Here is a 72,089-nt window from a genome sequence, read left to right as displayed (position 1 = left end):
GGAGTTTCTCCCATTCTTCTCTGGAGATCCTCTCAAACTCTGTCAGGTTGGATGGGGTGCGTCGCTGCACAGCTATTTTCAGGTTTCTCCAGAGAGTTAGATTAGGTTCAATTCCGGTGTCTGGCTGGGCCACTCAAGGACATTGAGACTTGTCCCAAAGCCACTCCAGCGTTGTCTGGCTGTGTGCTTAGTGTCCTGTTGGAAGGTGAACCTTTGCCCCAGTCTGAGGTTCTGAGCGCTCTGGAGCAGGTTTTCATCTGCACTTTGCTCCGTTCATCTTCGCCACGATCCTGACAAGTCCCTGCCACTGAATAACATCAACACAGCATGATGCTGCCACCACCTTGCTTCACCGTAGGTATGGTGCCAGGTTTCCTCCACACGTGACGCTTGGCATTCAGGCCAAAGAGTTCAATCTTGGTTTCATCAAACCAGAGAATCTTTGTTTCTAATGGTCTGAGAGTCCTTTAGGTGCCTTTTGGCAAACTCCAAGCGGGATGTCATGTGCCTTTTACTGAGGACTGGCTTCCGTCTGAAACCCTACCCGTTGTCATTCTGGAGGTTTGCCCATCTCCACAGAGGAACTCTGTATCTCTGTCAGAGTGACCTCGGGTTCTTGGTCACCTCCCTGACCAAGGTCCAAACTGTATTGTCAGGGGATCTAAAAAACCACGGTCAATCAGTGGGAAATATCATTTAGGGGAATATCAGTAGAAATGTTACAAATAGGGAGGTTCAGGACCCTCGTAAGACATCATAGTACACTGAACAAAAATATAAAGGCAACATGCAACAATTTCAAAGACTCTACAGAGTTACAGTTTCTATAAGGAAATCAGTCAATGGAAATATATTAATTTGGCGCTAATCTATGGATTTCACATGACTGGGAATACAGATATGTATCTGTTGGTTAAACATATTTGAAAGTAGGGGCATGGATCAGAAAACCAGTCAGTATATGGTGTGACCACCATTTGCCTCATGCTGTGCAGCACATCTCCTTCACATAAAGTTGATCAGGCTGTTGATTCTGGCCTGTGGAATGTTGTCCCACTTCCCTTCAATGGCTGTGCGAAATTGCTGGATATTGGAGGGACCTGGAACATGCTAGAGGTTGACCGATTATGATTTTTCAACGCTGATGCCTATACCGATTATTGGAGGACCAAAAAAAGACGATACCGATTAATTGCCAGATTTATATATGTCATAATTCTGGCAAATAAAATACGGTCTTTGTTAGGAAGAAATAGTCTTGACACAGTTCACAACGAGCCAGGCAGCCCAAACTGCTGCATATACCCTGACTCTGCTTGCACTGAACACAAGAGAAGTGACACAATTTCCCTCGTTAATATTGCCTGCTAACATTAATTTATTTTAACCTCTTGAAGCTAGGGGGCAGAATTTTTATGTTTGGAAAAATAACGTTCCCAATGTAAGCTGCCTATTTCTCATGCCCAGATGCTAGAATATGCATATAATTGAAAGATTAGGATAGAAAACACTCTAAAGTTTCCAAAACTGTCAAAATATTGTCTGTGAGTATAACAGAACTGATTTTGCAGGCGAAAACCTGAGGAAATCCAACCCGGAGGTGCCTCTTATTTTGAAAAATCCCTGTTCCATTGCCTGCCTTTCCTCCATTTAAAGGGATATCAACCAGATTCCTTTTCCAATGGCTTCCACAGGGTGTGAACAGTCTTTAGACATAGTTTCAAGCTTTTATTCTGAAAAATGAGCGAGATTTATCAAAACGCGTCAGTGGATAGCCAGATGTCCTTCGATTAGTTCATGCGCGCGAAAGTTGTAGCTCGACATTTTCTTTATCTCTTTTATTGAATAGTTTACCGTCCGGATGAAATATTATCGATTATTTATGTTAAAAACAACCTGAGGATTGATTATAAAAAACATTTGACATGTTTCTACGAACTTTACGGATACTATTTGGAATTTTCGTCTGCCCTTCATGACCGCTCGAGCCTGTGGATTTCTGAACATAACGCGCCAACCAAATGGAGGTTTTTGGTTATAAAAATAATCTTTATCGAACAAAAGGAACATTTATTGTGTAACTGGGAGTCTCGTGAGTGCAAACAGCCGAAAATCATCAAAGGTAAGCGATTAATTTTATTGCTTTTCTGACTTTCGTGACCAATCTACATTGCTGCTAGGTGTTTGTAATGTTTTGTCTAGTGATCGATAAACTCACACAAACGCTTGGATTGCTTTCGCTCAAAGCATATTTTCAAAATCTGACACGACAGGTGGATTAACAACAAGCTAAGCTGTGTTTTGGTATATTGCACTTGTGATTTCATGAATATAAATATTTTTAGTAATTTTGAAAACATTTGTCGCTCTGCAATTCAGCGGTTGTTGATGAAAATGATCCCGCTAAAGGGATCTGTGCGCCAAGAGGTTTTAACTAAATATGTAGGTTAAAAAAAATATGCTTCTGTGTATTGATTTTAAGAAAGGCATTGATGTTTATGGTTAGGTACATTTGTGCAATGATTGTGTTTTTTCACGAATGCCCTTTTGTTAAATCATCACCCGTTTGGTGAAATTGAAGTAGGCTGTGATACGATAATAAATTAACACTTTGCTTAGATTATATGCTACGCAGGACAAGCTAGTTAACCTAGTAATATCAACCATGTGTAGTTAACTAGTGATTATGTGAAGATTGATTGTTTTTTATAAGATAAGTTTTATGCTAGCTACCAACTTACCTTGGCTCCTTGCAGCCACAAGGTCCTTTTGATGCTGCACTCCTGTAACCGGTGGTCAGCCTGCCACGCAGTCTCCTCGTGGATTGCAATGGAATCGGCCATAATCGGCATCCAAAAAGGCAGATTACTGATTGTTATGAAAACTTGAAAAATCGTCCTAATTAATCGGTCATGCCGATTAATCGGTCGACCTCTAGAACATGCTGTTGTAAACGTCGATCCAGAGCATCCAGAACATGCTCAATGGGTGACATGTCTAGTGAGTATGCAGGCCATGGAAGAACTGGGACATTTTCAGCGTGCAGGAATTGTGTACAGATCATTGTGACATGGGGCCATGCATTATCATGTTGAAACATGAGGTGATGGTGGCGGACGAATGGCACGACAATGAGCCTTAGGATCTCGCCACGGTCTCTGTGCCTTCAAATTGCCATCGATAAAATACAATTGTGTTTGTTGTCCGTCATTTACGCCTGTCCAGACCATAACCCCACTGCCACCATGGGGCATTCTGTTCACAATGTTGACATCAGCAAATCGCTAGCCCTCGACGCCATACATGTTGTATGCCAACTGCCCAGAACAGTTGAAACCGGGTTTCATCTGCGAAGAGCACACCTCTCCAGTGTGCCAGTGGCCATCGAAGGTTAGCCCAATGAAGGTTAGCCCAAATGAAGTCGGTTACGACTACGAACTGCAGTCAGGTCAAGACCCTGATAAGGACGATAAGCATACAGATGAGCATAAGAAATTATTCGGTTGTGGAAATCCAGTTTCATCAGCTGTACGGGTGGCTTGTCTCAGATCATCCCGCAGGTGAAGAAGCTGGATGTGGCAGTCCTGTGCTGGCGTGGTTACACGTGGTCTGCGGTTGTGAGGCCGGTTGGAAGTACTGCCAAATTCTCTAAAACAACGTTATCTGGCAACAGCTCTGGTGAACATTCCTGCAGTCAGCATGCCAATTAAACGCTCCATCAAAACTTGAGACAACTGTGGCATTGTGTTGTGTGACAAAACTGCACATTTTAGAGTGGCCTTTTATTGATCGCAGCACAAGGTGCACCTGTGTAGTGATCATGCTGTTTAATCAGCATCTTGATTTGCCACATCTGTCAGGTGGATGGATTATCTATGTGTAAAATACATAGACTTACAAAGCATTAGCATTAAATAAAACATAACATTATTCTCTGTAGCATCGGATACAGTTGAAGTCCGAAGTTTACATACACCTTAGCCAAATAGATTTAAACTCAGTTTTTCACAATTCCTGACATTTAATCCTAGTAAAAATTCCCTGTCTTAGGTCAGTTAAAATCAGCACTTTATTTTAAGAATGTGAAATGTCAGAATAGTAGTAGAGAGAATGATTTATTTCAGCTTTTATTTCTTTCATCACATTCCCAGTGGGACAGAAGTTTACATACACTCAATTAGTATTTGGTAGCATTGCCATTAAATTGTTTAACTTGGGTCATACGTTTCAGGTAGCCTTCCACAAGCTTCCCACAATAAGTTGGGTGAATTTTAGCCCATTCCTCCTGACAGAGCTGGTGTAACTGAGTCAGGTTTGTAAGCCTCCTTGCTCACACACACTTTTTCAGTTCTGCCCACACATTTTCTATAGGATTGAGGTCAGAGCTTTGTGATGGCCAATTCAATACCGTGACTTTGTTGTCCTTAAGCCATTTGCCACAACTTTGGAAGTATGCTTGGGGTCATTGTCCATTTGGAAGATCCATTCACGACCAAGCTTTAACTTCCTGACTGATGTCTTGAGATGTTGCTTCAATATATCCATATACTTTTCCTCCTCATGACGCCATCTATTTTGTGAAGTGCACCAGTCCCTCCTGCAGCAAAGCACCCCCATAACATGATGCTGCCACCCCTGTGCTTCACGGTTGGGATGGTGTTCTTTGGCTTGCAAGCCTCCCCCTTTTTCCTCCTAACATGATGGTCATTATGGCCAAACAGTTCTATTTTTGTTTCATCAGAACAGAGGACATTTCTCCAAAAAGTACAATCTTTGTCCCTATGTGCAGTTGCAAACCTTAGTCTGGCTTTTTATGGCGGTTTGGAGCAGTGGCTTCTTCCTTGCTGAGCGGCCTTTCAGGTTGTGTCGATATTAACGTTTTAATGTGGATATAGATACTTTTGTACCTGTTTCCTCCAGCATCTTCACAAGGTCCTTCGCTGTTGTTCTGGGATTGATTTGCACTTTTCACACCAAAGTACGTTCATCTCTAGGAGACAGAACGCGTCTCCTTCCTGAGCGGTATGACGGCTGTGTGGTCCCATGGTGTTTTTACTTGCGTACTATTGTTTGTACAGATGAACGTGGTACCTTCAGGCATTTGGAAATTGCTCCCAAGGATGAACCAGACTTGTGGAGGTCTGCAATTTTTTTTCTCTGAAGTCTTGGCTGATTTCTTTAGATTTTCCCATGATGTCAAGCAAAGAGGCACTGAGTTTGAAGGTAGGCCTTGAAATACATCCACAGGTACACCTGCAATTGACTCAAATGATGTCAATTTGCCTATCAGAAGCTTCTAAAGCCATGACATCATTTTCTGGAATGTTCCAAGCTGTTTAAAGGCACAGTCAACTTAGTGTATGTAAACTTCTGACCCACTGGAATTGTGGTACAGTGAATTATAAGTGAAATAATCTGACTGTAAACAATTGTTGGAAAAATGACTTGTCATGCAAAGTAATGTCTTAACCGACTTCCCAAACCTATAGTTTGTTAACAAGACATTTGTGGAGTGGTTGAAAAACATGTTCTAATGACTCCAACCTAAGTGTATGTAAACTTCACACTTCAACTCTAAATAACCTACACTACATGACTAAAAGAATGTGGACACCTTCTTGTCGAACATCTCATTCCAAAATCATAGACATTAATATGGAGCTGGTCCCTCACTTTGCTGCTGTAACAGCCTCCACTCTTCTGGGAAGGCTTTCCACTAGATGTTGGAACCTTGCTGTTGGGACTTGTTTTCATTCAGCCACAAGAGCATTAGTGAGGTTGGGCACTGATGTTTGAAGATTAGGCCTGGCTCAGTCGGCGCTCCAATTCATCCCAAAGATGTTTGATGGGTTTGAGGTCAGGGCTCAGTGCAGGACAGTCAAGTTCTTCCACACCAATCTCGACAAACAATTTCTGTATGGACCTCGCTTTATGCATGGGGGCATTGCCATGCTGAAACAGAAAAGGGCCTTCCCCAAACTGTTGCCACAAAGTTGGAAGCACAAAATCACCTAGAATGTCATTGTATGCTGTAGCTTTAAGATTTTCCTTCACTGAAACTAAGGGGCCTAGCCCGAACCATGAAAAACAGCCCCAGACCATTATTCCTCCTCCACCAAACTTTACATTTGGCACTATGCAGATGGTTAAGTGTGATTCATCATTCCAGCGGACGCATTTCCAATGCTCCAAAGTCCAATGGCGGCAAGCTTTACACCACTCCAGTCAACGTTTGGCATCGTGCATGCTAATCATAGGCTTGTGTGCGGCTGCTCGGCCATGGAAACCCATTTCATGAAGCTCCCGGCGAACAGTTCTTGTGCTGATGTTGCTTCCAGAAGCAGTTTGGAACTTAGCAGTGAGTGTTGCAATCGAGGACAGGCCATTTATACGCCATTGTTGCAACTAGATGTTTCCACTTCACAATAACAGCACTCAGGGGTGCAACTTTCCTTGGGGACATGTCCCCCCCCCCACATTCTGAAATTGTATTTTTGTCCCTCCCAGTTGTATCAATGGAATGTGATACAAAACGAGGCAACGGTGTGCTTTAGGACCATGCGGACTCCGAGTGGTTGGGTTGGCTGTGTCCCCGCAACTTCTAAAACCAAAATTGCACCACTGACAGCACTTACAGTTGACCGGGGCAGCTCTAGCAGGGCAGAAATTTGACTAACTGACTTGTTGGAAAGGTGGCATCCTATGACAGTGCCACGTTGAAAGTCACCGAGCTCTTCAGTAAAGCAATTCTACTGCCAATGTTTGTCTATTGAGATTGCATGGCTGTGTGCTTGATTTTATACACCTGTCAGAAATGAGTGTGGCTAAACTAGCCAGCGGGTTAGGCCTAATTGGCTTTCAAATATGTGTGGTTGGCATGAACCACATAATACATGACTTATCTAATCGTAACCACCACCTTCCAAAATACGGTAAGTCATTTTATTGCATCATCACCACTCTGTTTCCTTATGACTGAGCCACCTACGGCTACCTGTCTCTTTCTGCGGTCAACGACGCTACATTACATTCCCTCCCAATTTCCAGTCAATGTAATAAAGTTCACAAGTTATAGTGTAACTAGTTTCATATTACCTTGAAATTGGGCTTATCAATTGAAACATTTTATTGGAGTATGTATTGTGTTTTGATTGCTATTTTATCATCAGTTATGATGACATTCTTTAACCCTCACACTACCAACTGGTGTTGTTTTGACCCCAGAGGCGTATTTTGATCAAGGTCATTTATTAAATTCTTCCATGACTTTGTCAATCAACTTTTTATTACTAAATCTAAATAATTGTTCAGTGTTTCTGTATCAACGTGAAAAAAAAATACATTTTCACCACAGCCATAAACAACTAATTTCGAAACACCTACTTCCTCCTATAGGAATTTGATAGATATGACCTTTATTTAAATCTAGGTTCCTCTGGAGACATAATAATAAGTAGATCAGCTTTAATATTGCCGATAGATTGTAGGTTCTATCAATGTTTTTTATGTTTATGTCCGATGGCAGATGAGCACCGATACGTTTTATCTATAATTTCTTAAAATTATTTATCTTCATAAGACAAGGATTGAAAAGGATTTCCCAGTAAATTGTCGACTTCATTCATGATGACTGCTAGCTTGTATGATGGAGGGAACTGGAACACACGTCAATCCAGAGCATCCCAAACATGCTCAATGGGTGACATGGCTGGTGAGTATGCAGGCCATAGAAGAACTGGGACATTTTCAGCGTGCAGGAATTGTGTACAGATCATTGTGACATGGGGCCATGCATTATCATGCTGAACCATGAGATGTTGACATGATCAGTCCAATCTAAGCTACTGTAGATAACGTGATTTGGCGTAATTTTATCTGTGGCCAATGACCTTGAGCCTTCTTGGATAGGCACTTCTAATGTAACTCTATGGCAGCACCCAAGGGGCTTGAATTTGTGTCAGCATGAGTGACAGAACACTGAGCCAATAACGGCGCAACTAGAGAACATTACCAACCCCTATACTCTGTATTTTCCGCTGGCTGCCCCACCACAGAAAGCACTGAGCTAGGTCGCCAATGCATATATTCCTAATTTCCTCTTTCTTCAAGTGCTGTATTTTCACCTGAAATACAGAGAAATGTTCTTTGCGAATTAATGGGAAAGGCTTTGGCAACTTTGCATTCATGGGCGGCTCCCGTTCTGTAATGTGGGCTGGTCAAGGTTGTTTCCTGGATGGACGTTATATAAGACCAGGCTCACCCTCAGCTGTAGTCAGACTCTACACAGCCAGATCAGACCAAGGAGAGCGAACCCAGGATTGTAGACCCAGGACTAACCCAGGACAGCAGTTTCCTCTAGTATCTGACCCATAAGACAACTCGCCTCTCTGCAATATGAAGTACCTGGTTCTGGGACTCTGCACACTGGCCCTGCTGGCCTCCACCATGGCACAGGTAATGTACTTAAACCTAACTCAGTAATAATAGCTGAACATGTTTTAAACTCATTAGCAGTCCACTCTCTTAGCAATGCTCTACAGGGGGAGAAAGAGAAAGAAAGGATGAACGATGGGGAGATGTGACTCTAAGTGGACCTAATGGTGGATAGAGGGCAGGATAGACAGTCAGACTGGTAGACTATATTGACCTGTGGTATAGTAAGCGCTTGGAAAAGCGTAGTGAATAACAGCAGTGATCCACAATACGCTAGATCACCTTCATGTTGGTGCTAGCTGGCAGGCTTGTAATGCTAGGTATCAACAGCCAATCCAGTAGGGTCTGGAAACTATAGCGAGCTTCGATTGATCAATAGCAACGCGATGTCACGGAATACGTGACAAAAGTTCAGCTTTCCCCCAAACCCTGTTCACGCGCCCTCACGCATGCTTGCATCGCCAACTTCTCTTCCCTTCATTGAAAATGAACGGAGCTTCCTTGTTTCATCACCCCCAACATGCTAGATGAATTTCTGCCTTTAGGGAAGTACCAAAACACCTTAATAGGGGAGACGCATGCAAGCAGAAGATGAAATGTGGCTAGGATGGAAGAAATTATACCACCCCAGCAAATTTCAAACTGTCCCTAATTCATTTCAGTTTCAAACATGGGTGAATTAATGCTGAATTAACATGTAGCCTAATGTAAATAATTCCATTTCAACCAACAGAATTCTACAACAACACCAACAACTGAACAACATAATTCTACAATAGGATCAACAAATGACCAAAATAATTCTACAATACGACCAACAACTGACCAAAACAATTCTACATTACGACCAACAACTGACCAACATAATTCTACAATAGGACAAACAACTGACCTAAAGAATTCTACAATACGACCAACAACTGCCGAAACAAAAGCCACATGGCCAACCACTCTCACCACACCAGCAGGGGGCAGCCATGTCTTCAGTTACTCCCTGACTCTACTGTTTGGTTCGACAGCCACCCAGATCCTGCGTTCACTATGGCAATGATCGCCACCTAGACGACAAGAGTCACATTGACCGCACCATCCTGAGAGCGTGTTGGAAACTGAATGAAGAGCACCCGAGAATGATCTGTACAGCTTTCTCTTTTCTCTGACAATGTGTTCTTACAATGACCTTGAGGTTTGTGTGTCCTCTGTGTATTTCAAGATGCATAATTAACATACTCTGATTGACAGGATATATTGCAATGCATAAAATATATGACTGTTTTGTAATCATTCAAGCTGTGAGTTCCTTTGAACAAAATAGCTAACTATACAAATTGTGAATGATTATTTTCTCATAGTACAAATGTTGATCAGTACCCAAATAAATGTTTTTTTTCTTTTTTCGTATTGCTATGTGACCCAGTTAAATATTTATATATTAATGTATCACGTATTTTAGTAAAAGTATGATCTTTTATCACAGTAAATAGGTTTATCTGATTTGCTGTTGCTATTAATCTTAATATCAGTTCCATTGTTTAGCTTTTTAGGGCACTTTAAGGTCAATGTCTAAAAAGTGTCCACCCCGAAAGTTCCTTCAAAGGAAAAATAAATATATTCTAATCTAATTTAAGATAAAGTTCTGAATTAACAATGTAAGTATTATCAAAATCTATCACATACAGTGTGACTACACTTATCAATCCAGGTACAGAAAGAAGCTAACCTAACTATAAAAAGGTGTATAATCTTTAACTATGATAAGGTTTATCATCTTATCAGGCTTATACCCCAGTGTACAAACATTAGGAACACCTGCTCTTTCCATGATATACACTACTGGTCAAAAGTTTTAGAACACCTACTCATTCAAGGGTTTTTCGTCATTTTTACAATTTTCTACATGGTAGAATAATAGTGAAGACATCAAAATTGTGATTTAACACATATGGAATCATGTAGTAACCCAAAAAGTGTTAAACAAATCAAAATATATTTTATATTTGAGAATCTTCAATGTAGTCACCCTTTCCTGGATGACATCCATCCAACTTGACACAACTGTGGGCCAGCATTCCTGTGGAAAGCTTAGGGCACCTTGTCTATGCCCCGACGAACTGAGTCTGTTCTGAAGGCAAAAGCGGATGCAACTCAATTTTGTACACTCAGTGTATTTGTTAATCTATTTCTGCATGGTATAATAAAGAAATAAGGAAATAGGGTGCATTGAGTTTTAAAGAGAGAAACAAAAGAGGGGGTAAGTGGGTGGTACGCTCCATTTCCACAGAAAATATACACTACAACGACGATACTGCATTGTCACAGAGTACACTTTCCAAAAGACAATTAAACTGTATCTACTTCCCCCTTACCGGTAAATGTCTTCTCACTTCAATAAAACACAAACAATAGCATACTTCCATGCTGTTATCAGGTTGTTATGGAACTAATGGGACAATTTATGTTTTATGAGGCGCTATTACAGTTTGTGGTTCGTGACATGTCACCGTTTTCTGTAATGATAACAGAGTTATTCCACGACACAGCCAAACTGAACAATATCTCAGAAGCGCATTGTAGGCATACCTGATCTAAATATACAGTGGATTATGGGCATATATGATCTAAATATAGAATTATGTATTTCATTTTGACCGTGAAATTCAGGATGGAGATGGGAAGTCCTTTGGGAGAAATTCTAGGTCTTCGTTGCTCTTCTGTATAACATGTCTGACCTCAGCTGCTATATCAACTGTCTGGTAAGAGGAAGCACGATATGATAAAAAGTCTTCTTTCAGACTTCAACTTTATCCCCATACAATCCAGCAGATGTGACACGGTATTCTTTGCAGTGACGCTGCAACGTCTCTACCGGGAAGTCTATCAGACGAGGATGCAGTTTCAAATACTGACGGGAACTAAAATGTTTCATAAAACAAGCTATAAAATATATATTTTACGGTCTAGGCAAAACAAAATATCTAAAATCAAAGTTATTTTGTCACGTGCGCCAAATACAACAGGTGTAGACCTTACAGTGAAATGCTTACTTACAGGCTTTAACCAATCGTGCAAAAAATGTATGAGGTGAACAATAGGTAAGTAAAGAAATAAAAACAAACGTAAAAAGACAGTGAAAAACAGTAGCGAGGCTATATACAGTAGCGAGGCTATACAAGTAGCGGGGGCTATATACAGACACCGGTTAGTCAGGCTGATTGAGGTAGTGTGTACATGTAGATATGGTTAAAGTGACTATGCATATATGATGAACAGAGAGTAGCAGTAGCGCAAAAGAGGGGTTGGCGGGTGGCGGGACACGGGTATATTGGGGTGAAGGAAGAGTAAGAATAAATGTTGTTGTTTTATGCATGACGTGTGAGAAGATATTGTTGTTACGCACGCCTCTAAAAAGAGGGAACGCAACTCCCTGCTGCAACTCAACTCTCCGTGAAGCGAAAGAGGTATGGACCGTAGGTGCGAGAAAGGACGACAAAGGCAGAATTTACCGTTACTAGGATTTATTTCCTACACGGTAATATGGGGAAAAGGGGCTGGACGGAACCAAAGGAAAGAAAGTAAATATCAAAGCTCCCCCTCTCCTATCTAACCTGCCTACCCACTTAACTTACCTAACTAAGCACCACCTGGTGCCCTAACCAAAATACATGGGGTGGTCCGCCCAGGTCTTACCTAGTGTGCCTAGACATTGAATATACTACGGGTATATGTATGCCCTCGGGCCTCTTGCCTAAGCACTCCCTAAGTGCCTTCCCCTTCCCCCCTGGGAACAAATGAAACAGAATAATTATTAACAATTTCACAAACACTTTACAACAAAACTGAGTAAACTAACTCAGGCCACTAAAGAAACTTTGACAAAGCAACAAACACAGAACATATCAAAGCTGCTACCAACAACTAACACATTACATACCACACTTTCTGTTAAACAACCAACACTATATCACAATCTAATTCTCCAGCAAAAAAAATCTCTCTCTCTCTAATCTTTCTCATGATCTCCCTTCTGAACAGAACACTGGCTTTTATATCTTCTGGTGGCAATGGTGATTAGAGTCAGCTGCTTCTTGACGAGGGGGCGGGGTCAGCTCCAATCATCAATTAGCCTGGGGTCGACCAATCAGCTGCTTGGGGAGTTTTCAGGAATCTATCTCCTGAAACACACACACTTAAATACAACACAGAAACTGGGGAACGTAACAATTGTAGATTGTCCATTCAACAGACGTCATAGAGAAGGTGGCACAAGTTGTTAGTGGGGCTAATGGTCTTTGATAGCCTAGGTCTGGTGTGGTTGTTAATGGATCATACAGTTAAAGTCGGAAGTTTACATACACCTTAGCCAAATACATTTAAACTCAGTTTTTCGCAATTCCTGACATTTAATCCTAGTACACATTTCCTGTCTTAGGTCAGTTAGGATCACCACTTTATTTTAAGAATGTGAAATGTCAGAATAATAGTAGAGATAATGATTTATTTCAGCTTTTATTTCTTTTCATCACAATAGTTTACATACACTCAATTAGTATTTGGTAGCATTGCCTTTAAATTGTTTAAAACCTCTTGCAGATCAGTGGGACGGTAGCGTCCCACCTGACCAACATCCGGTGAAATGGCAGAGCGCCAAATTCAAATTAATTTACGATAAATATTAAACTTTCATGAAATCACAAGTGCAATACATCAAAATAAAGCTTAACTTGTTGTTAATCCAGCCAAGGTGTCAGATTTCAAAAAGGCTTTACGGCGAAAGCAAACCATGCGATTATCTGAGGACAGCGCCCAGTACACAAATGCAAAACAAATCATTTTCAACCAGGGAGTTGCGACACGAAAGTCAGAAATAGCCATATAATATATGCCTTACCTTTGAAGATCTTCTGTTGGGCCTCCAAAATGTTCCAGAAACATCACAAATGGTCCTTTTGTTCGATAATATCCTTTTTTATGTCCCAAAAATGTCCATTTATTTGGCGCGTTTGATTCAGAAATACACCGGTTTCAACTCGCCCAACATGCATACAAAGTATCTAATAAATTACCTGTAAAATTGGTCCAAACATTTCAAACAACGTTCCTAATCCTTCCTCAGGTATCCTAAAACGTAAATAATCGATAAAATTTAAGACAGGATAATCTGTTTTCAACACCGAAGAAAAATACCACGGAGCGCTCTCCTGTGTACGCGCAATAAAAGACTTCAGCCCTTCACAGTGACACAAACAATTTACAGCCGTACTTCTTCATCCCTCAAAAGAAAAACGTCAACCAATTTCTAAAGACGGTTGACATCTAGTGGAAGCTATAGGAACTGCAACCAGGGCCCATATAAATCAGGATTCCCAAAGAAAATTAGTGGAAAACACAATGAGCTCAAAAAAAACTTTTCCCTGGATGGATTGTGCTCAGGGTTTCGACTGCCAAACAGTTTTAGAAACTAAAAAGAGTGTTTTCTATCCAAATCTACTATTATATGCATATCCTAGCTTCTGGGCCTGAGAAACAGGTTTATTTACTTTCGGCACGCTTTTCATCCGGACGTGAAAATACCGCCCCCTATCCCAAAGAAGTTTTAACTTGGGTCAAACATTTCAGGTAGCCTTCCACAAGCTTCCCACAATATGTTGGGTGAATTTTGGCCTATTCCTCCTGACAGAGCTGGTGTAACTGAGTCAGGTTTGTAGGCCTCCTTGCTCGCACATGCTTTTTCAGTTCTGCCCACACATTTTCTAAAGGTTTGAGGTCAGAGCTTTGTGATGGCCACTCCAATACCTTGACTTTGTTGTCCTTAAGCCATTTGCCACAACTTTGGAAGTACGCTTGGGATCATTGTCCATTTGGAAGACACATTTGAGACCAAGCTTTAACTTCCTGACTGATGTCTTGAGATGTTGCTTCAATATATCCACATAATTTTCCTACCTCATGATGCCATCTTTTTTGTGAAGTGCACCAGTCCCTCCTGCAGCAAAGCAATCCCCCAACATGATGCTGCCACCCCCGTGCTTCACAGTTGGGATGATGTTCTTTGGCTTGCAAGCCTCCCCCCTTTTCCTCCAAACATAACGATGGTCATTATAGCCAAACAGTTCTATTTTGGTTTCATCAGACCAGAGGACATTTCTCCAAAAAGTACGATCTTTGTCCCCATGTGCAGTTGCAAACCGTAGTCTGGCTTTTTTAATGGCGGTTTTGGTGCAGTGGCTTCTTCCTTGTTGAGCGGCCTTTCAGGTTATGTTGATATTGGACTCGTTTTACTGTGGATATAGATACTTTTGTACTTGTTTCCTCCAGCATCTTCACAAGGTTCTTTGCCGTTGTTCTGGGATTGGTTCGCATTTTTTGCACCAAAGTACGTTCATCTCTAGGAGACAGAATGGGTCTCCTTCCTGAGCGGTATGACGGCTGCGTGGTCCCATGGTGTTTATACAGATGAACGTGGTACCTTCAGGCATTTGGAAATTGCTCCCAAGGATGAACCAGACTTTTGATTTTCCCATGACGTCAAGCAAAGAGGCACTGAGTTTGAAGGTAGGCCTTGAAATACATCCACAGGTACACCTCCATTTGACTCAAATGATGTCAATTAGCCTATCAGAAGCTTCTAAAGCCATGACATAATTTTCTGGAATTTTCCAAGCTGTTTAAAGACACAGTCAACTTATTGTATGTAAACTTCTGACCCACTGGAATTGTGATTTAGTGAATTTAGTGAATTATAAGTGAAATAATCTGTCTGTAAGCAATTGTTGGAAAAATGACTTGTGTCATGCACAAAGTAGATGTCCTAACTGACTTCCCAAACCTATAGTTTGTTAACAAGAAATTTGCCGAGTGGTTGAAAAACGAGTTTTAATGACTTCAACCTAAGTGTATGTAAACTTCCGACTTCAACTGGTCTATACTGTGGACTGCAGGTGGGACTGTTTTAAAAAGTGATTTGGTATTTGGCAATTTCTGTAATAAAAATAGACCTTTTAATCAAAGAATGTTGTCCCAAATTACAAGTGATTTGTGTGACATGGTGCTCAGGAATTTGCTAAGCAACATCATGGCCTCTGTACTGTGTTTGTTACAGAAACTATCAGTATGATATTTATTTATACCTTTACCCAAATTAAGATTTTCCATCAACAAAAACAGAGTGAAGAGTAATGGAAAGGTGGTGTAAAAATCAAAGTGATAAGCGTTGAACCTTGACGCTGCTGTTTTGTACACTGACATGATGTGTCGGCCGAAACTGCCGGGAAAAAACCCCAACCACACATACACACAATCTTCCTGGAACCAGAGGAACGTGGTGTGTTCAGGACATAGACTCTACAGCACTCGATACACTGAGGACCATCTCTGGATACATAGACAAATCAAATCAAATGTTATTTGTCACATACACATGGTTAGCAGATGTTAATGCGAGTGTAGCGAAATGCTTGTGCTTCTAGTTCCGACCGTGCAGTAATATCTAACAAGTACTCTAACATTTTCACAAAAACTACCTTATACACATAAGTGTAAAGGAATGAATAAGAATATGTACATAAAAATATATGGATGAGCGATGGCCGAACGGCATAGGCAAGATGCAGTAGATGGTATAGGGTACAGTATATACATATGAGATGAGTAATGTAGGGTATGTAAACATTATATAAAGTGGCATTGTTTATAGTGGCTAGTGATACATTTATTACATCCAATTTGTAATTATTAAAGTGGCTAGAGATGAGTCAGTATGTTGGCAGCAGCCACTCAATGTTAGTGATGGCTGTTTAACAGTCTGATGGCCTTGAGATAGAAGCTGTTTTTCAGTCTCTCGGTCCCAGCTTTGATGCACCTGCACTGACCTCGCCTTCTGGATGATAGCGGGGTGAACAGGCAGTGGCTCGGGTGGTTGTTGTCCTTGATGATCTTTTTGGCATTCCTGTGACATCAGGTGGTGTAGGTGTCCTGGAGGGCAGGTAGTTTGCCCCCGGTGATGCGTTGTGCAGACCTCACTACCCTCTGGAGAGCCTTGCGGTTGTGGGTGCAGCAGTTGCCGTACCAGGCGGTGATACAGCCCGACAGGATGCTCTCGATTGTGCATCTGTAAAAGTTTGTGAGTGTTTTTGGCGCTGCTGCACCTTCTTCACCACGCTGTCTGTGTGGGTGGACCATTTCAGTTTGTCCGTGATGTGTACTCCGAGGAACTTAAAATTTTCCACCTTCTCCACTACTGTCCCGTCGTTGTGGATAGGGGGGCTGCTCCCTCTGCTGTTTCCTGAAGTCCACGATCATCTCCTTTGTTTTGTTGACATTGAGTGTGAGGTTATTTTCCTGACACCACACTCCGAGGGCACTCACCTCCTCCCTGTAGGCCACCTCGTCGTTGTTGGTAATCAAGCCTGTCGTCTGCAAACTTGATGATTGAGTTGGAGGCGTGCATGGCCACGCAGTCATGGGTGAACAGGGAGTACAGGAGAGGGCTGAGAACGCACCCTTGTGGGGCCCCAGTGTTGAGGATCAGCGGGGTGGAGATGTTGTTTCCTACCCTCACCATCTGGGGGCGGCCCATCAGGAGACCCAGGGTCTCGAGCTAAATGATGAGTTTGGTGGGTACTATGGTGTTAAATGCTGAGCTGTAGTCGATGAACAGCATTCTTACATAGGTATTCCTCTTGTCCAGATGGGTTAGGGCAGTGTGCAGTGTGATTGCGATTGCGTCGTCTGTGGACCTATTGGGGCGGTAAGCAAATTGGAGTGGGTCTAGGGTGTCAGGTAGGGTGGAGGTGATATGATCCTTGACTAGTCTCTCAAAGCTGATGACGGAAGTGAGTGCTACGGGGCGATAGTCATTTAGCTCAGTTACCTTAGCTTTCTTGGGAACAGGAACAATGGTGGCCCTCTTGAAGCATGTGGGAACAGCAGACTGGGATAAGGATAAGACCAGGACAGACCAACAACTCTCCAAGCCTCCTGCAGTATTTTACTCTTAGGACACCTCATCTACTCTCCAATATGAAGTATCTTCTGGGAGTCTGTACACTGGTCCTGCTGGCCTCCACCATCGCAATGGTAATGAAATGGACACTACTCAGAGTCGGAGTCAATTCCATTTCAAATCAGTTAGTTTAGGAGATGACTTAAGATTCCAATTCAAGGAATTAGAAGTGGCATACATTTATTTTAAATAATTTACTGAATGTTTTTTTTTTTAAGTTGAAATGGAATTGACCCCCAAAAAATATCAGAATTACTGTACAATGCTTCAGACATATTGCGTTTGAATTTGATGGGAGTTTTTTTTTTCTTTGGGGAAAAGCAGCAATGTCTAGTATGCTATTAGTCTGCAATTGAGTGCCTTGAAAGTTACAATTTCTGGTGTCAAAACATAAGGGTAGGCAACCTACTAATCTGGAAAGGCGTCAATTCCATCCAGTAAGTGACATTATTTCCAATAAGGATTGTTCCATTCTGGAATTAGAATTTCAAGTTCACTTCCTGGATTTAAATTGAATTGACCCCCAATCTCACTGTTACTACATTCCTTAAAACTAGAATCCTTAATTGAAACAATAACAAAGCAGCCACCCCGCCTGTGTTTTGGTAAAAAATCTGAGGGATGGGCCTGGAGAAATGTAACCACTCTCAAATTCATACACAGAGTCTTTGGATGCAAAGACTATAGTTTTAACTATGGGCTGGATTCAGTCCGCGTAAAAATGTAAAGGTAATTTCTGATTGAGCTGACATATGCAGGATTTACAGTGAATGCAGTCTCCACGACCGCGGGAATATTGCCTCCGATTGTCAATCGCGTTATAAAGCAGATCTTCAGCGCTATGGATCGAACAGAGCCCTATGTTTTGAGGCAATACAGTGTTTGTTTACATTGAGATTGTTTACAAACATTGGAGTAAAACAAGCTTGCATTTTGGATTCTGACGGTTGAACTAAGGACTCTATTCGATCCGTGTCGCAGAAATTCAACTTTACAGTGTGATTGAAATGGAAAGGCAACGCGTTAGCGGAGACTGCATTCACTGGAAACGCTGCACATCGTCCGTCTCCATCGGAAATTACCTTTGACATTTCTAGCGCGCAATCCGTAACGCTTCAGCGATCCAGATTGACTAGAGCCTTAAACTCATGAGGCCTTGTCGTGGTAATTTCCTGTATTACTCAATAAAGAGAGCCAACCACACACAAGTCAGTTATATTATAAAGTCCATCTTTAATAATATATGAGCTTCACCATAGCCCTTTTTGACTCTCAGATCAATTCAGTGTCTATAAATGAATTCTCTGAGAGTGCTTAAAAAACAATTCTTAGTTTCATTTATAGCCAAGATACACCCCTCTCCTTACAAAGAACCTTTTACTTGAAAGAGGAGTATCTCACATAAGACAAGCCTGACCTCTCCCCTCTCTAGGCCCCAAGTGACTAAGCCCTAGCTCAGAAGGGGAAAATGCACTGCCAACCCTATAGTCCAAAGGGCACCATTCTAATGACAAGTATCTCACAAGCATATGACGAAAATAACATCTATCTATGTTACCTAACTAATTATGATTCAGCCACGACAGCCTTTATAAGTTATTTTCTTCAAGAATCAATGGTTATATATCATCCATTTATAAATCCAAAAATGGATCGAGCATCTAATAGTTAAAGCTTTAAAAGGGACATTACACTTTCAAATGAAAGTTTGTTAGACTTTTTCTGACCTCTAAAGTAGTCTAATGTCAAGACGAAACTATGTCCAATGACATTGGTTGTGTAGATCCAGCTCTGTACCTCCATTTCAAATTAATGGAAAAGATGAGCATCGAATAAAACCAGGAAAACTAGGAAATTAGACAGTGCTAATCCATTAATTTGGGATTGAGGCCTATAGCCAGATCCACACAATCAATGTTTCACCTTGACACGAGTCTACTTTTGAGGTCTGAAAACATCTGACAAATCTTCATTTATGAGTGAAATGTCCCTTTAAGAATGATTTGCAGCCCACATTGACTCAATTGTTTCTTCTATCATTCTCTGTATTCAGGATACTAATGCAACCGCTACTCCAACAATGGCTGCTCCCAACAACGGCTGCTCCAACAACGGCTGCTCCAACAACGGCTGCTCCTGCTCCTACAACCGCTGATCCTGTTCCTCCTACAACCGCAGCTCCTGCTCCTACAACAGCAGCACATGTCCCACCCACCACACCAAGTGGTAGACCAGCAACCAGAGCATCTCTGTTGTGTTCTGTGGTGCCTCCTCTGCTCTACACCTTGTGGTTCTAAGCGGTGCATCCCCCCTGGCCTGGAGTTTGTATTGCTCAGGCTAAATAGACTGATGGGCTATGAATGAAACCAAAGCTAATGAGCAAAGCAAATATGTATCTGGAAGTATGGATTTTCCTCTACTGGAACACCAGTCATTGACGTTTCATGTTAGAGGTTAAACTTTGCATATGGACATATTAGGAGAGAAGCAAGTTGTTCTTAAACTTGAATTTTTTGTAAACAGTCATCAAAGGGTAAAATTCTTTGGGCAGATATTTGTTGCCGGTTTTAGGAACTTGCCTCCGCTACCCTTTTAGACGTATTTTTGTCTGTTTGTTTTTTAAATGCACTGGTTAGAAGGAATGAATGTTGTAGAAAATATACTTGATTGTAATCCAATTTTTATTTTAATAAAAGTATGTATGGAAGTACACTTCAAATAATTATAGAAGAAATGAGTAGAAGGTGTGACTTTACTGTCATATTAGGCATTGTGAGCATTAGCAATAGGACAAAGTTTGATTTTCTTGTATTACCGTGTAGGAATGAGACGTAGAGTAATACAGATGTAGGATCTTAATTTGATCACCGTGTTAAAGGAGAACTTTCCTGCAATGCAGGGAATGTAAAACTTGTAGTGTATTTGAGGTTTAAACAGGCTTCTGAAGTTTGTAATTTTCACTTGATTTCAGACTTGATTTTTCCTTACGAAAAATGTATCAACCGGTACAATATTTTGTATTAATTATAGTCCACATAACAATTCACATTTCCAGTTGCTGCAGGATTATTTTCCTGCTGTAGCAAACTGGCTCAAATTAAGATCCTACATCTGTATACTGTAAATACTCAAATGTGAATAGTAATGTGTAGGCTGAGCTAATGTGAAATTGTACACAAAACTCATTCCTTTAGTCTTCAGATCGACAGATAGCCAGCAGTGCTTGTAGGTGATCTCCTTTGAATTGTTTCTGTTGAAAAACATTGGAACATAAAAAAAGAAGAAAAGTAATTCATTTTTTTGAAAGACTGTTGGCTATACTGCTTGGTTGAGATACTGTAGATAGATACAGTAGAAATGCATGTCAATGAAAGTATTTGTTACAGGAAATAAATACATATATTTTGTTTTTCATTCCTCAAACAGGTGTGCTACTGGCATGCAGATAAGTGTGTGTACATGTGGGAGTCTAAATGTGCATGACATCTGGTGGGTGGGTACACACAGTGGTGTAGTGGTGCCTGGAGAAGTGGGCATACTCTAATTCTGCCCCAAATTTCCCAAATGGCCAGCCCGGTGAAGGAAAGGCGCCCTGTCTGAGAAATATACTTTGTCCTATATTTCTTTCAGGTTTTCACTCTCACAAATTGGATGTTAAGAGACTGGTAGACCATCCTTGTTGCACGGTCATCACTAGTTACCACAGCCACAAAGTTATAACTACTCCATCCTTCTATTTTCAAACTATATATGCCCATATTGGACTTACTTTCTAATTATTTCTAATTCTAATACTTTTCTTTCAAAAACAAGGACATTTCTAAGTGACCCCAAACTTTTGAACAGTAGTGTATATCAGACATGATTTATGACAAAATTTCTCTTTGCCATTAATTTGAACATATTTCAGATGTATCTTACAGAATAAATAAAAATCAGTTCCATATTATTTAACACACTTTCCAGCTAGTTTACTTCAGCAGGAAAATAATCCTGCAGCAACAGGAAATGTGAATTATTATGTGGATTATAATTAATGGATATTTTTGTAGGGGTCTGAATATCTAAAATGCTATTTAAAAACTTTAGAAGCCTTTTTAAAACATCAAACGAGTGATCAAATCAAATCAAAAAGTAAGCTCCTAAATCTGTAGTCAATAGACATGACATCTGAGTCAATAGACATGAAGTCAATAGTGGGTGACATCTGAGTCAATAGACTTGTAGTCAATAGTGGGTGACATCTGAGTCAATAGACTTGTAGTCAATAGTGGGTGACATCTGAGTCAATAGTGGGTGACATCTGAGTCAATAGACATGTAGTCAATAGTGGGTGACATCTGAGTCAATAGACTTGTAGTCAATAGTGGGTGACATCTGAGTCAATAGACTTGTAGTCAATAGTGGGTGACATCTGAGTCAATAGACTTGTAGTCAATAGTGGGTGACATCTGAGTCAATAGTGGGTGACATCTGAGTCAATAGACATGTAGTCAATAGTGGGTGACATCTGAGTCAATAGTGGGTGACATCTGAGTCAATAGACTTGTAGTCAATAGTGGGTGACATCTGAGTCAATAGACTTGTAGTCAATAGTGGGTGACATCTGAGTCAATAGACTTGTAGTCAATAGTGGGTGACATCTGAGTCAATAGACATGTAGTCAATAGTGGGTGACATCTGAGTCAATAGACATGTAGTCAATAGTGGGTGACATCTGAGTCAATAGTGGGTGACATCTGAGTCAATAGACATGGAGTCAATAGTGGGTGACATCTGAGTCAATAGTGGGTGACATCTGAGTCAATAGACATGGAGTCAATAGTGGGTGACATCTGAGTCAATAGACATGTAGTCAATAGTGGGTGACATCTGAGTCAATAGACATGTAGTCAATAGTGGGTGACATCTGAGTCAATAGACATGTAGTCAATAGTGGGTGACATCTGAGTCAATAGACATGTAGTCAATAGTGGGTGACATCTGAGTCAATAGACATGTAGTCAATAGTGGGTGACATCTGTAGTCAATAGACATGTAGTCAATAGTGGGTGACATCTGTAGTCAATAGACATGAAGTCAATAGTGGGTGACATCTGAGTCAATAGACATGTAGTCAATAGTGGGTGACATCTGTAGTCAATAGACATGTAGTCAATAGTGGGTGACATCTGTAGTCAATAGACATGTAGTCAATAGTGGGTGACATCTGTAGTCAATAGACATGAAGTCAATAGTGGGTGACATCTGAGTCAATAGACATGTAGTCAATAGTGGGTGACATCTGTAGTCAATAGTGGGTGACATCTGAGTCAATAGACATGAAGTCAATAGTGGGTGATGTTAGGGCTGAAACCCCTACGTACGGAGAAGAAGGGTTTGAGAGCTACATTTGTGTAGGCTACTTCATGCATGATTTCTCTATTGTTCTACATAATATATTTTTTTGATGTAACATTTATTTTATCAGGGAGTCATACTGAGACCAAGGTCTCTTTTACAGATGAGCCCTGAATTACAGAAAATACACACATCAAAATACAAAATGCAAACAGGAAGAAGAAAAACATCCATAAAAAAACTAACACATTCATCATTACTTAACATCCTCAATCAGCTTTTTGAATTGCCCAACAGGCACCAGAACCTCTGGTGCAAGAAAACTAAAAGCTTATTTAACTCAGTAGAGACCAAATACATTTCCAGAGTTACCATCCCTGAGACCGGGGGTGGTAACTCCGATGTCTAAAGTTTAGTATTGCTGTTAGGTACAGTGGGAAAACATAGCAATGTATTAACCTACCTGACATCAAAGACGGCCAACCAACGGTTCTGGTAGAGAATGCATTGATGAGCACTAAAATTGTCGCCCGTAATATAATATATGATACGGCGTATACCTCTACTACAATACTTTGATACGCATCAGTGGGGATTAAGACGTGAGTATAGGCAATGCCCAATAAAAAAAAAAAAAGAGGGTATACCTGCCTGTAGACCCCATTACACCACTGGGTACACATACAGTGTACATATGATTGTATATGTGTGTGTGTGTGTGCGTGTGTATGTGTCCATGCGTGCGTATGTGTGTGTCTGACCTGTAGGGCTGTATAGAGTGAGGTGCCTGTCTGTCTGAGATAAGCCACTCTCACACACAGCAGATCCTCCTCACTGTGGGACACCATCACCCCCTGGACTATAGCTGCCTGGAGGGTACAAACAGAGTTTAACCAACCAAACACAACGGAAAACCAACCACCCCCAAAGAAAGACAGACGTACGGACTCATGCGTCCGGAACGTGTTGACGCTTACCTTCATGGTCTCCAGTCTCTGAGCCAGGTAGAGGTTTGGGCTCTGTATGCAACGCACTGTTATCAGAGAGAAAGGTTAGTGATCCTTTGTGTGCGAGTCCTTGCACATATTCACATCCCTCTACTGTATGTACAGTGCACTCCGTGCTCTGCTGCTTGTGGGCGCATAACTGTTTCCACCGGACATCCATTTCATTAGTAATGATGTAAGCATATGATGTAAGATAGATGTACACATTTGAATGTACACATGGAACACATGACACACACACACACACACATTCCAGTGTTTTACCCAATGTTTTCAGCCCAAGTCTCACATCTCCACTGAATGCCTTCTCTATTGCTTCATCCACTGTCTCTCGCTTCTCACTCTCCAAATTGACGAACACTGCACACACAACACAACATTACATAAAGGTCCAACTAAAAAAAAAAGGCCCACACACACACGCATACACAGTACAACCACACACACACACCTTTGTTAAGATGTTCAGAGTCTCTGGTAGTCAGAATGGTGATCCACGGTCCAGGATCTGCCTTCGCCTGATTGATAGCTTCAGCGAGAGCCTGCTCAGTCACAAGCACATAAGATTAAACAGACATATACACACACACACACAGCTTGATCACACAAAAATACACAGTGCAGTACACTAGTGCTTTATACACTGTACGTACCTCTGTGTCTCTTTGTACCATTCCTACGACCTTTTTCTTCTATTGAGTGTGAACAAGTAGAGGGAGAGGAAGAGAGTGGGATCAAGAAACATTTCTAATTCTATTGTTTGCCTATTTAACCCTTGTGTTGTCTTAAGGGTCAAAAATGACCCGCCACTATGTTTAACAGCAGAGAAAACCCCCCTAAATTATATTTTTCAACTTGAAATTGGATGACTTTTCCTAGAGTGACCCCAACATTAGAAAATGTGAAACGTCGCCTTTGTTCATATTTCCATGAAAGCTGTACACCACCAGGGTACAAAGATTGTCTTAGGGTCATTTTTTGACCCGGCAGTTATAAAATCGCGTGCGCGACACACACACATACACACACACACAGAGAGAGAAACTGAGATTACGTGCTACTGATTGAACTCAGCCAGCAGCTCCTGAAGAGGAAGGTCACCATGGTTGGCACAGTTAGAAAGAACAAGCCTGAGCTCCCCCCTGCACTCCTCGTAACAAGGGGGAGAGAGGCCTTCTCATCAAATTTTGCCTTCACCCCCACCACCCCTCTAGTTTCTTACCTCTCAAAGAGGAACAAGAATGTGGTCCTCCTGAGCACACTGCACAAAATGGCTGAGATCAGTGATCGTGAGGAGAGGAAGCCAGCCATCATCCTGGACTACAACCACAACAAAGGAGGCGTGGACAACCTGGACATTGGATATCTTGCTCTGCCTCACTGTATCCCCCCAGTAAGTCTAGGACATCCTGTTCTGGCCCACTGAAGCCCCCCAGTAAGTCTAGGACATCCTGTTCTGGCCCACTGTATCCCCCCAGTAAGTCTAGGACATCCTGTTCTGGCCCACTGTATCCCCCCAGTAAGTCTAGGACATCCTGTTCTGGCCCACTGAAGCCCCCCCAGTAAGTCTAGGACATACTGTTCTGGCCCACTGAAGCCCCCCCAGTAAGTCTAGGACATCCTGCTCTGGCCCACTGTATCCCCCCAGTAAGTCTAGGACATCCTGCTCTGCCCCACTGTAGCCCCCCAGTAAGTCTAGGACATCCTGCTCTGCCCCACTGTAGCCCCCCAGTAAGTCTAGGACATCCTGCTCTGCCCCACTGTATCCCCCCAGTAAGTCTAGGACATCCTGCTCTGCCCCACAGGTGATTGGAACTTACAGCTGAAGGACTGTCCGCTGGCCCCTGGTCATCTTCCATTACATCATTGATGTGTCCTCAATGCCTTCGTGATATGGAACAATATCAACCCTACCTGGATGCCTGATAAGTGGAAAAATAGGAGGGTGTTCCTGGAGCAGCTGGGAAAAGCACTTATAACGCCACACATTCAAAGAAGGGAGCGCCTCCCCCGCACAGCAGCCTCTGCAGCGCTTGTGAAAGCTGTTCAGGGGGCTGAATCTTGTCCTGATACACCTGAGGCTGCAGCTGGGGCAGGCAAGAGGAGGAGATGCCAATTCTGCCCCCCAAAGAAGGACTGTAAAACAAATACTATGTGCTGCACATATGAGAAATACATCTGCAAAGTCCATGCACACATACTGTCCTACATGTGCTAATCAGAGTTGATTGATTTATGTTCTTCACGTTCTTGTTTTGTATCTATTATTTTATTCGTATTTATTGTTGTTTATACACCTTGTGGGTGGGGGCAATGGTTAAAAAAATGGGAGTTGAATTCCTCATTGTACAGTATAAAAGAATATATCACTATGGGGCCAAAAAAAGATCAAGACTGTTATTGTTTCCCTTCAATAAAATGCATTCAAAACTATTTTCTGCACATTTCTGCTACTTTCTTAGGCTGTACAAGTGCTATATCTTGCTAAAAAAAATGTATGTTTACACCTATGCAGTACCTTTAGCAATAATAATAATAAACCTCTACTTTAGTAAAGAAAACAATTATGACAGGTGTGTTGAAATAAAAACGAGTGGTGTCCACTGATTTAAATGCAGTCTTTCTGATATCCACAAAGTTTGTGATGAATGACAGGTTGTTTCTTCATGCAAAATAGATTTGGGGTTTAAAATTCAATTAAGCTTCTTTATTTTAGGGGTTTAGTGAAGGCGGGTCATTTTTTTTACCCTTAGGACAAGGGGAGTATACAGAATGTTAACAAGGGTTAAAATGTACATGTCCAATTTAGTCATTTAGCAGACAACCTTACAGAGGATCTTCTAATAAGTGTAACATGTCGGTGTCTTATTGTCACGACTTCCGCCGAAGTCGGTCCCTCTCCTTGTTCGTTCGGCGGTCGACGTCACCAGCTTTCTCGCCACCGCCGATCCACTTTTCATTTTCCATTTGTTCTGTCTTTGTCTGATCACACCTGGCTTCACTTAATCAATTACTTGTTTATTATTTACCCCCCGTTCTACATGTTGTATTTGTGAGTGATTGTTTGTTGTATTGTGGTCCGTATTGTGTGGCCGTGTATATTACGTGTTATGTTTGAATTTTTGAGTAAAGTATTGTATTACTCATATCTGCTGTCCTGGGCCTGACTCATCTCACCAGCTACACACAGACAACTTTACACTTATAACAAGGCTCCAGTGAAGAGGATTTCTGTCAGGGAGGGGAGAGGGAAAAAGGTTTACCTTGAGTAAGGCCAGAACGAGTTTGGCAAAGTCCCCACTGGTCTCACCCTTCAGGTCCGTCTCTAGATCCTTATTATACTCTAAAAACACACACCACATGAAGTTATGGGGACATTATTTGGCCTCTGAATACTTTGGTGATTACTTCATGAGAACATATCATAATACAACTGTATTGATGGAAGAGCCATTCTGCCATGCGATGTTATGAAGGGATTGCAGCGATATAGATAATGATGTCTTTAGAATATCCTTGAACTGTTGTAACTTACGCTCCTTGTAGGTAGAGGTGATGTTGGCAAGCACATTGGGTGACCTGGTGCACATAATCTCTAGCAAACCCTCCTCATCTGTACCAATGCCCTGTATATAAAAAATACACTCATTTGAATTACTGTATGTTGCTCATCTGTACATTTACAGTATGTCTGATCAATGTTCCATGCACCTGCCCTCCCTCCCTCCCTCCCTCCCTCCCTCCCTCATAGACCTCACTAGGATGTATGATCAGGATCTTGGACTCATTTCTATTGATGAAGAAAAATCTTTTGAAAGTGTGTCATGCCTATCTGTTTAGGAACATGAAAGTGTTTGGCCTGGGTAGTGGGTTTAGATCATTGTCCTCTGGGGCTTCAGTTATGGTAAATGTGGGGGGTGGGCTGAGCCGGCCAGTCCCAGTTAGAAGAGAGGGATTAGACAGGTGTGTCCACTCTCGAGTCAGCTCTACTGTCTAGCCATGTAACCACTGCTGTGTAGGCTGAGGGAGCGGCTGCAGGGGATGTCAGTTCCGGGGACAGTAGGTGGGGTTCAGCTCAGTGTTGGCTTATGCTGATGACGTGACAGTGTTTGTCAAGAGGGAGGGAGATGTGGAGGAGGTTAGCATGGCTCTTCTCTTGTTTGAGGTGAACTGGGAGAAGAGGGAAGGGTTGGTTATGGGGAGATGGGCCAGAGCAGGATGTCCTAGACTTACTGGGGGGCTACAGTGGGGCAGAGCAGGATGTCCTAGACTTACTGGGGGGATACAGTGGGGCAGAGCAGGATGTCCTAGACTTACTGGGGGGGATACAGTGAGGCAGAGCAGGATGTCCTAGACTTACTGGGGGGATACAGTGAGGCAGAGCAGGATGTCCTAGACTTACTGGGGGGCTACAGTGAGGCAGAGCAGGATGTCCTAGACTTACTGGGGGGGATACAGTGGGCCAGAGCAGGATGTCCTAGACTTACTGGGGGGGGGATACAGTTAGCCAGAGCAGGATGTCCTAGACTTACTGGGGGGATACAGTGAGGCAGAGCAGGATGTCCTAGACTTACTGGGGGGGATACAGTGAGGCAGAGCAGGATGTCCTAGACTTACTGGGGGGATACAGTGGGGCAGAGCAGGATGTCCTAGACTTACTGGGGGGATACAGTGGGGCAGAGCAGGATGTCCTAGACTTACTGGGGGGCTACAGTGAGGCAGAGCAGGATGTCCTAGACTTACTGGGGGGATAATGTGGGCCAGAGCAGGATGTCCTAGACTTACTGGGGGGGGATACAGTGAGGCAGAGCAGGATGTCCTAGACTTACTGGGGGGATAAAGTGGGGCAGAGCAGGATGTCCTAGACTTACTGGGGGGATAAAGTGGGCCAGAGCAGGATGTCCTAGACTTACTGGGGGGATAAAGTGGGCCAGAACAGGATGTCCTAGACTTACTGGAGGGATACAGTGGGCCAGAGCAGGATGTCCTAGACTTACTGGGGGGGATACAGTGGGCCAGAGCAGGATGTCCTAGACTTACTGGGGGGGATACAGTGGGCCAGAGCAGGATGTCCTAGACTTACTGGGGGGGATACAGTGGGCCAGTGCAGGATGTCCTAGACTTACTGGGGGGGATACAGTGAGGCAGAGCAGGATGTCCTAGACTTACTGGGGGGGGGATACAGTGGGCCAGAGCAGGATGTCCAAGACTTACTGGGGGGGGATACAGTGAGGCAGAGCAGGATGTCCTACACTTACTGGGGGGGATACAGTGGGCCAGAGCAGGATGTCCTAGACTTACTGGGGAGGGATACAGTGAGGCAGAGCAGGATGTCCTAGACTTACTGGGGGGATAAAGTGGGCCAGAGCAGGATGTCCTAGACTTACTGGGGGGATAAAGTGGGCCAGAGCAGGATGTCCTAGACTTACTGGGGGGATAAAGTGGGCCAGAACAGGATGTCCTAGACTTACTGGAGGGATACAGTGGGCCAGAGCAGGATGTCCTAGACTTACTGGGGGGGATACAGTGGGCCAGAGCAGGATGTCCTAGACTTACTGGGGGGGATACAGTGGGCCAGAGCAGGATGTCCTAGACTTACTGGGGGGGATACAGTGGGCCAGTGCAGGATGTCCTAGACTTACTGGGGGGGGGATACAGTGGGCCAGAGCAGGATGTCCAAGACTTACTGGGGGGGGATACAGTGAGGCAGAGCAGGATGTCCTACACTTACTGGGGGGGATACAGTGGGCCAGAGCAGGATGTCCTAGACTTACTGGGGGGGATACAGTGAGGCAGAGCAGGATGTCCTAGACTTACTGGGGGGGATACAGTGAGGCAGAGTAGGATGTCCTAGACTTACTGGGGGGGATACAGTGGGCCAGAGTACGATGTCCTAGACTTACTGGGGGGGATACAGTGGGCCAGAGCAGGATGTCCTAGACTTACTGGGGGGGATACAGTGGGGCAGAGCAGGACGTCCTAGACTTACTGGGGGGGATACAGTGGGCCAGAGTAGGATGTCCTAGACTTACTGGGGGGGATACAGTGAGGCAGAGCAGGATGTCCTAGACTTACTGGGGGGGGATACAGTGGGGCAGAGCAGGATGTCCTAGACTTACTGGGGGGGATACAGTGAGGCAGAGCAGGATGTCCTAGACTTACTGGGGGGGGATACAGTGGGCCAGAGCAGGATGTCCTTGACTTACTGGGGGGATACAGTGGGGCAGAGCAGGATGTCCTAGACTTACTGGGGGGGGATACAGTGGGGCAGAGCAGGATGTCCTAGACTTACTGGGGGGGATACAGTGGGGCAGAGCAGGATGTCCTAGACTTACTGGGGGGGATACAGTGGGCCAGAGTAGGATGTCCTAGACTTACTGGAGGGATACAGTGGGCCAGAGCAGGATGTCCTATACTTACTGGGGGGGATACAGTGGGCCAGAGTAGGATGTCCTAGACTTACTGGGGGGGATACAGTGGGCCAGAGCAGGATGTCCTAGACTTACTGGAGGGATACAGTGGGCCAGAGCAGGATGTCCTAGACTTACTGGAGGGATACAGTGGGCCAGAGCAGGATGTCCTAGACTTACTGGGGGGATACAGTGGGCCAGAGCAGGATGTCCTAGACTTACTGGGGGGGGGGGGGATACAGTGGGCCAGAGCAGGATGTCCTAGACTTACTGGAGGGGGGGGGATACAGTGGGCCAGAGCAGGATGTCCTAGACTGACTGGGGGGGGGATACAGTGGGCCAGAGCAGGATGTCCTAGACTTACTGGGGGGGGGGATACAGTGGGCCAGAGCAGGATGTCCTAGACTTACTGGGGGGGGATACAGTGGGCCAGAGCAGGATGTCCTAGACTTACTGGGGGGGATACAGTGGGCCAGAGTAGGATGTCCTAGACTTACTGGGGGGGGATACAGTGGGCCAGAGCAGGATGTCCTAGACTTACTGGGGGGGATACAGTGAGGCTAAATGTTGTCTAAAAGTTGTCTAAGTTGTCTAAATGTTGGGGGTTGTTGCCACTGATCAAATCAAATCATCCAATCAAATGTTGTCACATGCTTCGTAAACAGCATGTGTAGACTAACAGTGAAACGCTAACTAACGGGTCAAACAATGCAAAGAGAAAATTGAGAAAATAGAAAAAATAATAACAAGAAATAAATACACAATGAGTAATGATAACTCGGCCATATATACTGGGGGAGTACTGAGTCGATGTGCAGGGGTACGAGGTCATTGAGGGGTAGGTCGGGATAAACAGTAGCGTATGTGATGAGTTAAAGAAGTTTGTGCAAAAAGGGTCAATGCAGATAGTCCGGGTAGCTATTTGGTTAACTATTTAACTGACTACTTAGATGTCTTTTAGGGGAACAGTGCTTTCACTGACAACGTGGCCGCTTCAATGCTCTTGCACTGATGTTGTTGGACCCCACAGAGTCTCTTCAAGCAACTGCAAAAGTTACTTGTAGACCTTTTTTTGGTCTGGTCGACACCGGACGTGCATGAGGGGGGCTGGGGTTGGTGGATATTGGGTCCAGAGTCACAGCTTTCCACCTACAAGCTGTGCCAGCAGGGGGTGTGCTGGAGAGACACAGGGCTGTTCTGAGGAAGGCAGGGGCCTTGGATCTGACAGGCACTTGTTCCTTTTGGATCTGGAGCAGGCCGATATGTCAAGCCGTACTCCGTTCTACCGCGCTGTGCTTCGGGCGTGGAAAGAGACTCTTAACTGTTTACAGTGATGTTTCATGGCCAGGAGCATTACTAGTGGAGGAGCCACTCTTCCACAACCCCCTCATCCAGTCCAGAGTGCTGACCTTGAACCAGAGTTGTGAGAGGGGGGGGGGTTCACTAAGCTGGGTGGTCTAAGAGAGAAGGATGGGTGTAAATCTGCCAGTGACATGACGGAGGCTTCCTCCATGAAGTCACCCAGGCTGCTGCAGCAGGTGGTGGTAGGGTTCCATGCTGCACTAGCGGGCTCCTTCAGGGAGCTGCTGGGAAGCAGGCAGAGACCGGGCTGTTTAACCACGAGTGACATTGATCTCGCTCTTTTTACCATCTACCTCCTTTTCCCCCAGCTGCTGTTGCAGGGGAACACCAGGAGGGCGAGGAGCTGATTGTATTGTACAACCAGCAAAAAGGCTTTGTATGTATGAGGTGGCTGTCAAGGTGGATCAATAAGACAATTTGCATGGGCTGAAAGCAACAGGGTGGCCGGGCACTTCCCTGAGAGGATGTTGGCGCTCCCTGTATAAGACTGCCATAGAGAAGTATACTGCTGATCTACAGTGGAGGATTATTCACGGGGCTATCGCTACAAACAGGTGTGTGTCGCACCTTGATCCATCAGCGGGGAGGGGGTGTCTGTTCTGTGGGGAGGAGGAAACAGTGCAGCATCTGTTTTTCTTCTGTTCCAGACTGACAGGGCTGTTTTCTGTCCTGGTGGTATACAGGGTTGGGGCTGACTTGGGACCTATATGTTGAAGGGCCTAGGTTTAGTGTGGCTAACAGCCAAATGGACTGCCTAGTAAACTTCCTATTTTTTATTTAACCTTTATTTAACTAGACAAGTCAGTTAAGAACAAATTCTTATTTACAATGACGGCCTACCGGGGAACAGTGGGTTAACTGCCTTGTTCAGGGGCAGAACGACAGATTTTTACCTTGTCAGCTCGGAGATTCGATCCAGCAACCTTTCGGTTACTGGCCAAACCGTCTAACCACTAGGCTACCTGCCACCCTGCCTGCCCGTGTTGGGGCAGGCAAAAATGGCAGTGTGGAAGACCAGGAAGTATGAGATGCAGCGGGTGGGATGTAAGGACCACAGAGCTCGGCTGACACTGGATCATGCTTACTGTGGGCTGGTGAACCATCTGGAGGACCTTGTAGAGGTGTGGGGTTCTGTGTACAGTGGACGACGAGGAGTGGCTTGGTTTGAACTGTTTAGTACAGTTACAATGCAGTAAAGAGAGTACTAAAGTGATGTAAATTATTGGAACAATAAAGGTATGTTTTATTTTTTTTTAATTCTCTCTCTATCCCTCCCTTCCACCCTCTTTCTCCTGTCCCCCTCTGTCCCACCATCCCTCACCTCCATGGATTGTCTCAGACGATAGGCCTCAAACTGCAGTGGGGTCATCAGCAAGGCCAACAGCAAATTCTCCAACTCCCCAGACAGGGCCTTCTTCAGCCCAGAGGACAGCTCCTGGTCCAGGGGGACAACACATAGTCAGTGTGTCTGAACTATGGTCAGTTTGGAATTTTTACCTGTAATGGCTGAGGTTAGGATTTGAAGTGGGTAACCTTGTCCCAGTATTGTAGTTACTAGTTACCTTCTCTGTGATGGTTTTGAAGGTCTGAGCGATGATTTGTCTTTGAGCATTGCTACGGTTGGTCAGGATTTTTATCAGAGTAAGTGTGTCTGTAATCAGACCGGAAAGGAGATCTTGTTAAGATTTTTTTTAAATAAAATAATGCAAATCATTTTTAATACCCAAGGGTAGAACAAAACGAGCCTTGAAGCCCATATACTTTAATCATTATGAGTTATGATGACTGAGGCTGTACCTTTCTGTTCCAGGGCAGCCTGAATGTTCAGAGCATCTTTCTTAGCATGGAAGTTAAGGAAGGGCCTTATAGTACCCAAGGTACCCCAGGACATCTCCTAGGAGAGGACCAGCGTAAGAATGAGTGAGAGAGGAAGGGCAAGGCCAATGGAGGAGAGGATAGAGGGTGACGATAGGGGAAATAGACAGATAGAGGGGTAGGGTAAGACAGAGAAAGGGCATTGGAAGGGGACAAAATGGAAGAGGGTGAAGAAAATAGTTAAGTGGGAGGACAAGGAGACAAATGAGGGGGGGGGGGTGAGAAAGGAGAGTGAGAGAGAGCTCAGCAAAACAGTGACAAGATGAGGACTGTGAGGGAGAGGGAGGGGAGTGAAACCGGCAAATGTGCATTTTGCCTGGGCAGGCATTATCCTAAAGGTTTCACACGCTTCCATTTCACAATGGAGAATTGTAAGAATTCTAAACATGCAATCGTCAACCATAGTGCAGGAAAAAGAGGCGATAGGACAGGTAGGGTGAAGAAAAAGTGACGAAACTAAGATGCAGAGATGTCGACAGATAAAGAGATGAAAGATTGACAGACAAAGGGGACAGAGATTCCTAACACTCACATATGATGGCAAGTACTCAATGTCCATGTCTGAATTTCACCTGCGAAAGAGGAAACGAGAGAGACTATTTAATACAACCACACCACTGTTTCATGCATGAATGAAGACAGGTGAGGAATGATGGAACGTGTCATTGTTGAAAACTCCAGATTTAATCACAAAAGCAGTCATGAGCTCTCATAAGTCAAATGAAATGCATTTGTTAAATGTTGTTGAATGCATTGATAGCCTTTATAGAATGGTGTTTTACACACTCACAACCTGTAATTAAGGTTTATTAAGTCTAAAAATGCTTTATAGTGTAGCAGGCACTATAAATGCATGAACTATGCCTTATATACAGGTGGTTCATAGAAAGTGTAACCAATGTCCTCTTTCTTATTTCTTGGGTTTTCTTTATATAATATTTTTTTATTTGTTATACTATTTTGATATTGACAACTGCACTGTTTGACAGAGCTTGCATTTCACTATACTTGTGTATGTGGCAATAAAACTTTAACTTAGCCCACAACATTAAATTCTGAAACTCATAAAGGATGCCTGCCCAAATGACAGAAACCACTCTAAAGTCACTCACAATTAGTAATATGGCAATATGGTCACTAATATACACACTATACGCTACAATGTTTTCTCAAAAGCGCTGTCGGACAAATAATAATAGTACTAGTTCCTACCTGTGACAAAGAAAACCAGTAGTCAGAACGAAAGGTGAGCAAGTAGCTAAACTGCCCTTACGACAACGAAACTGCCTTTCCTGCACCCGCCTCCTCTTTCCCTCAAATACCTCTTGCAAAAAATCTTATTTTTGAACCAATGAGAGCTCAGGACCCACAAGCAGGTTATTGCCATTGGTCCATCAGATATCTATGGCAACTCGCGTAGATAACTAGGAAATGTCTAACATTCCCGAGCTGAGGAGACATCTGGACTATCTGGTTAAGACCAAGCGACCCTTGAACATCTGCTGATGTACAAAGGGCTTTATAAATACATTTGACGTGACATAGTTGACCATAAAAATAGAACTAATAAGGGTCCATACTAGTAATAGGAGGGCTGTTTTGTTTTCATACACATATGGTATCTTTAAGCAGGGAATATTTTGATTGGGGTAAAGGAAGATGTCATGAATGGGATTATGAACAGCTGAGTTTCATAGAAGAATCTACAATGAGAGCCACAAGATAACTAACCTCACCATTCAACATACCAAACCAGCTTACAATCTAAGGGTGTATTCCAGCGTTTCCCAAACTCGATCCTCGGGACCCATGCACATTTTTTTTTTTGGCCTAACACTACACAGCTGATTCAAATGATCAAAGCTTGATGATTAGTTGACTATTTGAATCAGCTGTGTAGCGCTAGAGCTAAAAACCAAAACATGCACCAAGTTTGGGAAACCCTGGTCTATTCAATCAAATCTGTTATCCAGGTGTCCGGGGTAAGTTCCTTCTTGCAAAGGTAAAAGCCGTCTTTGAACGCTTATGAGGGTGAGGTTTTGTGCAGGGCAAGGAAGGTTTCCTCAACCTTACCACAGAAACGAAATGTCCGGTTTTGACTGAATAGAATCAAGAGACTTTCCTTTGTGAGAGAATTGTAAGAAGAGGGAACATGTATCAAATTCGGAAGAGAATCCAGGTAAAACAAAGCCCAAATACATTTCAGGTGAATTCAGGACAATACTAAAAACAGAAGAAAACATCTGATTTGACCCTTCTGACCAATATGTTTATAAACTTAACTTGTAGCACCTAAATCTTGGTGTTGCCTCTTAACTTAAACAAGAGGGACTGAAACCTTCATGTTTAGAACGGACAGAGTCCAACAAAGAAGCCATTCAACACCCAGGACATGTGAAAACCCCTAAGATCAGATATCCATTCAACAGCTCTGATCTTGTTCCTCCCGTTTAACATTACAGAGGTCAAAAGAGAAAACATTCTACTTCTCTCTGTATTTCCACGGAACTCAGTCATAAAGATTATTGGACTTAAAATGTGAACGGGAGACACAGGGAGAGAGCGACACAGAGGGGATGGTGCGTTGGAGGCGGCTCCAAAGTAAAGGGACGCATATTTACAGCCACGTGAAACAAGCTGGTGATTTACAATGACATTTACACATTACTGATACATACATTTACACCATTATTACTGATACATACATTTACACCATTATTACTGATACATACATTTACACCATTATTACTGATACGTACATTTACACCATTATTACTGATACGTACATTTACATATTATTACTGATACGTACATTTACACATTATTACTGATAAGTACATTTACTAGACAGAGAGGCAGCTGGGTTTCCATTACAAATACAATGCTTACCTGGTTTGGTGAGGAACTTGGAAAGTTCCACTCTCTTCCTTACTGTGTCCGCCTAGTGCCTAGGATATTGTCTGTACTCTGTTCCTGGAGCAGAGTGAAATGAGATATGTGGGTCTACTGTGTGGCCACTGTCAACAATGGGAAGTTTCGCTGTGAATCGGTTGGATGGATATGATGTACGATTGTTCCACTTTAGCGTGTCGGATATAAAAGTCACCATTTCAAATGTATCCAGTATCATTATGTCTTACCTCTATTGCCATTTAGTTCATTGTACTGTATGTATAAATGCAGGCCTGAGATGTGCCTTTTTGTGAAGGATTAGACTACTAATAAAACCTATGCATTTAACCTGGAGCTACAAGTATGTACTTATGCATAGTATGTTCTGTACAGAGTAGGGCCACATACTATACTATCAGTTGACTTGTCTCACTCTTAACAGTCCTGTATCTTGTACGCACATCACCATGGTATTCAGGACGGCTTGCTCAGTGTTTCTAGATTACGTCTGTGTGAATCCTGATAGCCAATCTAGATGACGGTCGTACACAGTACCACTGCTCACCCCTGACCGATCTGTATTATAAAAACATGTGAAAGCCCTGGACGACACAGAATACATGACAGTATACTGTAACTGATCTATAATTGAAGATCTATGAAAAGGACAAGACACATTTCAGATGAACAACAATTGATATGTTTTATTTAAACTTGATATTTTAAAACCACGTTTATTTCCAATCACATATTTTTGGTATAAAAGAATGCACAGAGAAGCAAGGCATTTGGTGTTATATAACAAATAGAGCAACATGTATGTTGACAGTGAACGGCAACGTATGATTAATATCTATGCAAGTACAGAAGTAATACCATAGTGGAATAGAAACACCAACTTGATGAACATACTTGTAGCATGAGAGAAGAACTGCATAAAAGCCCACAGGGTCATTGCACTGCATCATACATTATATGTATTGTGTATGTATTATACTGAATTATACATTATTATATGTATTGTGTATGTATTATACTGCATCATACATTATTATATGTATTGTGTATGTATTATACTGCATCAAGAATACACTTCCCATCCAATGTTTTCCCAAAACGTAGTACATTGCATAGTCAAACAAAATACAACCAAAAAGTCAATTCAGAAAATAACTTGCATAGACGTGGCTTCCTTTATGAATCCATCTTAAATATACTGCATATAGCCACAGATAATGTACCATTTAGTAGATGTAACTTTGACCTTCCCAATAATCATTGGTGAGTTCAAATGAATGGTTAAGTCCACTACTGTGTGTGTGGGTAAGCCGGATCATACCATCCAAGTCATGGAAGAATCTGATAGCGTAGAATGTCTGTAAATAGAATAATCCAAATATACATATTTAAGGAGAGTGGGGGGGTGAAGCATTATCCTTCTCATCCTCTCCGGTTGATTCAAAAGGCACTGGTTGTTTATTGTCGAGTCGTTCATATGCTGCGGTCCTCACGTCGAGCCAAGAAATGATCATCCTCGTAGGGTTTTTTCACGGAATGAAAGGAAAAACCCTTTAACTGCAATGAAGACGTTCTCAGAACATCTTGCGGTGCCTGGTGATGACAAGGCTAAGTCTGTGGTGCTTCCTAATGTCCATCTCCACAGACTGAAAAGCAGGAGTTCTGAGAGGGTTGGTGATATTGCAACGTATTGTATTGAAGGAGCGGGTGAAGGTTGTGGGTTGAGGGAAGGTTGTTGGAAGGTTATAGCAGCTCCAACTCCCACTGTTGGCAAGGCCTCTCCTCACTCTCTGGTAAAATCACCACATGGTCTCTGTCGTACTGCTTGCCACCTGAGAGATACAATTATATCATTCATTTATAGCATGCTTATCAATAAGTGATGTGATTATTATTTTTGGAATCAAACATGCCTATTTAATACATCTATATCTTATCAGTAGACTTTACTTCCTATATATGTTGTGCCCATCACATCCCATAAATACAGGGGGGTAAGCAATGTTCCCTCTAAGCTGCTGTCCACCTCCTCCAGAAGAAAGGCCAGGCCGTGCAGAGATGCAAGACATTGAACTTCACTGAGTTCACCCCATTAGTTTGTGATATAAATCAATGTTTTTTTCTGTGATTGAATCAACATTATACAGCCCCTTTTCAATGCAACAAACTGAAATATATGTAACTTTACAAGATTGAGTCTGTGATTGTATTGAAGGCAGAGCCAGAGAGCAACAGAGTAGAATTCTATTGGCGGGGGTAGCCCACGAGCAGTCTTTCAATCACCTGCAAGTGAATGTGCTTTTCAGATCAGTGCGTGTGTACATTTGTTGATATTCTATGCTAGCTATCGAGTTATTAGCCCAGTTATATACACTGAATAAAACAATTAAAAAAAATATTGTGGACATTCCTGCCAATTGCACGCTCCCTCAAAACTTGACACATCTGTGGCATTGTGTTGTGTGACAAAACTACATCAGGAACACCTGTGTAATGATCATGCTGTTTAATCAGCTTCTTGATATGCCACAACTGTCAGGTGGATGGATTATCTTGGCAAAGGAGAAATGCTCACTAACAGGGATGTAAACAAATTTGTGCACAATATTTGAGAGAAATAAGCTTTTGGGCTTATGGAAAAATTCTGGTATCTTTTATTTCAGCTCAGTGCATTCGGGGAAGTATTCAGACCCCTTGACTATTTCCACATTTTGTTATGTTACAGCCTTATTCTAAAATTGATGAAATCGTTTTTGTTTCCTCATGGTCTGAGAGGCCTTTAGGTGCCTTTTGGCAAACTCCAAGCAGGCTGTCATGTGCCTTTTACTGTGGACTGGCTTCTGTCTGGCCACTCTACCATAAAAGCCTGATTGGTGGAGTGCTGCAGATGGGAGAACCTTCCAGAAGGACAACCATCTCCACACAGGAACTCTGGAGCTCTGACAGAGTGACAAGCCCTCCTCCCCGGTAAGGCCCTCCTCCCCGGTTTGCACAATTTGGCCGGGCGGCCAGCCCTAGGAAGAGTTTGTGGTTCCAAACCTCTTCCATTTAAGAATGATGGAGGGCACTGTGTTCTTGCAGACATGTATTTATTTTGGCTACCATGGCTATGCCCCCATAGGATGACAATGCCCCCATCCACAGGGCACAAGTGGTTGAATGGTTTGACGAGCATGAAAACGATGTAAACCATATGACACAGGAGTCGCGTTTGTGTTTTTCACGCAGAAAAGGAAACAGGTCTAAAATGCTTCTTATTGTAAATTCTGCTCAGCTTCAGTCAGGGTTCGCTCCAAATCATGAACGGAAAAGGTCTCATTTTATTCAGTATAGATAAGTATAGGTCAGCAATGGGGAGTTACTGCTTCCTACAAGAGCACAAAATGTGTAGGCTACAGTTCAAGCTGTCTTTGAAAAGCTAGTCACGTAAAAAGCTTAATTAAAGGGGCAGTGTTGTATTTTGAGACAGGCTTGAATGTGCAAATAAGCCAATGGGCTGCCTACTCTGTCTGATTCTCTGTATGTTAATAATAATGACTTTTATTTTGTAAAGTGGTTTCTTGCATCATACAACACAACACAATTTACAGTCACCTGTTTGGCCCATAATGTTATAGACTAAGTAAAAAATAATGAATTAATGTCAAGCCCTTCATAATGTAAAAACGTTATTAAAAGTCACATGCAAGTAGACATTGGTTTTGTTGGTAGGCCTACATTATGCTCAAATAGCCACAATAGCCTATTGTTATTGCATGAAAGCACAAATCATGTGTGTAGTTCCTATCAATTCCCTCCTAAGATGACAGTAGTGTCTCACCCTTGATGTCCAACACCATACCAGGGAAGGTAAGGCTGGGGATGGTGCCTCTCATCTGGGCTGACCAGGTCTGGACAGGCTGCCGGGCCTCTGACCACAGCACCACTTTCGCCCCCGCCTCCACATTCCCCATCACCTGCAGGCTCATAGTAGGAGCCAACTAGAGAAAGACGGACATAAGAAAATGTTGAACTCTGGTCAACTCTCTTTGTTTTCAGTGGAAAGACACAATAACCTTCCATAATTATTTTGATTACTATAGGACTAGCAGATTGTTCAACAGTCAATGTCTATGTGAATCTAAGACCAGGGGTGGGAAACTCCTCAAGGGCTACAGTGTATGCCAGTGTCCATCTTTGCCTTTTAATCAGAGACTAATGTCTACCTGGACAAACAGGTGTGAGCCCTCTATGGTCAATCAATCAATAATTGTGATTGATATAATTGATAAATGTATCAATCAAGTGCCAGGATGGTATCAAATGATTTTTTTTTTAAACAGTAAAAATGCAGCTCTTCAGAACTGTAATCCGGGAACCCATGGGGTTGTGCGAGGGAGTCTCAGGGGTTCCTCAGTAAAGGTGAAAGAAAATGATCATAAGAATAAAGAAAAATTGGGGGGAAAAAAAGTTGAGGAACTTTATTCCTTGTAAGTAATACCTTGTTCTTGATGAGGCCCTCCTGGTAGAACCAGATGTCGCTCATGCCCTCCACCTGCTCGATCACCACCACGCGTCCTGACTTCATTTCCTCTACGCCGCCCTGGATGGACAGGAAGTGACCTCGCTCCTTGCTCTTGATGCGGAAGAAGCGCCGCTTCTGCAGGGCGTGGAAACAGTCACATGTCAAAGCAAATAGAAGTGGCGTAAAAGGGCTTCATAACTTTGTATAAGCATGTATGAGATTTTATGATGTCTTATTATAAGGCTTATAATAAATTAGGTTTCTATGTAAAAAATGTTCAACTGACTCACAATGGCAGTGATTTAATATCACTATTCTAAGCAAAAAAATGTTTTTTCTTACAGTGTATTATAACTGGAATGAAGTAAAGAAGTAGAGTGGGATACGAACCTGTCGTACTGGGTACATTGAGCCAATGGTGAGAAGCTGACTGAACTTGGGCCAGTTGGTGATTTCAATGGGTTCTAATAGGAACTGGCGCCCCCTGTAGTTACTGTGCTCACACAGCACCCAGCTGTAAAGAGCGCAAGTGAGGTATCGGGTGAGAGAGTTAAACAAGATCACAGAATGTCAACACTCAGAATAACACACACACGCGCACACTCACCAGCCTCGGTTGACTCTGACAGAGAGTAGATGGTTGTTGTAGCCCTCCTCCAGCATATTGACCACCTCTGTGTCCACTGTGATCTCCCTGCCCTCCAAACACTCCAGACCAAACAGAGAGATGGAGGGCACTGAGAATACCTGGGGAAACAAGGGGATTAAGATACACAGTGTTAAGATAGGCTTTATTAGTCCACACGGGATGTCTTCTGCTTCTGCTTCCCCCCCCCCCCCCCAACCCCTCCGATATACACAAACATTAGGTTGAATAGGCTGGCGCAGTGTTACAGTGGGTCAGGCTAGGAGCATTAAGCCAAACATACCGAAATACTATGATGAACAAATTGATTCCTTAAGTGATTGAAAATAAAATGGTGAGAGACAGACAGACAAAGTGAAATGTGATGGTGAGAGGGAGGGGAAAAGGCCAGTCTATATACGAGTGGGACGAGGATACGAGGATTGTTCTTACCAGCGGGACAGTCTTCAGTGAGCGTATGACACAGTTCGGAGGACAGCCCATGCTGGTGAAGTTGGGGTAGTCTCCTTCTGACAGGATGTACAGGTTCCCTGAATACTCACGGCCCTCGTACACCACCCAACTGGAACACAGAGGAGCACACAAAACCCATTTAAAACCCATTTACTAACCCCACATACTCATCAGTACAGTGATAATAATTTGCTGGCTCGTCTCTAGGCCCTTCATCACTCCATACCATCCTCTACATCTCCTCTAAGCCTGTGTATCCTTCCATCGCTCCTAATTCTACATTTTCCCCTCTCAGAACTTTGTCAACTACACTTGGTGTGTGTGTGTGTGTGTGTGTGTGTGTGTGTGTGTGTGTGTGTGTGTGTGTGTGTGTGTGTGTGTGTGTGTGTGTGTGTGTGCGAACGTATATATATATATATGAGTGTGTGTCTGCATGCATGCATGTGTTGGTTCTGTCCCACCTTCCTCTCGCTAGTCAGGACTTGGCGATAAACTTGTCAGAGTAATAATTCCGTGATGGCTCATCTCTTATAAGTCCTCTATCCCACTGTTTCTCAACTCTGGTCTTCGAGGACCCCCAACAGTACACAGTTTTGTTGTGGCAGCCGACGAAGCACACCGGATTCTACTTGTCAACTAATCATCAAGCCCTTGACAAGATGAATGAGGTGTTTTTCCGGGGCAACAACAACAAGATGAATCTCCACACTCTTAGAAAAAAGGGTTACTAAAGGATTCTGCGGCTGTCCCTATTGGAGAACTCTTTGGTTCTAGGTGGAACCCTTTTTGGTTCCAGGTAGAACTCTTTTGGGATCCATGTATAACCCTCTGTGGAAAGGGTTCTTTATGGAACCCAAAAGGATTCTACCTGGAACCAAAAGGAGATCCTCAAAGGGTTCTCCTATGGGGACAACCGAATAACCATTTTTTGTTCTAGATAGCACCTTTAATTCTAAGAGTGCACTAAGCCTGTGTAACCTCCTAAATTCTCCTTCATGCTTTCCTCTCTTTGGCTACTGCCAGAATGTTAGCTCTGTGTGTGTTGGTCTCGGCCCACCTTCCTCCCACCACTCTGAAGGACTTGGCGATGAGCTTGTCAGAGAGGGACTCCTGGTTCTTGTCACACAGATGGCATTCACCCTGGAAATCTGGCTCCGTGTACAGCATCACCTGAGAAGGACAGGGACAGCGAAGGAAGAAAGAGTTAAAAATCGGTCACATTTACCGTAGACATAGTTCGAAGTGAAAAGAGATCGCGTGACTGCAGAAGGATATACGATTGCGCAAGGTGTCTCACCTCTCTTCTGACGTTGCCCTGGTTTTCGCTCGGAGCCTGAAACAGACACACGACAACTGAGTGCACGGAGTAAACATCGAAAATGTCAAACATCCTTTTCATATTTCCCTCAGGCTGACAAAGCGATCAAAACATTAGAACATTGAAGGAGCAGCGAAACAGCGCGGGTGTTCTCTCAGTTCATTTGCCTGTCTGTTTGCGTCTCTCCACTGTCAACTCCGGTAGAAAAGAGTCTCCAGGCTCCTACTCACCTGTAGGATGGGCTGGACAGAGCAGATGCGGTTGTCTGTAGAGCCCCAGTCAGCAGAGTTACTGTAGAAACCTTTCTCCAGGATATACTGGTCACCAGAGAAGTCCACGTGAGAGTAGGCGATCCATCTGGAGGAGAGAACATTGGAGTCAAACCTCCACTAATACTCTAACATCCTCCATTCACTGTTGGAGGGACCTTGTGTTCAATTTATTATGCCTATAATGTAATAAAATCCAGCTATTATCAAATATGATCATGTTCTTATTAACTTATCAGCCAGCATCAAGTTATTATCAGAGCCATATCTATATTGGCTCTAGTGATGATCATATTCTTATTAACTTATCAGGCCTCTGACACACAAGCATTATATCAGTCATTACTATGCTATTACTATATAAAGCAGGGGTGAAAGTAAGGTGGTACGATCCGGTACAACTTCCCGGCCAAATTACATAGCGGGGGCACGCTGTACCGGTTAAACGTGAGCCTATATCATAATAATGAAAAGAAAACGTCCAAAAACTGTACGATCCAAAATGCGATGTGGTCGACGAGAACACGGACACTTTGCCACGGCAGAGACGAGTTGCTGACACAGAGTGGACAGCAGTGGACTTATACATCCTGGCCCAATGACAGTCACCAACGTCATTACACTTTGTGCTGTTTTGTGTGACAGGATGGCTCTTTACATTCACCACTGGTTGGAGGCAGGAAATATGTTGCCAGTGGAAGAACGTGCGCGAGTATCCTAGTAAAGAAGCCCTTTGAAGTGATTGTTTGACAAATCAGATAAAAACATCATGACTGTTTGTGTTTATGCCACAATAAAAAGGTTATACATTCTAAAAGTTAAATGACAAATCTTTAGGACTAGAACCCACAGAGATCCTATTGAATTAATAGGGGTTCGATATGGAACTCTATGATTAGGCCCATAAAAAAATACAGGAGGTCCAATACCGGGAAGAAATGTCTTCTACTTTCACCCTTGCATATAACACTAGACTCTACCCTGTTAGACTATAACGCTGCTCGTCACAAGCACGTGTACTTACGCTCCACTGAGGACCTGGATGGAGCGCGTGGTTGTGTGGAAACCAAACAGCTCCACGTCAGGAATGGCTTTGGTCACCTCAAAGGTGTTCTCCTGCTCCACCATCCCCTCCTCCTCCTCCTCGTCTGGCTGCTCATACATCACCAGCATGGGCTCCGTCAGGTCCTACAGGGGACAGAGGGGTCAGAGGTCACATGCTGTGCCTCCAGGTAGGAGTTGTCTTTAGGCACAGATCTAGGACCAGCTACATCCTAAACTTAACCAGCAGGAAAGGAATAGCTACAGTAAGCACGCTGGCGCCCACAGACACAGTGAGGTCTTGATGTGGTGTGTTCCACTGTCCTTATAGATGCCATCTGTTGTTTCCGTTTCTGGTCAAAAGTATTTCACACTGATTAGTTCAATGGAACTACATTTGTTTTTGAGTGAATGGCCACGCTGCTCTATGGCAACAGGGGACAAGTTAATTCTAGATATGAATCCTAACCCCAATCCAAAAGCCTAACCTGAGTATGTCCCTGTGCCTGGGTCATCTAGATATAATACAGGTCACTGCCAAAATAATGGAAACACTTGAAATTGTTGCGTTTATATTTTCTTTGTATCCCGCATTTACTCAACAATTTCACTGAGTTAGCTTTATTACAGACAAAAATACTCCTCAGTTTCATCAGCTGTCCAGGTGGCTGGTCTCAGATGATCCCGCAGGTGAAGAAGCATGCTTTGGAGGTCCTGGACTAGTGTGGTTAGATGTGGTCAGCGGTTGTGAGGCCGGTTGGACGTACTGCTAAATTCTCTAGAATGACGTTGGAGGTGGCTTATGGTAGAGAAATGAACATGAAATTCTCTGGCAACAGTTCCGGTGGACATTCCTGCAATCAGCATGCCAATTGCACGCTCCCTCAACTCGAGACATCTGTGGCATTGTGTTGTGTGACAAAACTGCACATTTTAGAGTCGCCTTTTATTGTCCCCAGCACAAGGTGGTGCTTCTACACAGGTGTTGTTCCTGAGTTAACTAAGAAATTAACATCCCATCATGCTTAGGGTCATATATAAAAATGCTGGGCTGGACATTATTTTGGCTACCATGGCTATGCCCCCGTAGGATGACAATGCCCCCATCCACAGGGCACAAGTCGTCAATGGTTGAATGGTTTGATGAGCATGAAAACGACGTAAACCATATGACACAGGAGTCGCGTTTCCGCTTTTTACGCAGAAAAGAAAAGATAAAACGCAGAAAAAATATCTTGATGCATTTTGTAAACGCAGATCTAAAATGCTTCTTACTTTAAATTCTGCTCAGCTTCAGTCAGGATTCGCTCCAAATCATGAACGGAAAAGGACTAGTTTTGTGCAACAGTTGCACTCGGATGAAATATACTGACCTCCAATATGAAACTCAGATGAAATGATTTCAAAAGGCAGAAAATGCAGATTTATGAAAGTTAATGTGACCCCGGTGCCATGACCTTCTCGCTCACTCACTCCTAATATTGAGGTTTGAGCTGCACCCATTTAGAATAGCCTCAATTCGTCAGGGCATGGAATCTACAAGGTGTCGAAAGCGTTCCACAGGGATGCTGGCCCAATGTTTCCCACAGTTGTGTCAAGTTGGCTGGATGTCCTTTGGGTGGTGGACCATTCTTGATACACACGGGAAACTGATGAGTGTGAAAGACCCAGCATCATTGCAGTTCTTGACACAAACCACTTAAATTTCCTCTTGCCCATTCACCCTGTGAATGGCACAAATACACAATCCATGTCTCAATTGTCTCAAGGCTTAAAAATCCTTCTTTAACACTAGAACCGCTAAAGCAGTAATTTTGACTGCTCGTGATTTTTTGTGTTTTTTTGGTGTCATGCTCTGTCATTGACTTTTCCTAAATAAGTCTATATAACACACTGCCATTGTTAAAATCTTAATATCACAAACAGAACTGGAGTTCTGTTTTAGGAAGGCATGTCTCCCGACAGTAGGGCCTGCTCCGCTCCTTCTCCCGACAGTAGGGCCTGCTCCGCTCCTTCTCCCGACAGTAGGGCCTGCTCCGCTCCTTCTCCCGACAGTAGGGCCTGCTCCGCTCCTTCTCCCGACAGTAGGGCCTGCTCCGCTCCTTCTCCCGACAGTAGGGCCTGCTCCGCTCCTTCTCCCGACAGTAGGGCCTGCTCCGCTCCTTCTCCCGACAGTAGGGCCTGCTCCGCTCCTTCTCCCGACAGTAGGGCCTGCTCCCCTCCTTCTCCCGACAGTAGGGCCTGCTCCCCTCCTTCTCCCGACAGTAGGGCCTGCTCCCCTCCTTCTCCCGACAGTAGGGCCTGCTCCCCTCCTTCTCCCAACAGTAGGGCCCGCTCCACTCCTTCTCCCAACAGTAGGGCCCGCTCCGCTCCTTCTCCCAACAGTAGGGCCCGCTCCGCTCCTTCTCCCAACAGTAGGGCCCGCTCCACTCCTTCTCCCAACAGTAGGGCCCGCTCCACTCCTTCTCCCAACAGTAGGGCCTGCTCCGCTCCTTCTCCCAACAGTAGGGCCTGCTCCACTCCTTCTCCCAACAGTAGGGCCTACTCCACTCCTTCTTCCAACAGTTGGAAGTGCAGTACCCAGTTGATAATCCCCCGGACAATTGCCTTGAAACTGAACTATACCGAAACTAATTTCACACATATAACAGATTAAATAAATGAAGTAAAGTATGATGGGGAGAAGCATAATAGTGAATGAAGAACAGGACGGGCCATTCTATTGTATTGATCCAGTCTAATTCTAATCTTAAAAATGGTATCTACCCTATATCAATCCACTGAATCCAAGCGGTCTTATCAGTCTACTCTGGCCTACATTGGAGTTAGCTGCACAGCGACAGCGTGCGTAATTGTACATGCTGAACGGCTTTCAATCTCTGGGAAAATATCCACGTCGGGCAGCAGGCGTGAGTGTCAGAAGATGTGGTTGAGAGGCTTGTGGAACCTTACATTGGTAAGGGGAGAATTTCTTCACTGTCATTGGCGAGCGACTTGCTTGCAAAGAAAACAAGTCTGGCCGGCACCGTGAACAAAGTGAGATGGGAGCTCCCTCCCTCTGCACAAAATAAGGCACCTGCTCAGCTGTTGTACTCCACAACAGGGCTGAAGAATGACAAGACCACGGGACACAATGAGGAAACAGGCGACTACTACGCACTACAACCAAACAAAAGTATGTCAGTGTGTCAAGCAAGTGAATGTTATGAAGATTTGTGTCAACTGTTGGGACAAGGAGTAACAGCTAAACGAAATCCAACCGATGCCATTGCGTGAAGACGCACAAAATGTAAGCAGGAGCTGACAATAACGGACTATTTTTGACTGCAGTCATATCGACACTTACATTCATTATAATGCCATTATATATTTTGTGGCGAATTTCCCTATTTATCAAGGCCACTTGGTGCTTATAATGTTTAGGCTACTGATGTTTTCATCATTTGACCACGCTTCTTGGTGGTCGGGGTATTTGACTTGTCGTTATAAAAAGAAGCTGTTACCGTGTTCAAACACATATGCGTTCTGTTTCATAGTTGTAACAAACGCACTCCGTGAATAAAATGGATTGAACACGTTTCACTTTTTGGGGGGTTTTTACATATAGCCTACAGTAACAAACTAATGAAAATGCTATTGTGTTATTTGAAATAAAATACAAATTCTAAATGTTACACTGTTAGAATGTTGCAATCAGAATGACTGCTCATTAGCTTGAAGGGAGGCGTCCATCGACACCCAGCGGTTCCAGTGTTAACTCGTCTCATACCCTTCATCTATACCGATTGAAGTGGTTTTAACAAGTGACATCAATAAGGGAGCACAGCTTTCAACAGTGTATGATAAACATGCCAGTTAGGACATGATCATTCTTGCAGCAGCTGGATACAAGGTCCTGACAGAGATGGGGGTGTTACGTGATGGTATGGCCCACTCACCGCTCGTATGACTCTGACAGAGCGCAGCTCGGCATCGCAGCCCCCCCACACCCTCCAGTCGTGGTACTCTCCCTCCTCCAACAGATACTGATGGCCTCGGAAACCCTCCTTCTCATAGCCCACCCAGCTACAAGTACAGGGAGACAGAGGATGAGATGCAGGAAGTAAGACACACACACGCACACGCACACGCACGCACAGTTTACTCACCAGCCTCCCTGTACTTGGATGGATCCAGGGCTGTACATGAAGGCAGTCTGCTGCCTATCCAGTCTGGTCATGAAGTCTCTCATGTTGGTGTAGATCGTCCTCTTCTTCCCAGTGAAGTAAGGCTTGTCATACAGCACGAGCTGGAAAAACAACAGGGAAAAACACGCATCATTTGCTTCGCGTTTGTGTAATTAAATTGATTTGATTGTTTGATTGGCTTGTTCCTTCATTTCCGTATCATGGCCATAGCATTGCCGGATCTCTTACCTTTGGCTCACCGGGTTTCTCCACTCTCGGTTCACCCTGTAAAAGAAAAATTAAAATCTTAACAAATGTCATCTGTAATACATTGTTCCCCTGTAAAATGACGTTGCATGGGAATGTGTAGTCTACTAGATCTACTAGTAAATCTATACCGTGTACATTGTCCTGATTGTCTGTACAATTCTAGAAAGGTGAAAGGTGTTCCGGAGGTGGAGGGGATTCTTACGATTTTGAGAGGGTGCACTGAGCCCACGTAGGGTTGTTCCACGCCCCAGGCTGCAGGGTTGGGGAACCCCCCCACCTCCAGGACACGTGGTACGCCCTGGAAAAAAGGCTGAGGGTACACCAGCCATCTGAAGAGAGAAAATCCAAATCAGAACAGGGATATCATAACAGAAGATAGACCTCACAAAACCATGTCATTATGTCGACAAAATAAACAATATAAAAAATATAATCATCTACTTTCATAAAAGGTTTATCCTTTTCCTCCTGAAAAGTAGTTGGCAGAGCCGACTCTGTTACTCACAGTCCAGCGTTGATGATGATAGAGTTGGCTTTGATGGGGAAGCCGAATATCCTGGCGTCATCTGACGTGTCTCTGAAGGTCACCTTCTTCCCCTCGGCATTCTCCTCTGGGAACAGACTGATCTCTGGCACACTGTAGTCCTGTGGAGGGCAGAGAGAAATGTCAAGTATAGTACTTTGACACTAGGGGCTGCTAGTTTCACAGAGAGAAGCGCATTTGTGATACAGGCTCTAACAAAGAGGACGGCATTTCGAGGCAGCAATCCGTAAGAGTGCCAGAGTCTGTCAACACATCTACTGAACCACACCTAATCAGAGTGGCATAACTCTTGCCTTGTGGCATCCATCAACCTGACTATTTGTCTTGAGCCCGTTTTAGTTGCATAATGAGTTCATTTATAATTGCATAATCCGCTTATTAGTAGTAATTGTTATTGGCTATGATGTTGGAGCTGGAAAGTGTTAATGCAGCGACAAGGGGAGTACAGAAAGTGTCTGTATGTCCAGATGTGTTATTGTTTTATGTTAATATTTCTGAGGTAAGTGAAGGGCCACAGTTGAGTCTCAGTTCCTGGTAAGGTCAGGCTAGTTCCTGTGGAACTAGGGCAGGGAGAGACGTGGAGTACAACATCGAGGTGAGGACAACAGTTGAAGAGAGAAGAAACCTCTGGGAGGGCGGGGCTAGAGGGGCCCATCTCAACAATATTCCAACTGTAGACGTATCTCTCTCACACACACACACACACACACACACACACACACAGAGAGACAGGTTCTGGACTGGGCCATGATAATACCAATAGGAGGAACCGACTCAGTTCTTACCCAGCAACAAAGAATCTGCCTAATCGGAAGGTATAAATATATGCTTGTGTGAATTGTATGTGTGCTATGCAGCAGCAACTTCCAGTCTGGGTGTAAAAAATCTAGCCTGAGCTTCCTGTCTGACTGGATTCGTACAAGAATTTAGAACCCAACATGCCTAAAGCCTTTGGAATTAGCGGCTACTCAAAAAGGCCTGGTTTGAAAAACAATGCTATGGCTTATCATAACAGTAATCTGTGACTTCTTCTTCTTACCCTGACTGCTCTTCGTACTGATCCTATGATGAACCTCCTGGCCGGCTTGGCCTCCACCACTTCTTCTCCTCCCTCCTTCTGCCCGTCCACTCCATTTTGCTCCCGTTGTTGTTCCTCGTCCTCCTCAGGGGCGTCGAAGGGGTAGGTGAGCTCTATGTCCCCCTCGTCCAGAGCTATCTTCTCCCCTTTGAAGTTGGGCTTCTCATACAAGACCCAGCTGAAGAGAGGAATGGAAAGACAGGAAAATGAGAAGTAAGGGTCCATGGTCTGAACAAGATTCATTTGAACACAATGCATGACCTATTTCAGTAGTGATTTAAACAGGCACGGGTGGGGAATATATTGACCATTCCTCTAACAAACAGACACACGAGTAGATCTCTACATTGGCACACGGAGGATGGCACGGGTGTCACTGCCCAAGATATGAAAGGGTAAGTATAAATATCTCTCCAGTTATGCAAGTGTTCACAATACATTGAATCATTCATAATCATAGGTTCTACATGGAAGACATGAGGATAGTCTATCCAATTTCGTGATATCCAATTGCGATCTTGTCTCATCGCTGCAACTCCCCAAAGAGCTCGGGAGAGACGAAGGTCGGGTCATGTGTCACCCGAAACATGACCCGCCACACCATGCTTCTATATTATTTAACTTTTTATTTTATTTTTTTTACTTTTACCCCTTTTTCGTGATATCCAATTTGTAGTTAGAGTCTTGTCCCATCGCTGCAACTCCCGTACGGACTCAAGAGAGGCAAAGGTCAAGAGCCATGTATCCTACAAAACACGACCCTGCCAAGCCGCACTGCTTCTTGACACACTGCTCGCTTAACCCAGAAGCCAGCCGCACCAATGTGTTGGAGGAAACACTGTACAACTGGCAACCGAAATCAGCTTGCAGGCCCCCGGCCCGCCACAAGGAGTTGCTAGAGCGCAATGGGACAAGGAAATCCCGGCTGGCCAAACCCTCCCCATAACCCGGATGACCCTGGGCCAATTGTGTGCCGCCTCATGGGTTTCCCAGTCACGGCCGGCTGTGACACAGCCTGGGATCAAACCCGGGGCTGTAGTGACGCCTCAAGCGGGCCGATGCAATGCCTTAAGACCGCTGGAGGTCCCAAACCACGCTTCTTAACACCAGCCCGCTTAATCCGGAAACCGGCCACACCAATGTGTCAGAGGAAACACCACTCAACTGACGACCGAAGTCTGGATAGGACCTTTTATTCTAAGAAAGTGTACAGTAATAGGTTGTGAGAGACTATTTTCATTTATTTTAGAGTAGGCAAATTATAACAAGAGGGAGAGACAGGTAGACAGATATGCAAATATTGCAATAGAACATGCCAATATCTTAGTCCCCTCTCCAAAGATCTCCTCGAAAAGGTCACAGCAGCACAGAGAAAGGGATGGGTGTGAGAGACGTAAAAGATTCCCTCTGCAGCGCTCGCACCCAGTGCAGGTGATGGACTGCATGCCTTTGATCCATTTCCTAGAATAAATAATCCATTCCCTCTCTGGATTAATACAATTATTATAGTGTGTATTACTACTAGGTACTTGGTTGAGATCATACTACAATTATCTTTATCATAATTCTATGGATTAGTGTGTGTGTGTGGATTACTGCTTAAAGCGTGTCCAATTTCAGACATTGGTGTTCAGTTCCGTGTATCTCAGCGGGTGATAAGGGGGCATTCAAGATCTACATGATTTGGCAGCATTGGAGATACTTTAATAATCTTGACAGGATAGTTTAAATATGGTTTCTTGCTTTGAGGTTGGGCCAAATATGTGGAAGTGACATGTGACACGAGGAAAAAGTGTGACCTTTGATTTTGTTTGCTGCTGGGGGCAGTAAAATATAGGCACCAATGACACTCTCTCTCTCCGTGGCTCTGTGTTTTTTCCAGGGCACATAAAGGTGCTTTGGAACAGGTGATTACATCCACTGTCTATCTGTTCACAACTGACTGTGTGTGTGTGTGTGTCCCTTCATGTCATATACCTATGTGTGTGGGTGTGTGCATCCCCTCAAGTCTAAAGTCCATGAGCAGTTCTAACTACAGTAGCGAGCGAGTGAGCGAGCGTGCATTTGAATACTTACCCTCCCCTGACAACCCTGATCGAGATGGTCTCCTGTAGTTGCCAGGGTGTGGCATCAATGACATCACTCCGCACCTCAATCCGCTGGCCACACATCCCTGGCTGGTCAAAGATGAACATCTGGAAAAGACAGCACCATTTCATAAGAGATGCTCAACTTAAAAGAGCATACTGTACCACGCTCCATCCTAGCATGGACGCTAGATTTGTTTGTGCTTTAGCCAACATCTCTGACGTACATGAAAACGTTCTGACGAAGGCCATTGTAAAAGGGAATGTCAAGCTTTTTAATAGTCGCTCAAATAAAACAACATGTTTTTAAATGGTGAGCGAGGTTCGCGCCCGTTTCTTTTCTACGATGATGTCATTTTTTGGTTTGCACAGTTGACTCATGTTTGTTGAGCGCCCGCCACTTCTTACTGTATATTAAAGGAACAAACTAATCTAATGACCAGGCTAACTCTAGCCAGCTCTTTCCTCAATCACTGGAGGCAGCAAACAGCAAAAAGAGTGTGACGCAACTTAGCTACGGCGCTTTGTGTCGTTAGCCATGTGAACGTTCAGGTAAGGTATGCTATTGTGTATCACAGCCAGGCTCTTAAATCAGAACCTGTCGGAGCTAAATGTCAAGCAAGTCTGTAGGTGCCATGACAAATTCCATGTTGACGGAGAAAAGTTAATTGGAGCATGCAGGAGCAAGCTTGACATTTATCTAGTTTCATAATCTTAATGGCAAAAGGCAAATAGGGCAGGTATGTAGCTAGTGTTACTCAGTGTTGAAATACCACAGTCATTTAAATACCACAGAAATTGTTTGAGCACAGGATCGATTGACTGGAGCACAAAAGCATTGGCACGGCACGGTTGTAACTTCTGCCAACGAGGAAGTAATTGTGAATGGCTAATAACGAGAGACTTGAAACTGTAACCAACAATAAAACTAAAACATGCTGATCAAGTACGCCCAATGTTTGACCTGGATCCTGACGGAAATTTTGAAGAAAAGCGATCAAAGTTCATTCGAGTTGCCTCTTCGTTAAACAAAAAAGAGAGAGGTTTTTGGTTTTTGGCCATCACCAGTGAGTGAGCTGCTCATCATCGGGTAAATCAGTGAAACTGGAAAGCAGAAAAAGGGCACATTTTTCCCAGACTCTAGGCTACTAAAATGCCTTGCCTCTACAGCTCTATGCCACTACGCAAATGCGATGATATGCATGCAATGCTTTCTGCTTCCGGTACCTCAGAGCTGCCCAGGTCACCCCCCTCTTTTGTTCACTTTTTGTTCCGGAACCTCCCGATTTACAAATTATGCACTGATTATGATTTGATTTTCTCTCAAATCAAGCACTGCAAGCTTTGGCGACCCTATGCTGGGGTTGCGACCCTTAGGTTGGGAACCCCTACTGTAGTATGTTAGGACTATAGTGAATGAACTGGGCTTTCAGGAATATTGTCCAAACCACTAAGTGTGCATTGGAAAAAAGACAATGGCTTTCTTTCCACTTCCACACAGATGTGATATATTGATCCAAATGTTCAACAGCCTAAATCGAGAACGATGTTTGGCTGAGTGAATCTGAATGGAATCATACTCATCTCATTTCCTCAGCTCTACATGAGATCGGTCTCCTCATCCTTAATTACTTGCCTTCGGCAACTAACCGTCACTTTGGGGTACGGTGAAGTGCGAAGCCATTAATTCACTTTGAATTATCCTCATTAATCCTAACGGCTAACCTGGTGAAAAACAGCTAACATGGTGGCTAACCTGGTGAAAAACAGCTAACATGGTGGCTAACCTGGTGAAAAACAGCTAACATGGTGGCTAACCTGGTGAAAAACAGCTAACATGGTGGCTAACCTGGTGAAAAACAGCTAACATGGTGGCTAACCTGGTGAAAAACAGCTAACATGGTGGCTAACCTGGTGAAAAACAGCTAACATGGTGGCTAACCTGGTGAAAAACAGCTAACATGGTGGCTAACCTGGTGAGCAGTCATCCTTCATTACATCTAAAAAAAGGTCGCAATGGGACATTGACCTTTACTTCAGGACAAATTGTATACTGTAGGACAAAGACGATGTTGTTTCACAGTCAGACAGACACTCACCTTTCCTGGCCGAGGGTTGAGCTTTCCATGTTCTTTCTCCTTGGTGAGCTGCAGACACACAGAGAATACAGCCATCTAGTCATGTCATACTTTATCAAACCACGATAAATAGCACATAGTTATCTTACCTATCAATCTTTTAAGATGAATGCGGGTAAGTTGCTGTGGATAAGAGCATCTGCTAAATGACTCAAATGTATTTTATTGAAAAAAAATGAACAGTGCATCACTAGACTTTCTACAGTATGTTTAACTGGTCTTGGACAACACATTAGGGATTGGAATCTAAATAGTTAAACATGCCAAACCTCAAAATATCTCAACTACTGCAGCAACAGTACCCAAACAACTACAGAAATGTTCAATCTAAAAACCCCAGCCACCCTGTCAACCCGTTTTGCAATTACTGATTAACACACACAAGGCCACCCATGTCCCATTACTCCCTGAGAGAATGCAAACATCAACTTCACATGAGACAGACAACAACAAACTACTGTGTGTGTGTGTGTGTATTTTTGTCAACACAATTAACCATTCAAAAGTGGGAATACTCTTTGCAGTGATTTACTACCGTTTATCTATTTCACCTTATTTCAGCCAGTAGGACACACATACCTAACAATTTCAGCATTCCTTCGTCTAGGAGAACGGGTTCTGAGGAAGACGCGGAGAGGGGAGCGGCCATTTTGAAAGCACAACAACCTCTCCCAGAGGGAAGTGAGAAAGATGCATTCGTGTGTCATATGTTCTCGTCCTACCAGACCTTGACATTCCTTGGCTACACCTGTTTCTCAATGACATGTACTAGTGGCATGTAGTTGGAATGCGATGTGTCCACACTGTGGTCTGTAGTCCTTCACCTTTCTGGATGGACAGGTAGAGAGTTTGTGTTTGTTTTGTGTGCGTGTGTGTGTGTGTGTCTCTCTCTTTATGTGCAAGTCATTAGGGTATCAAATGTCTGCTTGACTCTTTGCAGTAGGAACTCATAGGAAATATCCTCTACATCTCTTTACACTCTGTAATCAAAGATGGTATGAAAGTCCTTCCTACTTCCTGGATCATATCCAATCCTGTTTTTGAATGGCCTTCATAATAACATCATCGAATTCATGAACTCGGTCAATTAATATAAGTACAATTCGATTCGTATTAGTGGATTAATTTACTTCAACCCAATGCCATCTATGAAGGCTTTTGTTGACAAAAAGAAACCACTTATCGAAAACCTTAATGAAAGCCATCAGGTAGAAGTAAATGAATCCCTGAATACAAATGGAATTTTACATATATCTTATGTGACCGCATTTTCATAAATTTGAAGACAATCTTGAAGGCCATTCTAAAATAGCATGGGACATGGTCCAGGAAGTAGGAAGGACTTTCATATCATATTCAGGTTATGAACAGAATTTGTTGCTGCTCCAATCTACACATTGCTTATCCTGTCATGACTGTCTAGTAAGACTTGCTGCCTTTCCAGTGCACCCTGAAACGTTTGTGGCTAAATGAGTCTTGAACTATAACAAAGTGGCCCTCGACTTCATTCAGCTTGAGCATTCAAAACAGTAACAGGACACCGGTCGACTTCACTTGAAAATGAGCCGAGGGGAGGGTTGAGCCACAGCTTAAAAGACCTCCGATACTACCTTGGCTTTGCCATTGCCATTTCATAGGGAAAAGCCCCCCCCCCCCCCCCCATCCCCATTTTTGTCACTGTGCTATGTCACAAGTTACAATGCTTCAGGGCTTCACAAAGACAGGTAGGATCAGAATGACTGTTAGACTGTCTTCTCTAGTCTAAGAACCCCCACCTCCATCTCAGGCGCATGTTTGAAAAGTAATAGCCTATTTCAAATCCCAACATTGGAACAACAAACTGAAACCGTGTCAAATGTATCAAAGGAGAGACGTGCCAACATCAATAAAATAATGTAATTAAGTGCAATTGAAGATTATAAGGAAATAAAGGTTCATCCTCTTTTGTTCTTGCATCTTGGCTTGCGGAGGGAGATGCCTTTCCAGACTCAGTGAGCCATAGTCAAGAGAGTCTTGTACGGAACGTATTCAAAATGCTGCAGGTGCGTTGTGTAAGCCGGAAGTCAACTTGTACAGTCATTAAACACACAACGTGTATCTGTGTTGTCTTTGGGGGTAGGAAAAAAAGTGACTGAAACTGCTGAGAGACGAAGTGAGCAGTCCCACAATAGAGGGATCATCATTTCGTGTCGTCAGCTGTCTGGTTACAACACAGCGCTGCCAAGGTCCTTTTGTCAAAGGTGATTGAGTGTTAGTTACTGCGGTATTTATCCAGATTGTTTATGTGCGGAGCCTTTTCAGTCTGCGACAGGAAAATAGTTGTGAAGGACACTAGTCCACGCTAAAGACAATTGACCTGCATAATTCATAACACATACTGCTCTTTCCATGACAGACTGCCCCAGGTGAATCCAGGTGAAATCTATAATCCCTTATTGGTGTCACCTGTTAAATCCACTTCAAATCAGTGTAGATGAAGGGGAGGAGACAGGTTAAAGAAGGATTTGTAAGCCTTGAGATATGGCTTGTGTGTGTATGTGTGCCATTCAGAAGGTGAATCGGCAAGACAAAAGATCAGTGCCTTTGAACGGGGTAGGATATATACAGCCAAAAGCAAACAGGAAAACGCTCATCCAGAGGCGGTGCTCCGATGGCTGGTGACTTTAATGCAGGGAAACTTAAATCCGTTTTACCTCATTTCTACCAGCATGTTAAATGTTCAACCAGAGGGAAAAAAAACTCTAGACCTCCTTTACTCCACACATAGAGGCATACAAAGTTCTCCCTCTCCCTCCATTTGGCAAATCTGACCATAATTCTATCCTCCTAATTCCTGTTTACAAGCAAAAACTAAAGCAGGGAGCACCAGTGACTTGGTCAATAAGAAAGTGGTCAGATGAAGCAGATGCTAAGCTACAGGACTGTTTTGCTAACACAGACTGGAACATGTTCAGGAATTCTTCCGATGGCATTTAAGAGTACACCACATCAGTAAGTGCATCGATGACTTCATCCCCACAGTGACTGTACGTACATACCCACACCAGAAGCCATGGATTACAGGCAATATCCACACTGAGCTAAAGGGAAGAGCTGCCGCTTTCAAGCAGGCAATACAGGACTAAGATTGAATTGTACCACACCGGCTCCGACGCTCGTCTTATGTGGCAGGGCTTGCAAACTATTACAGACTACAAAGGGAAGCACAGCCGCGAGCTGTCCAGTGACACAAGCCTACCAGATGAGCTAAATTACTTCTATGCTCGCTTCAAGGCAAGTAACACTGAAACATGCAGGAGAGCACCAGCTGTTCTGGACGACTGTGTGATCCCGCAGTCCGCAGCCGGTGTGAGCAAGACATTTAACCTCTTGAAGCTAGGGGGCAGTATTTTTATGTTTGGAAAAATAACATTCCCAAAGTAAACGGCCCAGATGCTAGAATATGCATATAATTGACAGATTAGGATAGAAAACACTAAAGTTTCCAAAACTGTCAAAATATTGTCTGTGAGTATAACAGAACTGATTTTGCTGGCGAAAACCTGAGGAAATCCAACCAGGAAGTGCCTCTTATTTTGAAAAATCCCTGTTCCATTGCCTGCCTTTCCTCCATTTAAAGGGATATCAACCAGATTCCTTTACCTATGGCTTCCACAGGGTGTGAACAGTCTTTAGACATAGTTTCAAGCTTTTATTCTGAAAAATGAGCGAGATTTATCAAATCAGGACACTTCTGTCCCTGCCAGATGTCCTTCGATTAGTTAATGCGTGCGAAAGTGGTAGCTCGACATTTTCTTTCTGTCTTGTATTGAATAGTTTACCGTCCGGTTTAAATATTATCGATTATTTATGTTAGAAAACAACCTGAGGATTGATTATAAAAAACGTTTGACATGTTTCTACAAACTTTACGGATACTATTTGGAATTTTCGTCTGCCCTTCATGACCTGCACGAGCCTGTGGATTACTGAACATAACCTCCATTTGGTTGGCGCGTTTTTGGATATAAAAATAATCTTTATCGAACAAAAGGAACATTTATTGTGTAACTGGGAGTCTCGTGAGTGCAAACATCCGAAGATCAAAGGTAAGCGATTAATTTTATTGCTTTTCTGACTTTCGTGACCAAGCTACTTTGCTGCTAGCTGTTTGTAATGTTTTGTCTACTGATCGATAAACTCACACAAAAGCATATTTTCACAATCTGACACGACAGGTGGATTAACAACAAGCTAAGCTGTGTTTTGGTATATTGCACTTGAGATTTCATGAAATTAAATATTTTTTGTAATTTCTTTTGAATTTGGCGCTCTGCAATTCAGCGGATGTTGACGAAAATGATCCCGCTAAAGGGATCTGTGCGCCAAGATTAAACAGGTCAACATTCACAAGGCCGCAGGGCCAGACGGATTACCAGGACGTGTACTCCGAGCATGCGCTGACCAACTGGGAAGTGTCTTCACTGACATTTTCATCCTGTCCCTGACTAAGTCTGTAATACCAACATGTTTCATTGTCCCTGCGTCCAAAAACACTAAGGTAACCTGCCTAAATGACTACCGACCTGTAGCACTCACGTCTGTAGCCATGAAGTGCTTTGATAGGCTGGTCACGGCTCACAACACCATTATCCCAGAATCCCAAGACCCACTCCAATTTGCATAGCGCCCCAACAGATCCACAGATGATGCAATCTCTAATGCACTCCACACTGCTCTTTCCCACCTGGACAAAAGGAACACCTACGTGAGAATGCTATTCATTGACTACAGCTCAGTGTTCAACACCATAGTGCCCTCAAAGCTCATCACTAAGTTAAGGACCTTGGGACCAAACACCTTCCTCTGCAACTAGATCCTGGACTTCCTGAAGAGCTGCCCCCAGGTGGTAAGTTTGCCGATGACACAACAGTGGTAGACCTGATCACCAACAATGATGAGACAGCCTATAGGGAGGAGGTCAGAGACTTGACCGTGTGGTGCCAGGACAACAACCTCTCCCTCAACGTGATCAAGACAAAGAAGATGATTGTGGACTACAGGAAAAGGAGGACCGAGCACGCCCCCATTCTCATCGGGCAGGGCTGTAGAGGGGCAGGTTGAGAGCTTTAAGTTCCTTGGTGTCGACATCACCAACAAACTATCATGGTCCAAACACACCAAGACAGTCGTGAAGAGGGCACGACAAAGCCTATTCTCCCCAGGAGACTGAAAATATTTGGCATGTATCCTCAGATCCTCAAAAAGTTCTACAGCTGCACCATCGAGAGCATCCTGACTGGTTGCGTCACAGCCTGGTATGGCAACTGCTCGGCCTCCAACCGCAAGGCACTACAGAGGGCAGTGCGTACGGCCCAGTACATCAGTGGGCCAAGCTTCCTGCCATCCAGGACCTCTATACCAGGCGGTGTCAGAGAAAGACTCCAGCCACCCTAGTCATAGACTGTTCTCTCTGCTACCGCACGGCAAGAGGTACCGGAGCACCAAGTCTAGGTCCAAAAGGCTTCTTAACAGCTTCTACCCCCAAGCCATAAGACTCCTGAACAGCTAATCAAAGACCTACCCAGACCCCTCTTTTACACTGCTGCTACTCTCTGTTTATTATCTATGCATAGTCACTTTAACTCTACCTACATGTACATATTACCTCAACTAACCGGTGCCCCCGCACATTGACTCTGTACCAGTACCCCCTGAATATAGCCTCACTTTTGTTACTTCACTGCTGCTCTTTAATTACTTGTTACTTTTAATAATTTTTTAACTTCACACTTGTTTTTCTGCATTGTTGCTTAAGGGCTTGTAAGTAAGCATTTCACTGTAAGGTCTACACCTGTTGTATTCGGCGCATGTGACAAATACAATTTTATTTGATAGTAGGTGCCAGACGCATCGGTTTTTCACGCTCAGTTACCCTTGTGTTTCAAGTCCACCACCCAAAGGACATCCAGCCAACTTGACACAATTGTGGGAAGCATTGGAGTCAACATGGGGCAGCATCCCTGTGGAACGCTTTTGACACCTTGTAGAGTCCATGCCCCGACAAATTCAGGCTGTCCTCAGGGCAAAGAGGGCAGAGGGGGTGCAACTCAATATTAGGAAAGTGTTCATGTTTTGTAATCTCAGTGCATAAGAGTTATATAATGACTATAACCCACACAATAGTAGTGAGACATCAGTATGTGATGTTAATTGAAATACCAGGCATAGGTCCACACGGCAAAGTGACATTTTTACCGAAAATTCATACAAGCTGGGACGGGCAGAGTACGGAAGCAATCTTTCCCCAATGAAAGCAGTGCAGCCAAGCCTGAATTCAAGCAATAACGACACAAATAGTTAAAATATATATATATATTATAACTGGATTATAGCTTCCATCCAAACATCATGAATGATATATATTCATGTCATAGTCACCAGTCAACTCCATTACACCAGTCAACTCCATTACACACAAAAGTTACTTCAATATCAACCAGTAAACGCCAGCAATGCCAGTTATTCGACGTCTGTCTTAATGAGTGTTAGCACGCTAATAGCACACCCTGCACACAAGCATTTATATTTTGAAGGGGTATGCAGTAGGTTGATAAAATACAACATACTTTGGTGATATTGTTATCTAACCTTTATTTAACTAGGCAAGTCAGTTAAGAACATCTTATTTACAATGACGGCCTAGGAACAGTGGGTTAACTGCCTTGTTCAGGGGCAGAACAACAGATTTTTACCTTGTCAGCTCGGGGATTCGATCAAGCAACCTTTCGGTTACTGGCCCAACACTCTAACCACTAGGCTACGCTGCCGCCCCGTATCAGACGTTTCAAATAAAAAAAACATGAGTTGGGACACACCCAGAAAAACAATTTATTTGGAGGTGCTGACTAACGGCGAATAAACTATAAAAATAAAGTCGCACACTCCATATATAAACTCCCAGTAATTTATTGGGTAAGGCAGGCACAGTGATGCCGAAATGTTGGTGTTTTACCCAATAAATTACTGGGAGTTTCTATACGGAGTGTGCGACTCTCTATATTTTTATAGTTTCAGACATTTCAAACATTCCCAGCTAATGAGAAAAGTCATGGTATTTCATTTAAGAGAATTGACAAGATTTAACAAGGCACCCTTGGGGCTAATTTGAATGGGCGCCAACGGGAGATTGAGCGATTTTAACATCCGTACCCTAGTACAACCCATGTGACTACAGTGAATGTGACTGAGGGACTATGGAAAAACACTAAGAATACATTTGTGGGCACTAACATGTTTGTTTTTTTTAAAACACTATAAAGTAGTCCAGGATTTTGTGACATCGGTAAAATACGCTTGAGTGGCACGTTACACATGCATTGTGACAATTGTTCTGCCAATACCTCGACTTTTTAGTGCCCACAACTGTAATAATTATCATGATGATCATCATCATTAATCAAGTCAGGCATGTACTGCTTGGTACATGATGAAATCCTGGCACATTCACATCTGCTGTCTCAGCCACTGCCTGTCACCAAGGCAGTACCCCAAGGCTCGATCCTAGGCCCCGCGCTCCTCTCAATTTACATCAACAACATAGCTCAGGCAGCAGGAAGATCTCTCATCCATTTATATGCAGATACAGTCTTATACTCAGCTGGCCTCTCCCTGGATTTTGTGTTAAATGCTCTACAACAAAGTGTTCTTAGTGTCCAACAAGCTTTCTCTGCCCTTAACCGTGTCCTGAACACTTCCAAAACAAAGGTAATGTGGTTTGGTAAGAAGAATGCCCCTCTCCCCACCGGTGTGATTACTGCCTCTGAGGGTTTAGAGCTTGAGGTAGTCACCTCATACAAGTACTTGGGAGTATGGCTAGACGGTACACTGTCCTTCTCTCAGCACACATCAAAGCTGCAGGCTAAAATTAAATCTAGACTATCGTAATCGCTCCTCTTTCACCCCAGCTGCCAAACTAACTCTAATTCAGATGACCATCCTGCCCATGCTAGATTACAGAGACGTAATTTATAGATCGGAGGGTAGGGTGCTCTCGAGCGGCTTGATGTTCTTTACCGTCGGCCATCAGATTTGCCACCAATGCTCCTTACAGGACACATCACCTCACTCCATACTCGTCTGTAAACTGGTCATCTCTGTACGCCCGTTGCAAGACCCACTGGTTGATGCTTATTTGTAAAGCCCTCTTAGGCCTCACCCCCCCTATCTGAGATATCTACTGCAGCCCTCATCCTCCACATACAATACCCGTTCTGCCAGTCACATTCTGTTAAAAGGTCCCCAAAGCACACATCCCTGGATCACTCGTCTTTTCAGTTCGCTGCAGCTGATAGACTGGAACGAGCTGCAACAAACACTCAAACTGGACAGTTTTATCTCAATCTCTTCATTCAAAGACTCAATCATGGACACTCTTACGGACAGTTGTGGCTGCTTTGCGTGATTTACTGTTCACTCTACCTTCTTGCCCTTTGTGCTGTTGTCTGTGTCCAATCATTTTTGTACCATGTTTTGTGCTGCTACCATGTTGTGCTGCTGCCATGTGTTTCTACCATGTTATTGTCATGTTGTGTTGCTACCGTGCTGTGATGTCATGTGTTGCTGCCTTGCTATGTTGTCGTCTTAAGTTTCTCTTTAGGTAGTGTTGTGTTGTCTCTTATCGTGATGTGTGTTTTGTTCTATATTTATTTTATTATTTTTTAATCCAGCCCACGTCCCCGCAGGAGGCCTTTTGCCTTTTGGTAGTCCGTCATTGTAAATAAGAATTTGTTCTTAACTGACTTGCCTAGATAAATAAAAAGGTAAAAAAAAAAAAAAACTGGTTGTCTTTAACTATAGTACAGCACATCCCATTCTTGACGTCTCTCTCCCCGTGTCTCTGATTAATTGAGCGAACGCTCGTAGGTCCAGGACGATACCTGTATGACGATACTCTTTAGTATCGTGGCAAGGAAACCAAACACGAAGTGGATTTCACTTCTTTATGAAAACAGCCCTAATGTTGGAAACAAACATCATTATGTTGTCATCCAAAGTCACATGTATTTATTTTTCCAAGCTATAGCTCACAATATTTTACATACAGCAGATTTTTAAAGGACCAAAGAGTTTGGTCTGCTTGGTGTTGCGATACTGGCACTGTCACAGCCCTAGAACGCTGTCACTTCCATCATGTACCCACGCCTCTCCACCTCCCGAGTGTCAACCTCCAGCCAAGCACTGCAGGCTGGAAATGTGCTTACAGATTACATCTCGCAGGCTCAGCACGATACGTTCAGACTGTGCACAGACTTGTGTAAGAGAGATGAACGGAAGAGCGGGGGAAAGACAGAGAAGACTTAATCATTTCCCACCTTCCACCACCCTCCCTCCCTCCTCTCCTGGGCCAGGTTGTCGACTCAGCTCTGTCAGATCCACCAGTAAGCAAAGGTCAAAGTTGAGGTAAACGAAAGATGAAAAGACGAGGTGTGTCAGCCCAAGCAGGATTCGATCGCTGGGTGGATAAGTGCTGCCGAGAACAGATAACACTGTGCCAAGATGAATTATGCCCCTAATGCTATCTGGATGGGTAGCTTTTATTCATGTCATATATGTACAGACATACATGTACAGTGTGTCCAAGGCCTGTTGCCATAGACACATCTTATTAAGATCGTGTATATTCAAATTCCCCAGAAACTCAAACCGTTGTGTTTTGATAGGTGTGTCTGTGCGTGTGTTGGACTTTCTCTTTCACGCTCCCATCTCTATCACTCCTTCTCTTGATGTCTCACTCTCCCTTTGCTTGTCTCTCTCTCCATCTCACCCTCCCTTTTCCTCTCTGTTGGCAGAAGGAAAGCAGGATGAGGCTGTAAAAGCCAACAGTGGGCGGGGAAAACAGTCTCCAAACACTTGCCCGGGCAACACCCACATGATAACAGGCCACTCACTGTACCTGTTCTGGTGACTTAGCGTTCATGTAGGTCAGATAGCCACCAGCATTACAGGTTACTGAACTGCCCTTGTGACTTCTGTCCGAATTCTTAGCTGAGATCTAGGCTCTGCACGCCCAGAAACTCTTGCATAAATCATAGATCAATGTCAACTTGAGTCCCCCATGTGGATCTCACATGCAGATGTATATAAGGATTCGACCTATATAACTGAGGTCAGTTCCATTGAGGAGCCAAATCACATGGTGAAAGGGTCAATAATAGTCTCAGTGACAGAAACATGAGCTGCTCAGGTCTACCTGTGGCCTGAGGGGAGGCAGGGTTATTAGATATCCCGACCAGCACACAAATAGAACGCGCGTGCACCGTGCCAACTCTGCAAAACACAGTTTGCATAGGATAAGTGTCAACATCTCGGTCGAATGGTGTAAGGTAAAGCTCCACTGGATGAGTGGTGCTCAGTATATCCTAATGTCAGTATGTACATGCACCTGTGTGACTGAAATATGCCTGACGATGTCATTAGGAGGGAACGTACAGATGTGGCCTTGTTGGATGTTGTAACTCCTGCTATGTCCGTAAACTGTAAAAACGAGCCATAGTGAATGATTGTGAAACCGTTAATTGGTATGTGCCATGTTCTTCTGTGGAAGAACCAATGAAGTGTTTCGTCATGAGTTCAGCGTGTTATCCAATCCTCGAGGCATATTGAGTGGTGTGTGAGGCATGCGTGCCTGGGTGAATGTGTGTGTTGGCATGACCCGTCCTGAATTGTGTTTTGGCTTAACCCGCATGCCCGGTAACCACGGCAACCCTAGCCACACAAGCAGCGACTTCCTTGTCTGTAGGAGTTCTTATGAAAACGTTTCCCGCTTTTCTTTGCTCACCTGTATTGTTTTCTGTTACTGTGTTTATTAGAGAACTGAACATGTGTATTATGAATGCAGACGGGAAGAGCTAGTAGCTACATGAGAGGGGAGCGCGGATACTGTGGCTGATGTAATGCATCTAGCCATGGCTCTACTGCGTTTCATCAGCCTCCGGTACCATTTCACCGCCCTCACCCTTTCATTCAGAAAGGGCATCGGCATCACCGTGGTGGAACTCAGTAAGTGAAAGGTAGAAAATCAGGACTACACTGGTAATTTGCACCTTTTCTCAAATCAGATTGTCACGTAATCGCTTCCTAAACTCATCTGTTCTTCAAAACGCCCATGTAAACGAATGATAAAATGCTCGGTAGGCATGTAAAACATCTACATCCTGAAAACTTAGGCTGAGTTCCATTTCTTCCCATCCCTCCTATATTCTTCTCCTCTCACACTGTGTTCTCACAATCTCTCACTAAACATATTAAAAAAAAATGTGTCATGAGGCCGATGGTGAAATACGTGTCCAAGACAAATCCAATCCAATTGCAGTCCTATTAAATGCCCCTATTCCCCCTGTACTAGACCCCTTCCCATAAGACTTTGTCATGAATCCTATCACACTCCTTTTACCATCCCAATGATCCCAGTATTCACACAATCACTTCCTGAAACCTTTTCCAACTAAAACCTTGCATCTAAACCAATGCTAAATTAAACCCAAGGTCAGTACTCACATAGGCATCGGGGAAAGCTCTATACTTGGGCACCAGGTTCTTCTCTGGCTCTGGACTGAAGTGAGATCCTCCATGGACAGACCCTCCATGGACGGACCCTCCATGGACGGACCCCGTGTTGAACAGTGGGGAGTTCAGGCCTTCGTTACTGAAGCTCCTCTGCAGACCCAGACCAATAGAGCCCACAGAGCCCATACCACCCAGTCCCGGGCTGAGCTTGGACTGGGAGTCGTTAGAATTGGCGAACGACCTGTGGATGTCCAGAGATGAGCTTGTGGGACTGACAAGGCTTCCGAGGGTAGAGGTGAAGCTAGGGAGGGGAGGGGGCCTGCTCATTCGAGAGTTGGTGTCTGTGTTGTGTCCGGTTAAGGAGCCAGACATGAGGGAGGAGAAACGTTCGTAGCGGAAGGGGGTTGAAGGGTCAGTTCCAGTTCCGGTTCCAGCTCCAGATTCAAATCCAAGTCCGCTCCCAGGCCCACCGGCCATGCCCATACCAACCCCTGAGCTCATGCGGTCCTGGTTAGGCCCTATGTCCGGTAGGGAGCCCGTACGGAACAGAGAGGGCCGCTGGCCTGGGCTATGGGCCTTGCCGTTCTCCTGTGGCTGATCAATCGATGCTGAACGATAGCTGGAGAAGAGGAACGAGTTGTCCAGGCGCGAGGGGCTTGGAGACTGGTTGTTGCTCCCTCCGTTTAGTATGGGGGACGGCGAGTGCTCTGAGGATGAGTCACTGCCCAAGGAGCTCTTCCTCACGATGATGCTGTTAAGAGCCGAGGCTCGGAGTGGGAGGTTGAGGCTTCCACGGTCCCATTGGTGGTCCCCAGCCTGCTGCTCCTGCTGCTGTTGGAGCTGCTGGAGCTTCATCATCTCCAGAGGGGAGCGCATCTCTTTGGGGGCACCCCGGTTGAGGCCCAGGTCTGCGGGCAGGATGTAACGGTCGTTAGAGACCTCCAGCGAAGACCCAGTGGGCACCTGGGGAGATTTGGTGTTGGTGGGGGTGGAGCAGGGGGCATCCTCCACGATAGGGGAAAGGGAGGAGAAAATGGAGGGGGCAGTGGACCCACGCAGGCTCCTCTGCCTCTGGACCGGGATAGGGTTCATGCTCTTCAGGGTGTCCACCAGGCATTCCATATCACCGTGATAGCCTGGGTCAGGGGTCACGGGAGAGGAAGAGGGGGAAGGGTCCGAGGAGGGGTCAGGGAGCAGCTCCACGAGTGTGGCCTTGTACACCCCAGAGAAGAAGTCACTGCTGTCTCTGCTGTAGTCCACGTCGTCAATGGACTGACCTGCCGAGGAGAAGTTTGAGACTGGGAGCGACTGTGGATCACAGCCTGATTTTATCTTCTTTGCCACAGACTCTCCCGCCCTACTATTTTGCTCTAACCCTCTCTCTCTCTGTCCTGCAGGTGCAGTGGCTAGCTCCTCCTCCTCTTCCCACTCCCTCCTCCTCCCCCTGCCTGTTTCTGGCTCGCTACTCTCATGGCTCAGCTGAACTTCGCTCCTGTCGCTCAGCCAGTGACCGTTGCCGGGGGAACCGGGCATGTTCGAGGAGTGGGAGGACAGGCCAGGTTCCTGGAATGGCGGCCCGGGGGAGGCGAGGTGTTGTCTGTACACAGGGAGGGAGGGGGACAGGGAGGAGTAGAATACATTGTGCGTGGACACTCTTGACTCATCCGACTGAGAGTCAGGGCGCCAGGACACCCCTGTGGGGTCAAAAGTGGTTTGCACCCCCTCATACCGGTCACTCCATTTGTATTCTGGTACCACTGGATCTAGGTCACTTTCAGTTCTATCGGGGTCAGTGATAGTGCTTTTACTGTAGTCCACACTGTATTCAGTGTGGTCTGTGGTGTCATTGTCGGTGACCTGGGAGACTTTGCGGAAGTCCTGTTTTGATTCATCCATGCCCCCGTGGGTGGGAGAGGGTCTTATAATGAGAGTGGAACGGTATAATTTCATCTCGCTGTCTGACTCCAGATCAGCCACTATCTGCTGAATTTCTGAATCAGAGCCCTCAGAGTGTTTTAAAGGACTACTGCGAACAGCAGAAGCATCCAGAGACCTAACAGGTAGGAGACAAACAGAATGGCACAAGTTAATGATAGTCATTGACCAATCATGGCAGTGTTTTAATGAAGGAATGTTTTGTCAAGAGGTGGTGATTATCTAGGCGAGCTATGGAAATCATAGAGGTGAACTTTAGGTATGCAGAATTGGGTGTACTGTAAAAAAAAGCTAGGCTGAATGCTTCACCAGCAGTGTGTCAGTGGCTGGGTTTTGTGTCATTGATTGGGAAATGTAACAATGATGGCCCAAAAACTGTATACATCTTCTTGTGTATAGTTAGTACATTGGTATTTGACAAATATATATATTATACATTGTGTGGTGGGCCAATTTTCTTTCAGACTGTGCAACCTAAAATGTATACTGGGACGCAAAAAATAACTTACACACATTGCAACGATGTTTAACCAGAGATTAGTTTGTGTTTACAATGTGAATGAAGAGTTGCTGAAAGCTAAAGGTCACTAAGTCAACAGGTTTCAAATGATGCCAGGCCAAACCTACTGTGATACTACTGTGGATGTAACTATTTGTTACATTCCCTTTGAGCTTGAATGTCACAGGTTTATGGGACAAATTCATTTGAAATGAATCACTATTTCGCCATCGCCTTCAGAATGTGCAGAGAACTCCAAACAAAGCAATACAGGTACAGTCACTTTTGAATCCCAGTACTATTCCACACATGACTCAAATAACCGTCAACAGCTATAGTGATTACTGTTCTGTTACAGCTCTCCGTGTTGGGAGGTGGCATTAACTAAAGGGCCCTACCTACTCTTCGCGGAAGGAATTGGGAGGGGGGGGGGGGTGGTTTCAAGAAGCACTAGAGATCAAAAGATCAGAACATAGCACTGTGTTGTGATCACCTTTCCCCAAACCTGTAGGTGTACAACCTGAGCTCTCTCATACAGTACCAGTCAAAAGTTTGGACACACTTAGTCATTCAAGGGTTTTCTTTATTTTTCAAAATGTTCTACATTGTAGAATAATACTGAAGACATCAACACTATGAAATAACACATATGGAATCATGTAGTAACCAAAAACAGTGTTAAATCAAAATATATTTTAGATTCTAGCCACCCTTGATGACAGCTTTGCACACTCTTGGTATTCTCTCAACCAGCATCACATGGAATGCTTTTCAAACTGTCTTGAAGGAGTTTCCACATATGCTGAGCACTTGTTGGCTGCTTTTCCTTCACTCTGCGGTCTAACTCATCCCAAACCATCTCAACTGGGTTGAGGTCGGGTGATTGTGGAGGCCACGTCATCTGATGCAGCACTCCATCACCCTTCTTCTTGGTCAAATAGCCCTTACACAGCCTGGAGGTGTGCTTGGTCATTGTCCTGTTGAAAAACAAATTATAGTCCCACTAAGCGAAACCCAGATGGGATGGCGTTTTGCTGCAGAATGCTGTGGTAGCCATGCTGGTTAAGTGTGGCTTGAATTCTAAATACATCACTGACAGTGTCACCAGCAAAGCACCCTCAAACCATCACACATCCTCCTCCATGCTTCACGGTGGGAACTGCACATGCAGAGATAATCCGTTCACCTACTCTATGTCTCACAAAGACACAGCGGTTGGAACCAAAAATCTAAATTTGGACTCATCAGACCAAAGGACAGATTTCCACCGGTCTAATGTCCATTGCTCGTGTTTCTTGGCCCGAACAAGTATCTTCTTCTTATTGATGTCCTTTAGTTGTGGTTTCTTTGCAGCAATTTGACCATGAAGCCCTGATTCACGCAGTCTCCTCTGAACAGTTGATGTTGAGATGTGTCTGTTACTTGAACTCATTGAAGCATTTATTTGGGCTGCATTTTTTGAGGCTGGTACCTCTAATGAACGTATCCTCTACAGCAGAGGTCACTCTGGGTTTTTCTTTCCTGTGGCGATGCTCATGAGAGCCAGTTTAATCATAGCGCTTGATGTTTTTTGCGACTGCACTTGAAGAAACGTTCAAATTTCTTGACATTTTCCAGATCGACTGACCTTTATATCTTAAAGTAATGATTGACTGTTGTTTCTCTTGGCTTATTTGAGCTGTTCTTGCCATAATAATCTTTAACAAGACACACCTGTTGTTAATTGAAATGCATTCCAGGTGACTACCTCATGAAGCTGGTTGAGAGAATGCCAAGAGTGTGCAAAGCTGTCATCAATGCAAAGGATGGCTACTTTGAAGAATCTCAAATATAAAATATATTTTGATTTGTTTAACACTTTTTTCATTACTTCATGATTCCATATATGTTATTTCATAGTTTGAGGTCTTCACTATTATTCCACAATGTAGAAAATAAACCCCTGGAATGAGTAGGTGTGTCCGAACTTTTGACTGGTACTGTATGTCAAATCAAAACAGATGCCAGACGTGCATTCCTCATAGGTCACTGTTGCATAATTACTATGTTTTGAAGTATGATTAATATGCGTTTAACAGACGTGGTAACACTTTAATTGGATAGTCCATCTGTCGATGCTCTACAGACAGACAATCTACAGACTAGTCATGTGGGAATCCAAATCAAACCTGGTCCTGGGGACTCAAAGGTTGCCCCCCCTCCTAACGCTCACACACTTCACTCTTCATTTGAAAATCAGGTGTGTGAGTGCTAGGGCAAAAACAAAAATGTGCACCCATTTGGGTCCCCGGGACTAGGATTTTGATGCGCTGAACTAGCTCACCTGATTCATGTAGTCAAGGGGCTTGATAATTAGTTGACAAGCTAGCTCCGGTATAGTTAGAAAAACCCCTGCTCTAACCCACTGAACCATTAGAACCACTGACTTACGATCAGACGAAGCAGAAGCATTTGATTTCGTGTCCGTAACAAAAAATGTGTTGGTCTGTTCAAACACGCAGGGTCTCTCTCCAGGGACAGGTACAAATAGACAGATTCAACATAAAGTGTACAATATGCAAACTACTAGACGAGTGGGGTGTCAAGTCAGACGTAAGCGTCCTATCTATGCGTTCCAGACTAAACAGCAGTCCTTTTATGAGTCGACAACAAAATGTTTACCTATATTAAATGGAGTTCATCTATCCTCACAACGTCTCCCTAATTTCATACTACCATTTCTAGCAGAGCATTTCTTTTTCTAAACTATGTCTTTATCCAACTTCTTTCCAGTGTTTTTCTTGGTAGTGTGCTATGGCACTTCTCCATCCATCCGTTTCAGCAGGTAGATCAACTCATCACAACAACAGCCCCCGGGGAAGACAGAAGGGCTTAGCTACCACATACCACTGCACCTCTGCTGGAACATGCAGCTTTAAAGAGCGACTATCCCTAAAAAGCAACTTCTCGTTTAAAAAAAAATGGCCTACGTGTCATTGGTATGAGTCAAATATTTATTCCAGTGTCAAAGTTTAGTATAATGTGTAAATAGGATCATCTTGGTCATAAAGTCAGTCTCGTCCAAAACTAAGATTTGTGAGATGATAGGAAAAGATTGTATGTCATGGAATGCAGGGTACCATAAAAATTTTCTATGGGTTGGGTTTATTGTAATCCTGCCCACATGCCCTCAGCACCCAAGTAATCATCAATTCGGAGCGCAGCTGCAATCGCGACCTGATCGTATTCCCAACGGTCAATTTGGTTGGACATCCCT

The 72,089-nt window shown here is 43.9% G+C and overlaps 2 protein-coding genes across 2 annotated transcripts; both read right to left on the bottom strand.

Annotated features, from left to right (window-relative positions):
• Positions 1-20,624: 20,624 nt before the first annotated feature.
• Positions 20,625-33,444, bottom strand: anxa14 (annexin A14). Its single transcript, XM_038966267.1, has 11 exons — positions 33,351-33,444; positions 33,116-33,204; positions 32,875-32,988; positions 27,317-27,407; positions 27,045-27,124; positions 24,435-24,473; positions 24,233-24,323; positions 24,046-24,141; positions 23,752-23,807; positions 23,536-23,643; positions 20,625-20,684 (listed from the first exon to the last, which is right to left on the bottom strand). Exons 1-11 carry the CDS (start codon positions 33,442-33,444, stop codon positions 20,625-20,627), a joined length of 918 nt encoding a protein of 305 aa, XP_038822195.1.
• Positions 33,445-37,009: 3,565 nt separating this feature from the next.
• LOC120022118 (beta/gamma crystallin domain-containing protein 1-like) lies at positions 37,010-68,403 on the bottom strand. The gene is made up of 19 exons (XM_038965959.1): positions 66,391-68,403; positions 54,814-54,861; positions 52,704-52,822; positions 50,589-50,805; positions 49,511-49,650; positions 49,208-49,334; positions 48,985-49,020; positions 48,718-48,857; positions 48,508-48,634; positions 44,553-44,716; positions 43,490-43,616; positions 43,239-43,274; positions 42,999-43,111; positions 41,921-42,050; positions 41,450-41,589; positions 41,233-41,356; positions 40,819-40,977; positions 40,159-40,318; positions 37,010-38,170 (listed from the first exon to the last, which is right to left on the bottom strand). The coding sequence occupies exons 1-19, from the start codon at positions 68,347-68,349 to the stop codon at positions 38,082-38,084; spliced, it is 4,155 nt and encodes a 1,384-aa protein (XP_038821887.1). The 5' UTR covers positions 68,350-68,403; the 3' UTR covers positions 37,010-38,081.
• Between the last annotated feature and the right edge of the window lie 3,686 nt (positions 68,404-72,089).

This window comes from Salvelinus namaycush, chromosome 27, assembly GCF_016432855.1.
Source record: "Salvelinus namaycush isolate Seneca chromosome 27, SaNama_1.0, whole genome shotgun sequence".
NCBI lineage: Eukaryota > Metazoa > Chordata > Actinopteri > Salmoniformes > Salmonidae > Salvelinus > Salvelinus namaycush.
The sequence above is the reverse complement of the archived record's forward strand: the minus strand, read 5'-3'. Positions and strand labels throughout refer to the sequence as shown.

Excerpts from the sequence above, each read along its gene's own strand:
- anxa14 (XM_038966267.1), bottom strand. The coding sequence starts at position 33,444 with ATGTCCTGGGGTACCTTGGGTACTATAAGGCCCTTCCTTAACTTCCAT. Across the intron at positions 24,324-24,434 it reads TGGTACAAAGAGACACAGAG|GCTCTCGCTGAAGCTATCAA; the intron begins GTACGTACAGTG and ends GTGACTGAGCAG. Across the intron at positions 20,685-23,535 it reads CACTCTATACAGCCCTACAG|AAACAATTCAAAGGAGATCA; the intron begins GTCAGACACACA and ends GTTTTTCAACAG.
- LOC120022118 (XM_038965959.1), bottom strand. The coding sequence starts at position 68,349 with ATGAAATTATACCGTTCCACTCTCATTATAAGACCCTCTCCCACCCAC. Across the intron at positions 44,717-48,507 it reads CTGTCAGAGTCATACGAGCG|GACCTGACGGAGCCCATGCT; the intron begins GTGAGTGGGCCA and ends TGTCCCCTGTAG. Across the intron at positions 43,275-43,489 it reads CTGTCCAGCCCATCCTACAG|GCTCCGAGCGAAAACCAGGG; the intron begins GTGAGTAGGAGC and ends TGTCTGTTTCAG.